This window comes from Macrosteles quadrilineatus, unplaced genomic scaffold, assembly GCF_028750875.1.
Source record: "Macrosteles quadrilineatus isolate MER2022 unplaced genomic scaffold, UCM_ALF_1.0 Scaffold_8__2_contigs__length_117827958, whole genome shotgun sequence".
NCBI lineage: Eukaryota > Metazoa > Arthropoda > Insecta > Hemiptera > Cicadellidae > Macrosteles > Macrosteles quadrilineatus.
The window spans coordinates 50,729,439-50,801,527 of record NW_026542601.1 but is presented as its reverse complement, the minus strand read 5'-3'; the positions used below and the strand labels follow the sequence as shown (position 1 = coordinate 50,801,527).

The window sequence follows — 72,089 nt, the reverse complement described above, 5'->3', positions numbered from 1 at the left end:
CTAGGTGGAGTGGGCGCTTGAATAAGTAGTCGGTATCCCTGGTTAGAATTGAGGGGCAACCCTCTTTCCGATGGGAATTGCCTTTGGCAGCCGATGAGCTTGATGGCCTTAAGTCATCCACCCCATGGTGTATTCAGGGTTGGTGCGCAAGCTCCGGCCTACGCCATGGGGTCCGGGTTAAGGATATCCAGGTACCGGGTAGTCGTCGGGGAGCTTTGGTTCTCATGACAAAAACAAATGTAATGTAATACCCAAATCATTGTTTCTAAAAACGACTTTGATTGAAACAATAATTCAATTTTTAAATAAGAAAATGGACCCAACCACAAAACAACATTAACGTTATTGACTAAACGGGCTTAGTACTGGGGAAATTAATCTTACATTTACATAAAATGTTTTTGAGAAACCTTTACTAAACGCAGATTTACTTAGTAAATGTAATTATACAATAAAACGACGTTTTAGCTTTTTACTGTTGTAAAATACATTATTATTATGGTAGTAAAAAGATTCGCCTTTTTAAATTAGATTTTGCATTCAAAGAAAACGTAAAATTAAGAGAGTAGTATGCCAATGATGGAGTGGATATGGATAGAGGAATCACATTATAATTTCAAAAAATTACCCACAGTAAAATTCAGTAAAAAAATTGTAATATTGACGATATAACCCGTTCTGTGACAAAAATATAAAAACAAACAATCAATGAACTTAAAAAATAATAACAGACAATTGCCAGATAAAAACTTCCTGCTTCCAATGGAAACTAATTACGGTTTTATCAGGATGAAAGTTTGCTAAGTCAAGTTAATCAGTAAATTCCTCAAAACAATCTGAAATTAATGAACCGTCTCGCCAGTTTAAATTAATTAAGCTTGCAAACAACTTAGAGCGACTTGACTTATTCAACCATATTGCCATTCTCTGGCATGAAAAGACCGATATGTTGTTATGTTAACTGCGTTTAGGCCAAACATGAATCAGTATTTTTAATAAGTACTCTAGTACAGTATCCAGGCTACATTCAATAGTTGTTATGTGTGGTGACTATATACTTACGATGATTGATCTTACAACGTTATAAATATTATAAAATTGTTACAAGCGAAGCTTTAAGCACAAATTGTGTGTAATATTTATGCATGTACAGGGTGTCTCACGAAAAGGTTTAAATGTTTGATTTTATATTACTTGCCCATTTATGCTTCAAATATTTTGAAACCTTACATAATGAATAAAGTACGTTTTTAAAATAGTCTGGGAAAATTTCAGCTCCCTTCCACTTGTAAAAATAAAATTGTGGCATGATGAAAAATGGGACTTTTTGATTTTGTAAAATATTTGTATTACCACATCGTAGGGAAATAAAGCTTTTTCATCAGGACATAAGAACATGTCCTAATTAAAAACCTAAAAGTAGAGTAAAAAAACTGTGATCCATCACTAGTTATTAAAAAATCATTATTTATTTATTGCATGTTATTAGCTAATAAAATCATTACAATTTTTCCCTACAAGTTTAGGGAGCTGACATTTTCCTAGAATACTTTTAAAACTTACTTCATAGATTGTGTAAAGTTTCAAAATTTTCTGTCTATAAATGGGCAAAAAATATAAAATCAAATGTTTAAACGTCTTTGTGGGACACCCTGTATATTGTATTTGAACCAATGAACTGATCTTTGGGTTAACTCTATTTTAATTAGTAACAGAAATATTATTACATTTGGAAATAAGATCAATTACATTCGTCTTTTAACAAACAATCGGCTGATTTACTTGTGGTAGGGTATGGTTATCTTGGTTTTTACGTAAGGTTTCTTTTGATAATATTTTAAACAGAACTAAACCAAAACTCCGTTTACGTGTATCCGCAATCACAAACACCACTGCAGTTCGTATCCAGAGAACCAATGTTTGTATAATGATATTGACAGCTGCAAGCGCTCTCTATTGAACGGTTTGCCTGAACATTACAACATTCTTAAATCCTGTACGGCTTTTGAATGTATTTATGATTAACAAAAAACCGAAAAATATAAAAATATCGGTGTAAGCCTATAAATAATTTACATTGGTCATTTATTAGATTCCAAAAGGTAGGATGTTGATTTTGTTTTCTTTTAACAGGCTAAAATAACCTATTACACTACGGTGATAATAAAGTAGTTTAGGAAAAATTTACTTCATTTTACACAGAGTAATTGATGTACCATGTATATATTAAGTCATCCTAGTTGAGACTCGATCTTTCTTTGGATGTTATATAAATACTGAGCAATATAAATGATAACAAAACTTAATGGAGTGGGGAAATTTGTTTTATTTTATTTTATTAAACAATAACAATTATAATAATTCAAGATTCTTGGAATGAATTAAATGACTTTTTTAATATTTGAGGTGAGAAAGTAAACATCAGAAATACAATTCGTGTTTATAAGTTACGATAAATTACAGTTTTCTTTTTCGAGTAAAAATGAGAAGAGAGCTCATGCAAGAACACAATGATAAATAATAAGTCAATATTCAAGAGCGCTCTAAATAATTATTTTGTCATCGTTATGTTTAATGTTTATACATTTTTCCTGAACTGTATTTATTTTTAATTTGGTTGTAACATGTTTTTATTCTACTTGCAGTTAATATCCCTTTTCGTTATTCAACTGATAATGTTAATAGCCGCAATAGTAATCAATCATAGTAAATTTTTAATAAAAGACTCTATTTTTTAATTAGCAAACTAAACGCCAATATGAAGGGAATGAAGGGATAATGAATCAAGAACTTTGTTTGAAAACTCAACTGAACCGACGGTCTGAACTATTGAAAATAGCTTACCCCGTTGTGTATTATTTTCTACAGTACAATTTCGGTGATAAATGTAGTTACTTACACAGTGAACTTTTAAATGTAACTTTTGGTTTTAGATGAAAATATAGACAACTCTTGTAAAAAGCAATGTTGTTCTAAATGTACAATACTTGAACACCATATAATGCTATAGTACATAAACCGTGTATTACCTAATAAGCACAGTTTTACTTATCCCACATATTGTTAGTTATTCAGATGGCAATACCTGTTACAAGCCCTATTTATTGCAAAAATGCAAAACTCAGTTTTTCAAATCGAATTAAACATTTTTTTTTTACCAGTAGGATATAAAAAAAATAAGAATAAAATAACTGTACTTCTTTCTTGTTTATATAAATTATCAGCAGGATTATTTTACAAAATCAGTCACATCTGATCAAATATTGCGTGCAAAAGTAAACTCTATGGCCATTTATTAAATAATATGATCAAAACCTATTTAATTACTTTTGAATGTCAACCAATATTATAAGGCTTATTACGTTTGATGCCGCACTTATTATAAACATTATGGCATTATAAACGCTTGCAATAAAAACGATGATACTATTTAGCTTCTAGCAGGAAGTCGGAAGCATGCTTTCAATCAAACAACCAATTTGTATTTTAATGAAACATCGATTGTAGAAAGCGGAGCTTTAAATGCATCAACACTAAATTGGTTTCCATATCAGACATTGATGCCTTCAATACATACTACAACGTATATTGTATTATTGATGCGATGTTTAAATGTATTTTACTGAATAGCAAATACAGTACAACAACCAAATAGAAGGAAACTGCTATAAGCTTGAAAAACAGTTTAATTTCAGAAAAAGATTATATACATGTTTTTATTTTATTGAGCTTAGGCCTGCTTGCAGGGTTTTTACCAGCTACGCATTCAAATTTTATGTTGTTTAACAATGTTCTTGAATTCAAATAAATCAATATGTCGTATTATAAAGCCACGTTTACTCAAGACCAGTAGAGCTGGCAGGTGACGGGGCAGGTTACTTGTTTCTAATATATTTCATGTTACCTGCTGCAAGTACCCTGCCCGCCAACTGGCCTCGCGTAAACGCGGCGTTATAGCATATATTCAATACATTTACTGCGAACAACTTAAAACATGTGCATCGGCTTATTTCAGTAAAACTTTGTGTTTTATAACAAAACCAATCACGTACAAATGTTACCGCTTATACACGTTTGCAGGAGTATAATGTAAGAACTGCTGTCCTTAGCGTAAATAAACGTCAATAATGATGAACCATTATTTGTGAAATTGAAAACCAAAAAGGATTGCATAGGAAAGAATATTTATAATTGGTTTTGCTACCTTCTTAAACAACAATTGTCTTTCTAGAAAAAGCACGCATCAAATTTACTCGAGTCGATTATCCATAAATATCCAACTAATATTATAAGTTATAAAGTTTGTAATACATAAATTAATGATTTTGGAATACTAAAATACAGGCAGAAAAGATTCAAGCATATTGAGGAATTTCGGCGAGCAAAAGTTGTATAATTGCAACAGTGAAAACCCGAGAGTGATAATCTGTACCACTGAAAGCTCCAACCATTATCCAACGCATGACGGAGAGTTGAATGGCTCAACACAAAAGTCGTCATTTGAATGTTAAATCAACGTTGTTGAGAGATTTTGTATATATTAGTGTACATTCTATGAGAGTGCTCATGTTTAGTGTATATAATTTTTTTTTCTCGTGTTACTGTGGGGATGAAATAGGGATTAAGTTGATTAATTTAATGATATAGTACTTAGAATTTCATAATTGAGTTTTTGTAGCGATGTAGATCAACTTGCATCTGGTCTCTCGCAATTAAATGAGTGCATGTTTATGTATCTTAAACAAGAGCAGAGCCAATAGTAGGGGTCTTATTTTTTAAGAGGTTTTTTTTACATTTTTCTCTGTTTTTGTAATAATAATAATAATGTTTTGTAATAATAAGGTTTTGTTATAACTATATTGGTTGTTAAAGTGAGACTAGACGGATAGTCTATTAAGCTAATGTTTAGCTAACATCTTTTGTTACATTAATATTTGCTGCCAATAAATATTGTCCTAAACTGTTACATAATATTCTTATAAATATTAAACATGCACTAAAAACCAGTAGAAACAGTCGTTGGTGGGTGACTGTTAAACTGCCCTATATAATTAAAAGTTTAAGATGAAATGTGAATCTAATATGCAAAACCACAGTTTTCATTTAGGTTTTAATAAAACGTTATGACACATATTTTAATATCCGTGATAAGCTTACCAAAGAAGAAGAAGAAAGCTTAGCCGGAACTCATCAAGAAGCCTTTTGGTGCCAGTTGATGAGAACATCCCGTCTTGGACAGTGTCGGAAATTTACATCGGCTAAAAGAGCTTTGGTAACATTGCTCATACCATACGATCCTATGTTTATTTTTATAGGCTAAAGAAGTTTTTTTTATTTTATTTCAATTTCATACATACTTGGTGGTAAGTATTATTAGCGGTGGAAAATAATAAGGAAAACTGTAGTTTTGAGGCGTAAATCACATTTTTAAGGTTTTAATGCTTTTTCGCTTAAATACTACATTTTAAAGTGTGTACATTAGAAAACTTTTAAAGAATATTTTTTGGATAAGTTACAGCTGTTTAGAAAGTTAATCAATCAATATAGAGTCTACGGATATCAGTCAGTATATATGATCTCTATAGTACTTCTAATTTAAATGTATTTTACAAATAAACAAAAGAAAAATCCCACTATCAACATTATATAAAGAAAATTATTCTCTCAAAAAATTTCTAAAATCTGTAACGTTTATGGGCGCACAAGGGTTGTGAATAGTTTCTCAACAAGTCTTCACTTCTACTACGATTTCATCATAAATCATAAGCTTTACCTGGGAACCATGATGTGACATCTCTTACTGAAAGTACATTTTATTTCAGTTCTAAAAGAATAACATGTATTAGCTAAACAGATAATGTTTAGTAATAATTAATAGTATAGATGTTTCCTGTTAGGTAAAGACGTCAATACTAACAGACGAATCCTGATGACAGTTGAATACCGCCTGATTATCATGTAATCAATTAAATTTTAGACAACTGTGTTCTAACTGTCTACGCTCTTAGAACAGTTTATTGTCCAAATTAATAGTTGACGCAATCATCACTAAGGCTAATTAATAGAGAATTTCGTACACTGCTTCTACCAACGAGCGTAAAAAATCATAACTCATTACTTCTAAGAGAGATTATGTTTTCATTTATAATCCCTTGTTGCCACTAATTGTGATGCAATCAAATTGGTAACAGCTGATAAATTGACTTAGTATTACAATTTTACTAATTTTATATCTCAATAAACTATCAATATAATTGATCCATAACAAGGGTAACCAAGAAAACACAGATTTCCTATCGGAATTATAAGAATAAGTAGGGATAAATGTAGTTTTCTAATTGATTTTTTCTATGGAGCTTTCCATGAACAAGTAAATAATTGTATAGGTTTTTTTTGTTATTTAGTATGTTACTAACTAATATAACAACAAGAAGAGATTATTTTCTTGAAATATTTAACAATACCATTGTACCATAAATGGCACTACTGATAACATATATAAACTGATAAGTTATATAATATACTAAGTTACATAATATACATATAGATACTGATAAGTTTATATTAAAAGACAAATCGTTGAATCAAATCAAATCAAATCAGAATACTTTATTCTTGAACATAGAGTACAGAATAGGCATCAAACATTACAGAGATTTAATTATAAAACAGCATAAAGCTGTTGGGCTTTGAGGCGCTGTCGGTAGTGATGGTTATTACTATGAGGGTTGTTTAGTCCTCACTAAAACATCGGTGATGTTCTCCAGTTCATGAACTCCTCAACTGTGTAGAATGGTCTCTCCACAAGCCAAGCCGATAAGCGTCGTCTGTTGCTGCTTATGCTGGGGCCTTTTATTGTCTCTGGTAGCAGTTTTAGGAACTTCACTCCCATGTAGGAAGGCTTTTCTTCTAAAAGAGTTAGATGATGGACTGGACGTGTGTAATTCATAGCCTGTCGGGTGTTATGGCTGTGCATATCCATCCCTGGTTGGAGCTGTAGCCTGCTTGCGTGAGTAGCCACAACTTACAGGCTTGTAATTTTTAGGATTTTTAGCTCACGGAATTTCGGTCTGTGTCCTTTCTCTCTTCACTTCTATGAATGCTTTAAATTGAAATCAAAATGGGTACCATGATAAAATCATTAATAGAATTTGATTCATTTATGTTTGTTTAACCTACCTCATTTTATTTTATATTTAAAGGAGTCTATATTTATTGATGTATAACTATAATTCATGGAGTGGGATACATCAAACGTTTGCATACACTAAAACTGGTAATTTAAAACCTGTATCCTGGTATATGTAGATTCTGTTCATGTAAGCAATGGTATTATCAAAATCCTTTTGCTTTAAGCATTTTTAATGAAGTTCATTTCAATATAAATACATCCATAATACACCGGGTAATTGAACTATTCTACCGTGTTAATATGATCATACATAAGTATCCAATTAGAAGATGTACCGTAAAAGCTTCAAAATTGATATCGTTTTCAAATAGCAGGTAAAAGAAGATTAAAACAAACGAGCTACTTTATAGATTGTTGATCGTGTAGAAACTAACTTTATTGTTTGTAAGGTATAATAAGGTCATTTGTTTTAGTTGAGACCTCAACCAGTCGAACTTTACGTTTGAGTTTAACAGCTTCGAATCAAGTTAGAGTCAACATGTTTCTACTAACAAAATACAACTTTAGTAGCAGCCAGAATAACCATAAGAAAGAAAGATTGTATATTTTTTTGTTTACAACTTGTAATGTATCTATATTCAATCTCTAATATTTGATTTTCTTTAATCATTTTGCAATACGTGTTGTTTTTATTGAGCCAACAATTATTAAGTCATACAACACCTTAATATTAAAAGAAATAGGGTCGGTCTGAGTATCACAATATAGATCGCCGAAATAGAATGCTTTGGTTTTAACAAAAACATATATTGTTAAGTATTTAGTGAGTATTTAGATGATTCATAGTTAAAGGATTTTTTTAAGTATTTAAATTACTTGTATATTTAAATTTATAAACTTTTGATTTAATTTTACATTTACTTATACTTGATTTTATATTTAAAAGAAAGCGGTTTTGTATTTGAAAGTACTGAACACTAATTGCAACGACAGCAAGAGACGTTTTTACAGTATTTTCTTTGTCATGTACACTACTCTACCACTATAAGGTTGTAGGCAATTACTGATACAAAGTATTATTATTATACACAGTATACTGCCTTGTTTACTGAAAAAATCAACCACAGAAGTCACTGAACCCGGGATTTACTATTATTGCTAAAGTGTTAATTAATTTAATGAATTTATTTACTTTCCGAACTAGTTATTCTAATATAAATATCAAACCAAAATATCTTTCAGAAGTATATTTTTCATGAAGAAGTAAGAGTTGAACTAAAAGTTAAGTTAAGCTAAAATTAGCTTAAGGATATTCCATTTGTTATCTTCCCAAGGGGAAATTCTTTGCCTTAATTACTCAGTGTACTGTTTTCTTGTTTCGGAAGTGTTTTGCATCCTTTTCCTTTTTCTCATAATTTATTTACAATCTAAGCCACCAGGTGAAGGGATTATCACACATGTAGCGGGGGGGAGGGGGATTAGCGGAATTTGATCCCAGCACTCAAAGACTAAGCACTGTGTTGCATCTATAGACTCGTTGCATCCTTCAACGGGTCAAAGTGGTCATGGTGTGTAGTCCTGTTTGAGCATACTGAGAAATCATTGAAAAAATGTTACGCCTAACTATTAAGAGCAGGTTATAAAAAAAATAAAAAAAAACCTAAGACCTAAGTAAGTACCTAAGTATACCCAAGTAGACCGAAGTAGTAAGTAGTACATAGACCTAAGTATTATCTTGGTACGATTCGATATAAAAACATTGTGGTCGTTGTAATTTCTATAATTTTAATTACTAAGGGATGGAAAATTGTTCTGGAATAGTTGCAAAAATACTTTTATTTAACATGTTAAATTGTCTGTCAAAGGACACAAAATTTGAAAAAAGCCGATAAAAGCTGAAATTTATGAAAAAGAAACTAATATCAGGAAATATTAGGTCAAACCTGATTAACTTAGACTTATTCATAATTTAGCCTCATCTTACGACAAAAAATCTTGAATATGTAATTGAAATTATAAACTTAAAACAGCTGCTAATTTGTAAATGTTGAATTAGTTAAAGTAAATTATTGTTCTAACATATTCACATAGTCTTCGATCTTAACATAGGCCTACATCCGAAGTTTCATAACTATCTAAGATGATAGGAAACCATTTAATTGGTTGGAAAGATTCAAAGAAAACATTTTTATCTAAAAACTGTAAGACTTCCAGATACATAAAATATTTTTAATTTTTTCATGAATTTGACTTATAACTTTTTATGACTCATTATTTTCTAGAGTTTGGCTCTTTAATTACGAGAACCCCAATTAGAAAGCCTGCTTTCGTGTAACCCAAATATCAATACCCCGCTGCAGCAAACCTGCAGACTAAGCGAATTTCCATTAGCTGGGTGGTTTTTACTAAAATATTCCCTTAAAGTTGTCAGATTTATTTCTTATTAAAAACATTAATTTTAATGAGTACTTAGGTTTCCAGCTACAGGGAAGGTATTGAGGCGTGTTTTTTTTTTATATTGAGATGTTGATAGCTTAGTATAAAATAAACCAAATTTTTGAATTTGATTAAAATAAACATAAGCAAGCAAACTACAGTACAACCAGTTCCATGAGAATAACACGGGAAATAATTTTTTTTTACTATCTCCATATCCGTTAGGTATACAAAAACGCTTCAATACACAAAATTAATAATTTGTTAAAGCTCTACAAAATAGTTCAGAAATAAGTCGTGAAATTTTGTGTTTTTTGGGTCAAAAATAGGAAAACCCCATAAAGCCCCCCCCCATCCATAGTCCGGTCATGCTGATTCGCGAAATCGTTTGAATAAAAATAGGTTTACACGTTTCTACTAAACTTAATCGAAATCGAATCATTTTTGCTTGACTTATATATATATATATATGAATTGAACGGAGGGTATTTTTGGCCTCTTGGGACCTCAAAACGAAAAAGTACAGGTCTAGGGTATAAAAGAGCAAAGAAAAATTTACTAATATCATGAGCACATCCGTAAATATCTTAAAGGATGCTGGTAATGGAAAGGTTATTCTTGGCCTACTTACCTGTAAGTGCTAACTTTTAAGGAAAAAGAAGTTCACCAATGTTAACGGAAAATACAACGTCATGTTTAAAATATAAAAAACTTTTAGAAAAATGTTTCTACTTAGATTATATGTTTAGTGTTTCTTTTTTATGTCGAACCTTTCTAAATTACCATATCCTTAATATTTATTGGCTTCTAAAATATATATTTAAAAAGTGACTGTATTATTCATCAAATCATTAATCTTTTGTATGTACTTAAGACGACATTTTCTTCATATCCCTGAAGAATGTTTGTTTGGCTACACAAGTATTTTTAGATTTAAAATGCCTAACATGTTGATCACTAGTGGAAAACTTATTGAATAACCATCCAAAACAAAAGAACAGGTAAAAAACGTCCAGTAGTTATGTTTAGTTCAGTTTCGGCAGATGACCAATGCTTTCAAATATAAATATTGTTTTACAAGGATAATTATTTGCTGCTATGATCTACAATTTTCGGTTTCTATATATATATATATATATATATATATATATATATATAATGATAAGCATTATTTCAAACATCGTTGAGAAGCAGTTCTTCTTAGTTTAAACATGAAATTTTGTTTACATCTTTAGTACCGTATGTAAGTATTTTTCTCCTTCGGTTGTTTTTTTCTCCCTCTAGCATTTGTTCCAATCGTGTTTATCCATTCGGCTGATGATTCTGTAGTTGTTTACATAAACACCAATATGTATGTACAGTACAGCCTCCATAATGTCTATGCTGCTGTTAATGAAATCAACGAGTGCCTGTTTTTTTTTATTTGTTGTACCTTAAACCATATTGCCTGTACCTCAACATTTTCTGCTTATCCATGAAGTTACTTAATTTCTCTAAAACAAATTAATTAATTTTGAAACAACTGGTAGGAAAAATCTTCTATAATTCCCTTGGTCAGTTCTGTCTGAACTTTTGAATTAATTTTATTTTTACAGTTTTGCAGTTTTGCTGGAAAATTCCAGAAGTCAATTAGTATTACTTTAACATAGAGATATCATTTTACATATGAATTCTTAAATTTAAAATATTTATTTTAATAGTCTATTTCCTTTACTAATAGAAAGATATGTAGTTATATTTGACATATGTTGTATACATGTTCCCAGTATTATATGATTCTTTGACCTAAATGTTTTTTTAATCTTCTTCGTGGTCTATAAAAAAATTAAATAATATACAGTGTGTAAATTAAGTCTTGTAACAAATCTGTATTTTTTAAACCGAAATAGATTATATTCTGTTTGTGGCGTTGACTGTTAACAAATGTTCCGTAATTTTTACATAAAAAAATATTTAAACCCCCCTAACAGGATAGGGGGTAGGGAGTGACTATTTTTTTCAAATATCTACCCCTATTGAGTGACCCATCATGTTGAAGGATTTTTCCAAAGAAATACAATGTCGCAAACCCAAAGTGGATATTTAACCCCTATAAAAAATTGCAGATATTCCAAAATTGCACAACAAATATGGAAACAAATCTGTATTTTTTAAACCATAATAATTAGAAATATTCTACTTGTGGAATTTATTATTAACAAAGGCTCCGCAATTTATTCAATCAACAATATTTATTAACCCCTTTAACAGGTTAGGCGATGGGGGTTATTTATTTGTTTAATACAATGACACAAACCCAAGGTAGATATTTAATCCCTAGCCTAAATGGTGGGTATTCCAAAATTTGATTTATGTGAAAAAGCACCCATTTTGGAATACCCTATTCACCTAATATTCACCTTGGATTTGCGTTATTGAGTTTTTTTTATAAGGCCTTCACAATGAGGGGTCACTCAATAGGGGTTGCTATTTGAAAAAAAAATAAGTCATTCCCTACCCCCTAACCTGTTAGGAGGGTTATACTATTTCTTGGTGTAAAAAATAGCGGAACCTTTGTAACAATCAATGCTACAAACTGAATATTTCTATCTATTTCGGTTTTAAAAATAATACTGATTTGTTTCAAGACCTAATTTACACACTGTTTTAAAATCAAGTATCTAAACCTATGATTAAGTAAAATACTAAACAAAGGAATATTAGAATGCCACTTAGGAACAAAAAATAGTTTATTTGCTAAGCTCGTACAAATATTTTGATTTAAATGTTACAAACATTATTTTACAGAATATATTTACATAATTACATTCTTTCAAACATTGTAATAATGCATTTCATGCAGGAAGTAAACAAATTTCAACACATTGTTTATTCCATTTAATCTGTTTGGTTACTTGTCTATTTTTTATTGTTTGAACACATTTCAAATTTATAATCAGATTATATATCAAACTATGAAATATGAATTGTTTAAAAATAGTAGTAGCACTGTTTCAACCGCACACGAGAAAACCTTTCAATAATTAAAGCTGAAACATTACAATTTTTATTTTATTTGTTGAAGTTAACAAGATATAGATTTTTAAATTACAGCTCAAACATGTGTTAATTTAACATTTGTTGACCTTAACAACATCACCTTTAACGAGAATATACGCTGAGATATCAAATTATGCGAACTTATTCGTAAAGTAATTAATAATTTGTAGTTTACATAGGTAGTAGTTGTAAAATAAAGTACTATTAATTTACTTAAAACTCAATGATCTAATAGTAAAATATATGTATTCATTAAGTGTCCCCAGTAAAATAAAATCCAAAGAGGAGTTTAAAATTGAAGCACATCCGTCTTTTGATCATTTTAACGTTTGAAGCAATTTGATGTATCCAAATATCTGTAAAAAATTGATTTGTTAGTTAAGTACCTGATAATAATTTATATCCATGCATAATGTAATTTGATATGGCATAGACTTGATCGTGTTTTGACTAACCATTCAAATACAAACAATTTAATTTACTTTACATTGGATAAACGATTCATCAAATTTAAAAAAAATCCAATAAAAAAAACATTAAAAATCGTCGTTTTTACTCTTTACTGTGTAGTTTAAATTTCCCAAAAGATCTTAAAAAAATAAAAAAGGAGAATAAATTTCAAATAGAAAGGAAATACAATTTTCTTCTTGGTCTAAAATGATTATTATTTAATTAAAGTCAGATATAGTTATTTTGATGAAAGTTAATTAGTATATCTTAGGCCAAACGCCCTTGGATAGAAAATATTACAATTTCAAATATACCACAGAAGAATAGAATGGAAATGAAACATACTTACTAGGAATATTCACTATACAGTTGCCTCTAAGACACCCTCCGTTGTAGATTGAGTTTGTGCAGATGAGTATATGCTGACCAGTCTGGCAAACCTTGGACCCAACATGACGTACCTGACTGGCTCGTCAGGGTCTGCACCTGGGAATAAAAAAAAATATAAAAACTAATACAAAATAAAGTAAATATTAAATGTTAAGATGCCTTTAGTCCGTCAGTCTGAAACCGGCCGGTGCTCATCATTGAAGTTGATCGGATTGAAGGATTAAAGGTATTTTAACCTCTAGTTTACATTTAAATTGTGATTAAGAGACAAAAACAAAAGAAATTAAAAGTAACTTTTTTAATGACCCAAAGATAATACCTGATCAAAAGGTCATTAAGGGCCGGTTGCTGAGCTCGGGATTTAGCTAAGTTCTAGACTTAAACCGGCTTTAGACTCTGGAGTCTAAGAAATGGCTTGCTGAGTTAGGCCGTTAGCGAAGTCCAGAACTTATTAGACTCCGGAGTTTATTTGGCTGGTTAGACTCTGGAGTTTAAAAATTGACTCGCTGAGTCATGGACCTATAAGTCCAGAACTTAATTTAGATTCTCGTCTCTGGCTGAGTCAAGGATCTAGCAAAATCCGTTAAGTCCAGAACTTAATCCTGCCAGGGGCAGGATTTAAATTATGGTTTAAATAAGGTTTAAAAGGTATTTAATATTAAAACGCCTAAGCTTCGTAAAACCATAGACAATTATAATTTCATATAGACCGAAGCAGTGCTGTGGTTGGCATAAGTTCTGGCGTCCACCGTTAGGAGTGCCGTGTAGTCACGTTGCGCGTGCGCCATATCTACACGGCACTCCTAGCAGTGGACACCAGAACTTATGCACTGGTGTCGGTCTATATTTAATTCTATTTGTCTATAATAAAACACATGAGCATGTTTGTCGTTGATAGTGACTGGTATACATTAGTGTTTTGACAGCTAGATCTTACGGTCCTGATTGAAATTCTGATTGCCAATATCAGGAGCAATTGCCATCTAGGAAGGTGACAGAAAGAAATTGTGTGAACATAATGGTAGATGTGCTGAAGATTATACTAAAATATAACTAAAAGTAGTTTAAGATTCTGTGCTTTAAGTGAACTTGAGTCCGTATTTTAGAATTTCAATAAATAAATAAATATGTTATTTATTTTATTATATAATTATAATTATGTACTATTATATTATTATTATATTATTATTATATTATTTAAAATATATTTATTTATTGATTTTAATTGCATCCTGTCTAAATATTTATTTATTCATTGCTCTTGACAATTTTTACATTGTGTAGCATAGTTATTCTATTATCTATCGTTACATAGAGGTTTTTTAAATCAAATTACAATTTAAATAAAAGTTAACTCTTAACAAATAAATCAATACATTAAAGAAACAGAGGATCACTATAAAACATTGTACATTTATCAGGAAAGTCATAAAACATATAACTCTTAACCCCTGGGGAATATAGTGCGGAACTAGAAAACCTTTCAATAATTTAAGCTAAAACATTAAAATTCTTATTTTATTTGTCGAAGATAAGAAGGTAGAGATTTTTCAATTACAGCTCAAAAAATGTGCTAATTTATAGACTAGGCCTATGTTTTCAGCCAAAGAGAATGGTTTCTGCGTTAATATTTCTATTTACACGGAAGAATTCAGTACATTTACGTATTGTCTGCCATGCATTTAGAGTGATCTCACAACAAAATTGTTTTCAAAAATAATTTAAAATTAGAATATCAAATTTAACTACAAGAAAAAAATTTGTCCAAATACGTAATCTAATTTCTCAATACATGAAATTTCTCGATGCTTAATTGTTCTGTAAAAGTAGTTTACGCAACAATCGCGTAAAAATAGTGTTGACGACACTGTTAATAATGGTATGTTTTTGTTTATAACCTCTCATTGCCACTGACATTGATGACTCATTGTACCATCAATGATACTAACTCTGAGATACTACATAAAGAATCTTATAAGGTTATGTGTTCATTGGTACCAATCACTAATTACACCAATCGTTAACAACTAAGTAAACAGCTGATTAGCTGAAGTTCTAAGCATTACAATTTTACTTCTTCGATCTTAATACTTGAACCGTATTCGTCCATTACCCGTGTTGCTAAGCAAAACTATGCTGTTATGTAAGAAACAATGTTGTTATGTTAAGCTTTCCAATTCTAAGAACTGAACTGAAACTGCTACTTTAAAAAACTGTTGTAGATAAAAGTATGTTATTCTTGGCTCGGATTCATATTAAACTAGATAAGCACAATTTTAACAACACTTTTAATTTAAATTATTACCACGCTCTACATGATCAAAACTGACTGTGAAGCATTTTTACTTCTCAAGGTGTCTGACAAATATTGAAACTTACAAGACTCCAGCGACGACAGAGACCCAACAACACTTTCACAACATCCCTCGAAAGCGTAACTCCTCAAGTCGTCTCCCATTGGCTCGCTGGGGTCAACGTCCTCTCGTTTACGCCTTCCTTCTATCCTCGACTCTAGGCTAGTCTCTTCTATCAACTCGGGCACTGCAACAATAAGACAGGTTAATAGGCTTTTAACATACCTAATAGTGTTGTGATAAAAAAGTAATTAATTATGCTCGAAACGTTATACCTTTTGTTTAACTTACAATTACTCATCCTAGGGTTTCCGTCAAAATTGGAATAACTACGAGATGATCGACCATAATGCAAAGATAAGTTATATTGAAGATTCATCGAATGCATTCGAATAAACCTAGAAACGTCCAAGCTGGGATGTGCTGCCGTCGTTGTTAGTAGAAAATAAAACCAGGAATAAGATGAAGTAGTGCAGGTTTCAATTGAGTTTTTAACTTGGCCTAGCGGTCAATAAATGTATTTTCAGAAGTATCCAATCGAATTGGCTGGTATTATTGGTCGGATGGTTCGGATGGTTGATTTACTGAATAGACTTGCCCTTGCAACACAGCTCATAGTGATAAGAAATATTTATAATTTGTACTTGTTAATTTCCTGGCAAACTGTCCGTACCTATAGCCGCTTATCTCCGAAAAATATTGTTTATTCATACACCCATACTTGATAACTTTTTTTGTAAGTAAGAAAGCTACATAAAACATAAATTTGTACATGTAACATACATTGCGAAGTACCTATGTTCTTACTGAAAAGAAAAAAATAAATGAAAACTGGGATATAATTAATCGATAGCACGGGGCAACTCGACACAGTTTATTTTGCCACTCAAAAGTTTCTACAGAAACAACAGAAGCACTCATCTTATCCTTGACTCAACAAGGTAAACCAAATAAAACTTATATTTTGTGCGTACGTGGAGTTCCTTTCATAAACATTGCTTAGCTGAGAATGTCAAATAATCCCACGTTATTATAAAACTATTTTGGTTTTAAAACATATATTTATGTGATCAAGCATTTTTTGAAATATTTGGTATGATGTTGAGATTTTGGTATTTTATCCATGCCATTGGTATTCTCAAGTTTTTTTTTAAGGAACAGGCAAAACCCTAGTCTTGTACCATCTAAAGCGTCAGAGTTTTGTTAAATAACATGATAAATTGACAGCCCAATGACAAATAGAACCTGGGTCAGGTAAAGATGTCGCTTGGATTTTAACTAGCGACCTTCAGATATGAAGTCAGCACTATAACCATTCGGCTACCTACAAACAAATAATATGATAGGTTGCGTAACTTTTTGTGCGTCTTCAGTCTTTTTGTGCGTAGTCTGGGGTAACTAGTTTCGGTTACAATTTTCAAACCCTCATAAAATTAGTCAATAAATTTACGGAAGTTTTCGTTGATATATAAACACCTGTTGAAACATAAAGTTAACAGTTTTAAAATAAAAACATTTAGGAAGGCCAGTCACATTTAATAGAACGACAGACCGACGCAGGTTGCACAGTAGACACGACGGAATTAAAAGACTGATGAGGGACCAAAAGTAACCTTTCATATTATTCGTACATCATTTTTTGAAGCAAAAATGTCAGAAAATACCCATAAAAATTTAGGTTGTTAACCAATCAAGCTTGGGGGGGTTTATTCTTAGGAATATCTATGTTTTTTTTTACGATTATTTACCGTAAAAATGATTTTTATAAGGTTCATAAGAAACCAGTGTGAAACCTTCGTTGGTTAGGAATAGTTTACATGATCTCTTGTAATGTTACATTTCAAGGGGAAACTTAAGTTTACTGACTGTGGTTGATTCCTTACCTTGAAGTTTTTTGTTGCTCGTCCTGACCATTGCCGCATTGCCGGGTGCGGACGAGTTGAGCGGGAGAAGATCGAAAGCGTTGAGGTCGTCTTGTCCTCCACCCTCATCATTGTAACTGATGATATTCTCTCTGACGTCATCATCAGAGGTCTTCTTGATGGAAGTGGCATCTCGGCGTCGTGTGTACGCCACGAATAAAGCTATTAGAACTGGAAAAAACAAGTGTTGTAGTCAAAATAAGAAGCCAATTGGATGTGGTAACACTGAAGAACGTTGCAGAGAAATATGACAAGCGGTCCAATAATTTGTGACATGCTAAAATTAATTTCATGATGGTTGGCCTCTGGATCGTTAAAATTAGCACTAATAAGGTTTAAATTACCTGGCTTCTGTCATCGATCCTCGGTAGTTTTATGAAACTACAGCTGTTTCATGCCTATCACTGGCACATCTTCAGGTTTGTTGAACGCCAGCTTCTTTATAAAACATCTCTCGGTGTTGAGTTCGTCATGGTTACACAAAAAACATGTTGACATTTACACACACGAAAACACACACGAAACATTTAAACATTAATTAAAGAACGACTGCGAAACGTGATGCGGCGCCGGTGATGGATAAGTCGCGACGGTCACGTGTCGGCAGCGTTGACCCCTACCCCTGTTCTATCCTTATCTTTGCTTTCCTTGGTTTGGTAATCAGATATCAGAATGGCTGTGTTGTAAATTATATTAGACTCGGAGGACTGTTTTTCGTTCAAAATATGATGTGGCTGTTCTTTTGATGCCTTATATATTGCGTATTCTTCTATTGTGTCCACAATAGTTTCGTCCATCGTCTACTCACCGTACCACTCAACCCAACCAACTACATTAACGAAGTTAGAATACTAAAACATATTGCAGTGTCAAATGGATACAGTAGCAGCCTCATAGACAAATTGATCTCAAAACACCGTAGCCGAACCGAAATAACCCCCAGAGAAAATAATAAAAAATACGTTAGCGCTAAATTCGGTGTGGTTTTAAATGATACTCTGCGAAAAGAACTGGCAAAAAATGACGTAACAGTGTCATTTAAGACTACAAACAAGCTGTCGTCATTGATCAGAGTCAAGAACTAGTCCCACACTAATAACAACAACAAAACCGGAATCTATAGATTAAAATGTGACAATTGTCCCAGCTTTTACATAGGACAAACTGCCAGATCTTTCACAACCCGATTTAGTGAGTCGGTGGCTCAGTCGGTAGCGTCGCGGACTTCGGGCCCAAGGCAGCGATGTCGTGGGTTCGGATCCTGGTCACTGCCGATAACATTTTATCAGTACAGTTCACCTTTGTACTGTACCGGCTCACTCCTTGCTTTGCTGTAAAACGATCCACGCACGGGCGCTTAGTCTATGTGGACGGGCAAATGCAAGGTTAAAAGAGGCCGCCAACCTCTTTAAAAAAAAAAAAATAAAAAAAAATAAAAAAAAAAATAAAAAATAAAGAGCACCTACCAAAAAAGAATTCTAAATCAGCTTTTTCCAACCACCTAACAACCACAAACCATAACTATACAGACATTCACAATAACCTAGATATATTACATTTTTGCAATAAAGGACGCCATATGGACACAATAGAAGAATACGAAATATATAAGGCATCAAAAGAACAACCACGTCATATTTTGAACGAAAAACAGTCCTTCGAGTCTAATATAATTTACAACACAGCCATTCTGATATCTGATTACCAAACCAAGGAAAGAAAAGATAAGGATAGAACAGGGGTAGGGGTCAACGCTGCCGACACGTGACAGTCGCGACTTATCCATCACCGGCACCGCATCACGTTTCGCAGTCGCTCTTTAATTAATGTTTAAATGTTTCGTGTGTGTTTTCGTGTGTGTAAATGTCAACATGTTTTTTGTGTAACCATGACGAACTCAACAACGAGGGATGTTTTATAAAGAAGCTGGCGTTCAACAAACCTGAAGATGTGCCAGTGATAGGCATGAAACAGCTGTAGTTTCATAAAACTACCGAGGATCGATGACAGAAGCCAGGTAATTTAAACCTTATTAGTGCTAAAATTAATTGGCTATAATCAGACTATAATTGAAGACTCCTTCCAACAATGGATGATAGTGGAACCGTGTTTTAATAATTGGTTTTTAATAATCCACAGTAAAAAAATTATTAGGTCACAGGTGCTTAACATATGCAAGGTACTACTTTAAACCGTCACTCTATCTCGTGCCCAGTTAGCATCTGATCGACCGGTATTTAATATTACAACTATTATATTTTTCTTTTTAATAGAACGTTATATTCTTTACTCAACATTCTTCCGTATAACTTATAATGTATAGCTTTTAATGATTTCAGCGTGAAGTATTGTGAATGGTTAATGGTTAATAATGGTTGTTAATGGTTAGTAATGGTTCCCTAGCCCTCCGAGGGTCACGCGTCAAAAAATAGACGCACAACACACTTTGTGTAGGGTCACGCGTCGAGTTTAAGACGCACAAACATCGTTTACGGCGAAGGCTCTATGACTGACTGAATCGGATTGAACTGGATCGAGTTAGGTATCGTTCTTTCCGTAATATTCTAAGCTTTCTCCAGAGGCCTGTCTCTAAGCGCTATTCATTTTAGTTCCGAAAATATTGTAGCAGACAGCCGACGTGCGTGTATTTGTAAACAGCTAGGTTCCCCCGGACCGATGACTGATGTGTTTTATTACGTTTATCATTGTTTTAGTGTTAAAAATCAAAAGTAGTGATATACGTGGTGCATTATAAGACGATTTAAGTGGTTTTGAAGTGCTGGTTGATGATCCTGAAGAAGTAGGTAGTGATATTGATGTAAATTATCAGCCAGATTCCTAGCTATGGTTAGGCTATGCATTCTTAGCTAAACGCTATGTACTGAAATCCGTTTTTCGCTCATAAATTATTTTTTTGATAACTTACCTCGCTATATGATTATATATTTGTAATCCTCATTAAATTTAGAACAAAGTGTCTATTTTCAAATATTTATAGGCCTATAATTTATACAATTTCATTGAGCGCGAACTTATTTTTTTTTTGAAAATTTTCGAAATTATATTTTTTTTACCTAAAAATTTTTTTTTGAAAGAATGTTCCTTATGTTTTATATATAATATTGAAGCCCATGATTTTCCAAACAAAATGGTATATAGAACATTAGAATTAACATTGTTTTAAGCTTCTCAGATCCGTTTTAATAAAACCTTGCAAAGGGGCCAAAAATAGGTATCTTAGTTCTGACAATCCAGAAGCCAGTATAACTTGAAAATTATGCTTTGGTATACCACTGGCGTTAGTACAATCAATAATAAATCCAGACAATTAGGCTGATTATATTCACGCAAAAAACAAATAAGATCATGGATTAAAATAATTATTTCATATATTGTACTGATAACTACTTTAAAATGACAACACTTATTTTTATTTCCAGGCATATGACGAAAACTTATATTATTTAGTAGATGAAACGGCTTTGGAAATATTGTATTGAGTTTGTTTCGTAAATTTACTTATGACGGTGTTATAAGTAAAAAAGTCTTGGTTTAATGCATAGTACTTAAAGGTAGCATTGGTATAAATTAGACCTAATGTTGAAAATCAGGCATTTTTAGGCCTGTTCAGCGTTCCTCAAGAAGCCGCTTACCTAGTATAAAAAGAACACAGCCAACAATTGTGAATAGGGCTCCAAGTCCAATCCTCATGGACTGTCTCTCCTGCAGCAGTTCACATTTCTGACCCCAGAAACCGTCTGGACAGTCACAGCGATACCCCAAGGAGGACCTCGTCCCAGTGTCTTGGTTCACACAGACACCTCCATTGAGACATGGAGAACCTAGGCACTCATCTATGTCTTCACAGATCCTGCCGTCCAGGGAAACAGTCTTGCCCTCACCGCATCTATGTAGGGGGAGAAACATTTGTTTTTATAAAAGCCAATGACTCGATAAGGTATTTGAGTAAATAATTACTTAAAAAACGTCTTCGATATTTTTCCTCAATAAGAGTTAGGGAAGGGCATTTTAAAGTTATTAAAAATACATATTATAAGCAAATAAGTTATATACACTATTATTGATGGAATATTTATGAAAAAATTAAATGGTGAAACAATGCAATAATTATATTAAGTATGCATTCTCTTCTGTTTTATACTAAACGCTCGTGCTGAAATTAGTTAGCTTTCTCTTACCTAATGAGGTTTGCCGGTATGGGGCTTGTCATTAAGGAAAGCGTAACTAACTAAGATGTATATTCACATAAATTACTGTTGATCCTTGTATTAAACACACCTAAAATCTTGCATTTCAGATTTCAAACATTTCAATAAGCTTTCTGGGAAAAAACACTGTAAAGATAAGTAGTTGTTTATATGGTAAAATTTCTTTCTTTCTCGCAAATCATGTCATCTTATACCTAGAGGATACAACGCAAACTGATCACACATTTCGATTTGGGTGATATTTAAAACTCACTCGCAGACATAATCGTTCCATGTATCTCGGCACAGGTACGTGTCGGGACATTTGACGTCTACACAGACATTCCTGGAGTGACAGTGAGCCTCTAGACCTTGGGAGGCGGCCACCTGGGCCCACTGGGACCCGTTGGTAGAGGGAGGTAGTGGGAGGGGGTGACCATCTAGTCGAACATCGTCCAGACAACCTGGTAGAGTGGGAAGGTTGTTAAACAAGCAAGGTAATGGAGTATACAGAACTCCTTAGACCTAAAATCTAGGCAATAGCCATTTGTAACAAAGATAGAGTAATAAATAGTAAATTTTGTATATAAACGAGGAAGGGAACCTAAAAGGTTTTGTACTTTTTTAGGGGTTTTTACCTAAGGTCCAACTTCTATGTCTAATTCTCTTTTGATCAAATTTTTCATAAAAAAAAGTTTACAAAAACCCTAGATGATTCTTTTGGATGTATCCTATGCTCATGGTACTGCCCAGGGCTGAATAAAAGCTCTTATAAATTTAAAAAATATATATTTCGAATAAGTAACAAAAGTAAGTACAGAAATGTTTTTTAACTTTGTAATAAGTTTTATAACAATAATTTGACGTTTTAAATATAATACTTTTTTTATTAATGTCACATTTTAGTATTTTTTTCAACGTATATACGTTCTGTCCTTTTTTGTATTATGCTTTTGGAATAAAGATTTATTCATTCTTTCATTGTCAAATGTTTTTACATGAAGTTTTCACGAGAATTTCAAGGAATCCTTCAACAATCTCTCCTTTTAAGAGAAATAATGCCTGTATTTCATCATAGTACAGATCGTGTCGTTATAATAATAAAAAAATAAAATATTTATTACATTATGTCATGGGTGATATGTTAGCCAGTTTATTGTATGGCAAGTCTACATGTAGACGATTAGAACGTTTAGCATATTTATCATATTTAAATTCAATACAAATTTAAATTAGTGTCTACTGTAGGTAGCCTAGACAAAGTTTCTTAAACTAATTAGTATCATAACGAATCCTTAATAAAATAAAAATAATAGAATATCACTACGCATATTCATAATATAATATCCTAATTAAATATGGAATTCTAAAAGAACTTTTATATTCGTTCAACTCATTCCTTATTGAAACTTCTCTTTCACAGAAAAATTATTATTATTTCTAAACTTGACAGTGTTCTTTGATGTAGTATTTTAAGTAGAGCTTTAAATTGTAATTTGCAGTTTAACTATTCATGGTGGGTTTAAAAAGATACTGTGTATCAGAATGCCAGCATCAGTAACAATTCAGCTTCAAATTTATAACACAATATTGTGCATGTATTAAAAGACAACACAATGTTTTTTTTTTGTTTAAGATTTTAGATCTACTATAAGTCGTTTAACAGTTTGGTAAAAAAACATGGATATAAAAGCTAAACTGTTTGACTGAGCAGCTTTATTTGTCAAATTTAGTAAAACAAAACTTGATTTATTTTTTATAATTGTAGTGTTGTTGATAATATAATCAAAGAGGAAATAGGTGAAAAATTGGAAAGCGTTTTAGATTTAATTAAAAACCCCTATAAATATTTTTTTACAAATGTAATTCCTATCGGCAACACACATAAATAAAACACTCGCATACAATTATTAATTTAATACATTTTACAACCCCCAAATTAGCCCTTAAACCGCTTACAGTACGTATTTATTTCGTTCAAAAGAAAATTCTTTTGTTAATTCATTGATAATTTAAATCAAGTCCGTGAAATATGCAAAGGAACGTGAGGTTAATACTGGGGTGATAAAAAAAATCTTTAAACAAATAATTTATAGCAACGGAAACCAATACAAAATTTAAAACAACAAAGATACTACCTTCACTGAGATAGGCTAAGACGACATTTTTCCCCGCCATATGCTCCGGTGGTCCTCCCGCATAAACACCCTCTTGCTTATCAACAGTTATCAGCTGATGCCCAGTAAACACAAAGCTCTCGTTGATATTTCTACCTTCTCCTCCATCGAGCCGGAGAGAGATGGAAGACCCGTGTCGTACCATCTAACACAACAAATGCGGAATTCATCTTAACCCATGTATGCACTTAATAAAGTGATCCATCTGCAGTATTTAAAGTGTATCAGTACTATTACCCCACCTATAAACCAACAACGATATGTTTGAAAAGTATGAGAAAATATTAAAGCCGGGTAAGACAACATACTTATGTATGACCTAATATAATCTGGAATATCTTAATCCACCTCGGGCCTCCATTAAAGGCTCAGTTCCACCCAAAGTAACCTGTGATACCCACAGTTTTCTAATAGGGGTTTGAAAATATTTGTTCATGATGTTAGCCTGAAAATCTAAACACATTAAGTTTTTAAAACAATTGGAACACTGGGTGTCCAAGTATGTAAGTACAAAACATTTTTGAATAGGTTTTTATGAGTAAAAATTAAACTAATATTATGCATAATGCATATATAAAAAAAACGCCCTTACATCGAGATATTTGCCATTTTGTTTTTGTTTTCAAATCTTAAACATTTAAAACTTACAAAGATATCTTTATGAAATTTGGTATTTAAAATTTTTATTGATTTTATTTTGGCAATAGTATACTAATATTTTATTATTAGTAAACCATTGCCAAAATAAAATCAATAAAAATTTTATTTGTTACAAAATTAGGTTTGTTTTAATTTTTTATAACTTGAATTATTATTGAAAAAAATGTTGATATTATAGAAATTGGCCTATGTAAAGTACACTTTTATTTTTCATTTAACATTTCCTACAAATTATAAATACTTGAAATATCACAATATGTAGTTGTAAAATGTTTGAAAATGAGGTACCCTTGACTAGCTTACTCTTATTTTGTCTTATTAAATAAAAATCATGATATTACAAATATTTGTTATTCGGTATTTTTTAACTTGATGACTATAATGCGGTATTCAGAGATCTAAATAACATAGTTTTTTTTCCATTATTGCTATTTAAATTAATATACTAAGTGTTGTAAACATAGTTTTAAAAGATTTAAATAAAATTTATTAAATAAAAAAAATAATGGTGGATATATTATTAAAAAAGTTTAAACATATTATATTTAGTTTTTTTTCTTCTTCTTTACACATAAGGTAAACCCAATTTCAAACTTTTTGTTTTTACTTCCGAGAGGCCCTGTATAATAGTAGGATGAATTTACCTTAACCACATGCCATCTACCGTCAGACACGTTAACATGCGACAGTGAAATAATTATTTCCTTGGGCTTCATGCTATTGAGGTTCATCCTTGCTTGAATGTTCCTCTTGTTTATCTGGAAAACAAAGGCACAATAGGATAACAATTATGGGAAATGTACAAAATTTGATCGACCTTAACGATCTTACGAACAAATAAGTTAGTAAATTTGATTAACATAGATGCTTAAAACACATTTGATGATTTCAATAAAGTTTATGAAATACCGAGATAGATAATACAATTCTGTTATTTGAAAAGATAAATATTAACGAAATTTCGGAAACAAGTGCCCCAGGTAAATCAATATGTGTTAATCAATATTGTTATCAATATGTATACAATATATATTAACGTTTTACAGTATATAAATGTATTAAACTGTAAGATTTTCTCATGTAATTTCCTCTTGTACCTTGATTTCATTTATGTATTAAAAAACTAAAACACGTTATGAATCTTCCAACATAAACGGATTAACTGTACATTACCACGATGAAATATTTAAAATTTTAATATAAACAACTAAGATACAAATTAGCCAACTAATTGCGCTAGGTAAAAAATATGAACTACAAAATATATTTTATCTGAATTTAAAATAGATTGAAATGTCATAAAATGTGTAAAAGTCCGTGATTTTATGTGTGTGTATATGTAGTGGTATGTGCTGTTCAAGAAATCTTAAGTGCATATGCCATCTTAATTTACTCTAAAAAGTTATTTTATTTAACTATTGTAAAATATAGCATAGAATATATGTTCAGGCTACGTCGTGTAGTTACCATAACGTAAAAGCAATGTAATAAAATTATTGAATTAAACAAAAATATTATTTTTGATTTTGTAATGTAGGATTTGTGAGCAAAATACATTTAAATGGTTAAATACTGTATAAATATATAAAATAGTCTTCCAATAAACAATTAGTTATGCCAGAGCAAACAAATGTCAAGGCCTGGTAAATATTATGAGATGGTTAGTGGATTGATAAAAATAATTTTCAATATAAATATGCCACGTTAAAATGAAAAACACTTAATACTCATCAATTGTATATTTCGTATTTTAGAAGACCACAACCGGGTTATATTATTGTCTAAGAACAAACATTGGTAAAATCTATTGGTAGGGATATCGAAAATGTCATTGAAGTTTGTGGTTTTGGCTAAAACGCCTCAAATGAAAATAAACTTGTTTTCCTCCGGTGGTAACTGTAATACAGTGTATCAAGAACGGAAGTGGGTTTGGAAACGAAGCGACAGGATTATCTTTATCTGTTTCAACGAGTTGTAGCCTAGGCAACTGAATTGTCGTTTATTTCCAAATTGTCAACGAGGTCAAATCCCTGCAAGAGATTTACGTTGGATATTTTATCAACCAAAAACAAAGAAATACAAATAATAAAGGGTATTTAAACTTTCAACTACTCAGATGGACATTTTATTACTATTTAACATATACACGGCCCACAACACTTAATATAATGGATTAAGTAATGGTGTGGTTGTTATTAATAAAAATTCACTCTCTTACGAAATGTTTAGGTAAATAATTAAATCAAAGGAATATGCTATATTAATACATCCCTTTGGTATTTTTAAAATACTTTCTATAAATATAAATATAATATAAATTATGAATATAAATACTTTAGTCAATATTCAGGGCCCTTTTTTAATCTAAATTAGCTATGACTCATATTTTTTCCTAAAACACAAAAAAATATACGTGTCTATCTTATAACACAGTCAATGCCAAAGCCATCTTAATTTTTTACCTAAGTAAAAATCTTACCTCGAGGATAATGTACTCCCTCTGCCTCTGGTCGACCAGCCTAAACAACTCTCCTGCAGGGTCTCTGGTGCGGAACCTGAGTTGCAGAGTTGTCGAGTACGGGTCGGGCTCGAAGCTGAGGGCGTACTTTATGTACCCTCGGTCCAACAGGCTAGCAGGGACGGTGGGCGAGGAGCAGGACAACCCAGTGTATCCTGGTCTACATCTACATTTAGAACCTCCGCTGAGCGATGCCTCACAATCGCTCCAGGGTGAGCAGCTAGAGCTACAGAGCTGTTGGGTGAGGGAACAACCAGAGTGCGTACCCTGGGACAGTGCGGGGGCTGCAAGGTCCACTATCTGGAAAATTAGATCGGTAGTTAAATATATAACCTAATACAGTTAAAAAAAAATATTATTTATATTAAGGTTTAAAAATTCTCCGAACAGTTTGACCATTGTGGTTGTTGTTGTTGTTTGGGGAGTTGATAGCGCAATGGACTGTGAAACCAATACTGATATGTTTTGAAGTTCGTGTCCCGGTGTTGCCGCTTCAACATTATCTATAAAGTTCACTATTGAACTGTACCACCTCATTGCTTTCTTTGCTTTGTGGGTTCCATGTACAGGCTTCCGAGACCAAGGGGAATTAAAAATATTGTTTGCTCAAAGATCTAATAAAAACGGTGTCATATTATAGGTTTACTAAAGTTTTATTTGGCTATTTAGATAATCGCACGCTACAGTATTATTTGTTCTCTTAATAATTGGGGTAATAATTATAGGAAATTAGGCTTCCATGGCCACAATCACTAACTTTTAGTACTAAGTCTTCTGGGTACGACAGCGTCTGAATACTAGGTGGAACACTTGTTGTTTACGTTTTGGCTTCGTTGCAGATAGCGGCGACAAGCGCACTAGTATTGAGTGCCTGTCAGAGAACTAGCAGCAGCTTCGAAGATAGCTATGTATGTGTTCCACCTAGTATTCTGACGCGGTCGTACCCAGAATACCTATTAATACATGTTTGTTTTATTATAAGTTTAAAAATATAGCTATGCAAATTCATTTTTTTCTTTTGACCTTCCATTGGCTTCTATGGCTGTGTTTATTTAAATCCGCAACAATATGGCTAAACCTTGGCATTTAACGGGTTTTATTTGTGCTTAATATGTTTACTTGTGTTCGTAGTGTAGTATATGCGCATAGAATCTTTTAGCCGAAAACAGTTGTATGTCCAATGACATGTATGTGAGCGTAGATCAACGAATATTTTTGAAATAGCCTTGCACTTAGCTAATTCTCGATAACTGTAGACTAATGTGACTAATAACAAAAAAATATATATAACGTTAGCTCATTAATTTTGCGACAAACAGTGGGTTTAATGTTGATTTTGTATTTATCAGTAACATTTAACATTAAGTTTTGCCCTTAATGTGCAGTAAGTGGATCGCTTAAAGGCTGGACTACTATCTGGAAACTAGATAGGTAGAAATGTTTTTAATATGTTTACAAAAAAATTTATTTTCTAGATATATTTATTCAAATAACATTACTAACCTCTTCATTGAACATAACATTGCGAAGGCAGCCATGGAAGCTGACTCCATCGGGTCCCTGGGTCCAGTTGTACTCTCTAGGCTGGAAGGGTTGTACATACCAACCTCCTAGCTGCAGGGGAGAGTTAACGTTGAGCTGGGAGCTGAACGGAGGTAGATACGTGGATGTAAGACAGTCAGACCACTCACGGTCCAAAGGGGTCGTACTTCGGTCACCTGGGGAAGTAGCGTTGCGTCCTTTACAGTGGTCGGCCAGCAACCGGACCTCCTGAAGAGCAAATAATCATACGATATGCGTCAAGAATGCTATAATATAACAGCACCTGCTACGGAAATAGCACTTATACCATCAACGAACATACGAGTTAATTAAGAGAGTAAAAAAGTATCAGCAAGTATTATATTTTTTTATATCTTTTCCACGTCTTAGAACACATGATGATATCCCTACGTTGTTTTACATATTACTTCAGGTTCAGCCTAGAGGATCGTGGTCATGTTAAGTGCTAAAACTATTAGTTACTTGTGAAATTCAAACCCGAGACTTCGGGGACCGAGGTTTTCTGCTCAAACGCATGGCTAGCCCACTTCTCTAAATTGAACTGAGAGGTTAAATTTACTATACTCTGTATGATGGAACATGTCTCCTGATCCTCTGTTTACCCGTGGCCAAGCCAAGGTCCTGAGCCAGCCACAGGCAGTGGGATGGTAAAGAAGCAGGTGCCATACACACTTAAGAAGTGTTTTCATTTTATGTATTTAAAAAAAAGTTGCATTTCAATTTTTGTCATTCCAACCAAAACCATGGATTTATTTGGATAAATGGGAATCACGATAAATATAAATACATGCAGAACATATCTTATTGGTACGGTAAAACCCAATTCCTTATTAATATTGAGGTAATACAAGTTTTCTCCTTTTAAAAATAATTTAAATCTGTTTGCTGTAGGGACGTGTCATATTCGCAGTTGTTCTGGTCTTGGAGACCTTTATTTTTTGTAGACAACTCGACAGCTTTAGAACATATCCGCACCACCAATTCACGTTATTATAGCACAGCCAAGAGCCATTGCTGATTTCTGATATTTACATCTGGTCCTATTGACAGAATTCTTACACGTTGATAACCAAACAATCATTTATTTATGTGCAAAAGCATATAGTTAAATAAAGTTAGAAACTAAAATATAATGTAAGTGCTTACCTCAGTATCCCAGAATACATCAAGGCGATGCCACTCTCCATCATCGAGCCTAGTAGGAAGTGTCAGATTAACAGTCCCTGAACCAAGGTCGAGTAACAGTCGAGGACACCCTTCAACAATCTCCAGCGAGATGAAATCTGTAAAGTTAAACGTTATCAAGGTTGAACTCTAAAACTCCAATGCCAAATTTAGTTTAGCCACTATTGTTTGCACAAACGAAACGAACGGTTCTATAAGTTATTACCTGTCACAAGACTTTGGCCATTAGTTGGACCAAGAGGACCATTATACAGCAGCAGTCCCTCGCTCTTGTCAGTCAGAAGTTCCAGACTCAAGTGTGAGTTTCCACAAACCTGCAGACCTGGATACCACGCCCAGCCATCATGGAACCCCTTGATGTACTGCTGGCAGCGTGGACCGTCGTGGTACTCTGGGCAGGTACATCTGAAATCATCATATACCAATGGGAAAAAATACTTAAGGGGGTTTTCAATCTTCTTCAGTACCACAAAGAATTGCTTCTAACTTTTTGTGATAAGAATATTGTCTTCAATCACTGTCTAAGACAAGGACAAGGAGGTGGGAAGGTTATCTTTGTCCTTGCGTTGTCTTAAATTGCGCTCGGTAGCTGTTTCAGTGTACAGGTTCACTTGTAAATTCCCATTAGTTAGGGGGGTGATTAAATAAGACCTTGTTAGGAACGTAAGCAAATCATAAGACAAAATCATAAAACATCTCTGATGAGATGGTTCTGTTTGGCTTTAGCTTTGTAAATAAATAAATGACATAAAACACAAAAGCATTTTACTTTGTATTTTATATCACAAAGCTGCATTTTATTAGCAAATTTCCCTATACCTAATTCCCTGTAGCTATTACCGTAGGTGGCACGGTAAGACCTAGTCCCAGGCCTGATTTACTTTTTCATTTCGATGTCCCCAGAGGCCAAAACCATCGTTCGTTCAAATGTATACAAGGTGGCTAAAAAGTAACTTGCACCCCCTTTAACTTTTTTACTATTTGAGATATTTGAAATCGGTCTTGACGAAACATAACAATTAACATAAAGAAAATAGAATTCGGACAATTAATAACAAAATGGCAGTTCAAAATTACTTTTAATAACCATTGCTTTAATCATTTTTATCACAAGTTGCCGCAAACCGATTTCAAATATCTCAAATAGTTAAAAATTATAGGAAGAGCAACTTAATTTTCAGCCATCCTTATGGTTATTTGGATTTGAAACGTTTAAGGGCGCCATTTAGTTATTAGTGGGTCGATTTTGATTTTCTTTATGTATTTTTTTTGTTTCATCAAGACCTGTAAAATGATTTCAAACCAGACTATACTTGTCATTTGAAAATGTAGAGCTATAACCGACCACCACTGGGAGAAAATGGCGGGGTGTAAAATTCAGGGTGTAATTCAGGGTGTAAAATACATACACCCTAAGGGCAAAATTTTAAAAATTTACCACGATTATTGTAGCCCCTCATACCTAGGAAGGATGTCACAAACAGTTTTCAAATATCTCAAATGGTTGAAAAGTCAAGGGGGGGGGCATAGGTAACCTTTCAGCCACCCTGTATGTATATGTATATATGTGTATTACAATAAGTGACGATAACTTGAGTAATTTATATCCGTTTTTTGATGAAGTTTGGTTAAAAGGTGTAATGCGGGATAAACTTGAATGAGTTCGCAAACCAGCATGATTGGACGATAGAAACTGGGGTTTACGGGTGGTTTTATGGGGTTAAAATTGGCTTTTCTCATATTTGACCATAAAAAACAAAATTTCCCAATTTCTCTCTAGACCTATTTAAAGCACTTGCAAAAAAATTATTTAGTATATCAAAGTCTTTTTGTGTTTTTGGCTATTGGTAACGGGGAAAATTAAAAAATTGTAAATTTTAAATTCCCATGTTATTCTTAAGGAGAATGTGTAGTTCGGTTGTTTATGGATAAATTTTGATCAAACTTGGTATCAAACTTTGATTAATCTTAACATTTATTTTGTTCTAAGCTACTAATATTTTACTAAAAACCACACTTTCTTAGTTTCCTTGTAGCAGCAAACCTAGGTACTCGGTTAATGTTATTTGAATCTATCTAATTGAATCTCAATTCAGATAAATGGAAATTCGCTTAGACGGCAGGTTTGCTGCGGCGGGGGTATTTTTGAGTAATGATTCTAATTTATCGAATCATTGAGTAAGCTGTTGACCGATACAGTTTGCCACTTCGCAGACCACTAAGTCTATACAATCGTTTTTATACACATTTGTAGTGCAAAACATAATGGCAAAATAACCATTAAAATCCTTGGTAATTATCAGTAACCATACATACTAATGGATACTCGCCCAATCCATAAATGCTTATGAATATAAGCTAGACTGCATTGCTAATAATCTCTTTGGGTTAAGAGCTGCCCAACACAATTATTTAAACAGATTACTCATCAGCATTGAACAATTAATGTGGTATTTTTTAGATTGTAGAGTATGGGTTGTTTTATAAATCAAATATGCAAGCTAAACAGATATTTAGCACATTTTATTCGTAGACGTCGTGTAGTTTGATTTTTATTGTCTTCATTAGTGCGGCGTTGATTTGATACTCCTAGGAACCACTCTTTGAACACAATATTGTAACTTCTTGTTTAGCATTGTAAGTGTTATAAAGTTTTACAGAATGTAAATAAAAATACGTTTAATACTTTATCCATATATCTTAACCTGTACTGTTAAACGTAAAATATGGTAAATACACCAAAAAATTTTAAATGTATTATTAATTTATATTTGTTTGCCTTTTCCTCTAAAGAAAGATTATCTTAAATTATCATTTCTTCTGAAATAGAGAACATGTCAAAACAAAAACGGTTCAACATTTTAACCAGTATTTGCTTTTAAACAATTTTTCTTCTACGGCAATTCGTAACTTCTGTTTTAGAGCAAATATTTCGCTACACAAACTAAAACTGTTTAAGATTTTCGTTAGATTTTAAGGAAAATAATATACACCCATGAAAAGCTCAAATCTGTCTTACCTAGGGCCATGCCTCGTGTCCACACATACACCACCGTTGAGGCAAGGTGTGTTACTACAGCTGTATCGTGTGATGTAATCCCTTGCAGCACATGAACACCTCACAGTAACGTCTAGACGAGGACCAGTGACCATGGTGGAGTTAGCGTCAACCACATGAGGTAGTGACGTCACTGAGACAGAGGACGAGCAGCCTGTGGCGTCATCACACAGTGACTCTGAGGTACAGGGGAAATCTCCTACAGAGGACACTCTACAGCCAAGGGCACTTTCTAACTGGAACAGAACACATTCAAGTTCATTAGGTAACGGTAATTCTACGTTTAAGACATTATTTCAGGACTTTCTATCATGGTTGGGATTTTACGAAAAAAACCATTGCAGTCAAAAGGAGAAAAGACTAACGACATTTTTATTTTTAAATCGTATTTTTCATCACTAGGGCTTATAGTGACTCTTTTCGACCCAAACTCAAGTGATCGAAGCGAAGTCGAGGTCAGAAAATAAGTGAGGGTTAAAAAGACACTTTTGCCCCCACACTTTTTTTTTGCACTTTTTTTTAGATGAGCTATATTTTTAGTCAAATTGCACCATTATTAGGAACAAACTATGTCAACAGTTAACTACAATCGATTAAACAATCGACACATACTTTCAATACATACCTATACATAGTTTACAATCGAAATTTAAAGCTGAGTTGACACCAAATGTTTACTCCCTAGGAGCTGAAAACGCTTTTTGCTTCCCAGAGATAAAAATGCAACTTTAGACCCACAACACATGCATTTAAAACTGCTGTTTTTGCTGCAATATGACCAAAAACATTTAATTGTTGTTGTTAAAAAATCTACTCTGTTTGGGATCCTATGTGTGAATTATTTGACAATTAATTCAACTCGAGTCCAAAAATACCAAATTTATCACAAAAAAATCTATTCTAGACGATTAGTGCAAGCGCTTTATGACAAAGCTAGCAGGCAATTAGGAGCAATTAATTAGGGTTTATTACAAACTGTTAAGACATCGGTAGTTTGAATGGGTAAAAAATGTTACTAGTCCTGTTAGTTGAAAAAATGTTTGGAGAGTAATTAATATAATCCCATTCAAATCTTATAGTTACTTATGCCAGATTATGGTTAACAGTTCTAAGGGCAACTAGACCAATTTATTAACCGTTAACAGAACTTTCGTAGGAAGCACAGGGAAAACTACCAGATTGAGTAGAAAGAGATTAACTCGTTATTTGACTTGCCCGAACACAAGTGATCACTTGTAATCACTTAGCATACATGCATGGCTTCAAGGGCAGTTACGATTTCCTGTTGCATAATCTAAGTTAAGAGTTTCAAACTATATGAGTGGTCAATACTTTGATCAGGAATTCCAGGACGTGAAAGTTGGTTGTGGTATCGTAAATTTTGCGCAGTTTCAATTAACATGTATTTCATCATAAAGATTACTCTTCACTTGTTATTAAGGTGAGTTGTTTTTCTGTCATAAATTGACTGTGTTGAAATAAGGTGAATGATAAAACAATGAAATTCCAAACGAAAGAAAAGTGGCTAAAAGAAGGCTATGATAAAACTCATTAGGTAGTCATTAATGAATTATTACATAATTTACCTACGACAGTTTTATAAAGTAGCCGTTTCAGTTCAATTTTTTAGAATTGAAAAGATTCTCATAACAGCATTGTTTACTTTCATAACAGCATAGTTTTACTCGTAATTACACCGGTAACGGACCATTTGAGGTTCAGGGGTTGACACAGAAGAAGTAAAATTATAATGAGTTGAACTTCAACTAATCAGCTGTTCACGCCAATTTAATTTTTGAGTGGTGAAATTAGTGCTTGGTACAATGTTTCGTTGCATTACTTTCAGTGGCAATTAAAGGTTATAAACGAAAACATAACCTCCCTTAGAAGTTATAAATGGTGATTTTTTGTAATTAAAACCTAAGGGAGTATGTTTAATCTATGTTAAAACATTGTCGTAGGGAAAGTAGTTTACGCAACTCACGTAAAAAGTGTTAACGTCCCTCGTGGAGGTTTTTAAGGCTTACATTTTCTACTCGTGTCGTTAATACTATCTTGACGCAATCGTTGCGTAAACTACGATAACATACAAGTACCTCTAAAAATGGGCCCATATTACAATTTAATCACTATATTATTATGAAAAGTAAATAAAAACACGTGTATTTGAATCATACATTTTTACTTATACTATTTTGAAAGTACGGTAAATATATATAACATAATATGGAAGTAGTGACTCATTTCGATTAGACACTCCAATCATCATCAGACCCAATAAGTGAATGTCATGTGAAATGCCGGCTTGTTAAAACAGTATGAGTTCAAAAATATGTTTCTAGTGTTATTATAAGTATTCCAATTTATTTTCCTGAAAACTAATACCACATAATATACTGATTTGAAACCTCTTTACTAGCCTGTTACGTAATATTAATTTCTTGTACCTAAATTAACATAAAGGGTGATTTTTTGGTTGTGTGGTTTTTAAGTTGTAGCATTGCTAAAACAAAAATCAAAATAAAATCAAACAGCTGATTTTTGTTTATTATCTTTTGTCATTTAAAGATTTGTATTGTCTAGTGCTTATTCTGTTTCCATTGTAGGCTAACCATGAATTGACTTACAAAAGAGGAACGTGACTGTGCTAATTATGCAAATTTATTTTGAAAAGCGTAGTTCAGTTCGGACAACTTATCATACACTTATCACAACACAACTTATCAACTTATCGTCAGATCTACGGACCACATAATCGGTTATCAGAGTCAGGTATTCGAGCTTTGGTGAATCAGTTGTGACTCTAGTGGTTTGGATATCAACACTCATCGAGTTATCGACAGAATACGCCATCACTGCTGGAAAGTGTGTTTGAAAATTGTAATACTAGATTGGGCTTTCTACAGGAATACAAGGGAGCCCATATGACGGAAATTATTTTTAAAAACTAATGTCATAACAATTTGGTTAAAATAAACGAATTTGTATATCAATACAATTTTTTTTATAATACTTACAATATATCTATGCATCAGCAGTAGTCCATGCAATCTGACAGGTTTGAAGTATGTTGAGTTTTCTTTGACGAAGAATCTGACATCAGTTTGAGGAGGGAAACGATCCCTGCTTTGGATGCTGAAGACTGTGACACTAGAAGTACGAGTCTGCAGTATACTAGCAGTTGTGGCGCGAAATGCCTCAATTGGGCTTGGTTGACTCGTGTTAGTAGTCTGAAATAAATGTTCCTATAGTTAAATAAAGTTATTATTACGAACTTTTAAACATTTAATTATTTAATCTTAAGTAAGTGATAAAAAAAATTACCTTCACACACTCTGTGGCATCTTTAGAGTCACTTGAATTACTAAAGTTTATGTTAATGTGGATTTTGAGATACGCTTAAGATGACACTCTACATCGAGGCCAAAATGTTGGTGAAAATAATTTATAAGTTTTCCTCGATTGTGAAACTGTCCCCACACAAATACCAGCATATGGTGAGAGTCTAGTAGAATGCAATAACTTGGTCTCCAAGGTCCCAAGTTCAAATACCATCAATCACAAATTTATTTAATCAAAATTCTAATGCCACAACCTTCTAGGCCTGGCCTAAAGTAATGTGTAAAATGGTTCTAGGCTAGAGCATGCGTCTTAGGATTTGAGTGTGGGACATAACAAAAGTATGGGGCCGAGGAAACCTATCCATGAAGACAATGAATAGCAAGATTGAACGAGCTAGAATAAAACTATTTTTAAATACAGTATTTTGTTTAAATTCTTAAATTGTACACGATGCTAAAATGTTATACGTGTACATTCTGCTAAATATTGTATACATTTCAATTTAAAACACATCTATTTTTATGCCTTTGTGGTGAGTTTTGATACTGTTTCAGGTGTGACAAAACTCAATATATTTTATATAGTATTTTAAACAGTTCCTTAATCTTTTAACGCTTCTTGTGCACTAGGAACAAAACAATGCGTTTTACGGTAAAATATAAAATTTATTAACGGTCTAAATCTACATTGTACTTTCGAAACCGCTATTACATTACACAGGTATATAACGTGCGTGAGAAGGAATCGTAAGCTTATGTATCCGCGTAGGAATCGGATTGCCTAGAGAGGATATAATACTACATCGTAAGTGTAGTTTGGTGTCAAAGGGTTGTATTTACACTCAATACGAGGAGGTTTGGCTTCCTTTTGCTCGAGTTTAATATGACTTTTGACTAAAAATATAGCTTTTAATATAGCACGGACTTGTATATTGTTTAGTTATATCCCATTTCAAACCAATGGAATTAAAATATCTTTGTTTGTTTTTTATTAGTACTATAAATACATGGGTATATGTATTTGAATAAACTCTATAACGGTGATTTCTCGAATACCATGCTTTTCCCCATAAAAATAAAATGGTAATTTTAAAGTACACTTTATTTGTAATATTCTCCGTAACCTTTTATCGTGAAACATCTCTTAAATGGTCAGAATCGTTTGCTTTTAAACTCTTGACGATGACTGCAATCAAAATTGAGCATTTTCATGTAAGGGTGAAAGGTCTAAAAAAATATTTGAAAAGAAAACTAAAAAAACCTCCATAATGCGGTCTTGCTGGTTCGCGAACGCATTCAAGTTTCTCTAGCTCTACACATTTATGCCAAATTTCATCAAAATCAGACCAAAACTACTCGAGTTATCGTGTTCATAGACGCGCATACTCCGTGAACAAACATTATAATAAATTTGAACGAATTGGGTTTCACGCCTCTGGGGACATCAATATTTGTTAAAAGTGTAAATCGATCCCAGGTCTAGGTCTCTCCGTGCCCTCATCAGTAATATATATTTTCTTATAGGAAATTCGCTAAAAAGTCAGCAATTCAAACATAGATGTAGAACCCTTTTCCCTTATTAGTTTTACTTTTATTTTTAAATAACCTAAGATACGTGTTATATATCAAATGAAAAGTATACAAATAAAAAATATTTTTTCCGCTTTATATGAATAATTTAAACATATTTCCCCTTACCGCTAGCAATTTTTTAAATTATTTTCTAGATTAAACATTAGTATAATCTTAATTACAGAAATGGACTGTTATAATTCAATTTAGGAATTTTTGTGTCATTCAATTAGTACCTCTTACTGATGAGCGGCACTACCGGAGTAAAAGGGGCTTAGATAAATATATGTTATTGCTTAGGTTTTAAATCATTTTTAATTTTAAGTATATGTTTTGTGGAAAAAGTAAGTATACGGATTAATGAGTTGGTGAAGTGTTTTAAACCATTGAAAACTAAGTGTTTTTTTCCTATTATTTCAATGTGTTGTCAAACGGTAATAGTGTTTGCATTCAAATACGAAGGTCCAATGGTTAAATTCCAAACGAGTCTCTTAAACAGATTAGTCAGTGGGATATCTATAAATAGCAAAAGGTCAAGATTAGGCAGTGACGTCTAGGAACGGGACCGTTCCTTATCAAACAACTTTTAAAATACAAATGACTTAGATTAAAATTAGTAATAATAAGACACACTGTAATTTACCTAAAGTAGTGCATTTCTCTAACAACAGTTTGACATTAGGTAGTAAAGTTATAATTTTGGACCGTCCCCCTATAAAAACGTAAAAATCTTCTTGGATATGTACAAAAAAAAAAAAAAAAAAAAACTAAAATAAGCCAAACAGGTAATAGCATACCTTGATAAAGTTAACCTCGCTGACTCCAGCCAGAGTGACTACCCCTGAGTTAGCAACGTCTTCCTTAGAGATGTCTTCCACGGAGACGGTGACGTTACAGACCACAGTTGGTCTCAGAGGGTGTCTGGCGTCCCTGACTCTAGCAGACATATGGTGTACCCCTGGCCGAGTGTCCCTAGACATCCGGAGTCCCCCTGTGTCCTGGTCCAGACGGAATCCCGGGGCCTTGGACATCCAGGAGAACGTTTTGTCCGGAAGGTCCCAGTCGTCCGGGTCCTCTGTATACACTCGACCAATTTCCATGTCCTTTTCACTTCCCTGGAATGATACAGAAAAATTTGTTACACAAAACTATGCACATTTTGCTATAAATTTTTTTTTTACTTTTGTCCTGAAATATGACTTTTTTACAATCATTTTTAAAAATCAATGATTTACTTTTTTAACGGACCAATGAGGTTCTAGGATTGACAGAGATCAGCTATTTAGACCAATTTATTTGTTAAGGTTGAGTGGTGCAATTAGTGTTTGGTACAATGTTTCGATGAATTACCGGTGGCACTGAGGTTATAAACGAAACCATAACCTCGCTTAGAATTAAGAGAAGTGATTGTAAAGTAGTTTACGCAACTCACGTAAATATAATACTATGTTATACAGATGGAAGCTTGCTTGGTCCGCAGGTTTGCTGCAGTGGGGTATTTGCCATTACACTTTAAAACATAATTTATCTTGCCTTTACTAGTCCATGTTGAAATGTTTGAGTTATTAAAACAACTTGAAACTGTATAAATATGATATTTAATCATTGCATTGGGACACGAACTTTACCGATGATTTTGTTTGTTTGGCAAATCCAATTATCTAATTATTTTGCTGCAATGCTGCTCGAAGCAAGTTTCTCTCATGAAACTAAATAATTAATTTTGCAAATCAAACACTTATCACATATTTGTAAATATGAATGCTCCAAATAAACAAACTTAGCATCTGTTTTTATGAAAACAATATTTATCTTTTGCACACGCAATTAAATTATGCGCAAACGAGTTTTAAACCTGTTTGTTTGTTCATTTTCCCTTATATTTAAAAATAATATTCCGTTTTATTGGAAGGAAAGTTCTTGATTTCTAGAATTTTGTGGCAAATCTCTAGGTTCCGTTTGTTGATTATCAGTGTTTCTGTCATCTTGTGAGATAGATAGGCTCACCTGTAGCCTGTAGACGTGTATGTGAGTGTTTCCTGGAGACATAGGGTTGTCGTTGAGGTCGCCGACCACGACTGTTAGAGTGGAGGTGGCACTCATCACTGGATCTCCAGAGTCTTGAATGACTAAGGGTAGAAGGTAGAGTTTCTGTTGTTCTCGGTCCAAGGTTTTGAGAGTAGATATGATGGCTGTGCCTCGCCCTTCATCCCCCACTGTGGACATAGTGGATGTGATTATGTGGGAATAACAATTTACTTGCTACTTATAACAATGCTATCTAACAACGTTGTAATGGTATCGATAGAATACTTTAGTCATATGATTATTTAATTCAATTGAATAACATCATCCTGTTAGTACATATTCATTGAGCAGTTGGATATGGTAAAACAAAACAAAAATCAAAACCAAAACTATATTCACTTATTATGTGTGATTTTTTAAGAAGTCTAGGACATTAAACATTTTAAAACTAACACATTAAAAGAGTTATTTTGAACAATAAAATATTGATAACAGAAAATACATATCCACATAATACAACGTCTTTTTACAAGTGACTTATTTTAATACAATTTCTGTCGAAAGATCAGTTACTTGTTTATGTTACGATATCTGTAAAATAAAAAAATATAAGAAATGAAATTAAATTCTTTAGCTGAATTATAAATAATATTTTTAATATGAATCAAAAGTGTTTAATGAATATATTAAGTTTTAAGAAGGGTATAACATTTATTGATTACACCGAGACTACTCACTTGGATTAGGTTCAACAGAAAACAAGCTTCCCAAGGTTGAGTTGGCCGCTGGGTCCAGATGAAAAGTGTAAGGAGGTCCGTTGCCCTTGGCGGAGTCATCTACGTCGCGGGCAAAGACCTCTAGGAAGACCCCTGGAGAAGAGTTCTCCAACACCACGGGGGCGTAGTCCTTCAACATCTGTGGGGCGTTATCGTTGACGTCCAAGACTCTGACAGTGAGAGTAGCTGTTGCCGTTAGTGCAGGATCCCCATCGTCTTTCGCAGTTATTAGCAACTAGGGGCATGGCAGTGGTGGACTATTCATATTGATAACGATATTATTATTTATTTATTCCTAAATTACCAAATCTGTAAGTATATTTTACTTTTTTCAACACCTATGTACAATACTGTTAATTTAAATAAAATGCTGCTGGTTAAAATATTTTTCATGTTTTGGTGGAAATTTTACCTCGATGCAACAATTTTTCTTATTTAGTAGTCAGGCCAAATAGCTAAATGTGTCATAGGTACAGGTGAATTACTATTTCAGATATAATGCATAATATTTCAGACATGTGTAGGTAGACAAAGAAAAACTAGTCAGAGGTCTAAAAACAACCGTGATGTAGATCAAACATATTTTATTAGATGAAACGGCTTTGAAGGTTTCAACTCAAATCCGGTTATTGTAAAGTATTCTCTAAAATGTTAATTCCCTAGAAATTTACTAATTTCAAAGTTAAAACCTCTGTTAAGCAGATTTTAATTATTATAATGGACAAGATTGACACCAGCAAATGGTTAAAGCAAACTCCTAATGGGTCTGGCTAGAGTTTTAAAAGCTCATGTCTTCCTGTGAGTAATATTTTAGCTCATAACAAAAACAAATAATATACAGTTTTACTATTAATCTCATTAAGCTAAAAATGTTCTGTGAATTTATTTTATTTCATTAGTTTTTTCTTTTGATACGTCTTAATATATTTTTACAAATTTCTGTGTTTTGATTTTCTATATATCCTATACTTTTTGTATGTAAAATAATTATTTTATAATTTTATTAGTTAATTCAAGATTTAAATCACATGTTTTCAAACAATGCCTAACGAATGATTTAAATTATTAATGCACTTAGTTTAATTATTAAAATATAGATGGCTTTCAAAATTTTTTATTTACTACTAAAAATAATATTGCTTTTGAATAAATAAAACTAAAAAAGTTAAAAGAAACTAAAACTTTGCTATGATTTATAAATTAAATACTCTCTTACACAAATTTGAATACGACTATAGCCAGTTAATTTAATTACACGTTGTATGTTTAACTGAACATTGAAAACATAAAACAACCAGTTTCATGTTAATTTGGATTTTTTCACTGATAATTCGTCAACTATTTATTCATATTCTTGTTTGGCTCTACTATATGATGTCACAAAATACAACGATTGTGATAAAATACTGTTCAAAGACTTAGCCACGTGTATTAAATTTGTACAGCGTGACACTTTAAAATAAGTATAAATATTTTGCGTATAAATGACGCTACAACAGAACATGAATTCAACAAATCTATTACCATAAACCCATCTCATTCAACTCGATACGTGATTAATAATTATGAATTAATTATATAGTTTCACGCCAACAATCTTATTTTACTCTAATCAATTATACAGACAGAATAATTATCCATGACTTATTTTAGATGGTATCCCCTTACCTTATGGATCGGCGTCGTCTCCCTATCCAAAGGACGTTGGACGGTGACCCTCCCCTCCTGGCTGATGTGGAAGTGCCTCCTGGGATCACTGCGATGGCCGATGCCGTACACTACCCTCGCCTGTCCCCGCTGGTCAGGGTCCCTCGCCGGGAAGATGTCCACTAGGGTACCCAATGCCACACCCTCCTGGAGTGACACCTCAGAACTGGACTTGTCAAACTTAGGTGGGTTGTCGTTTATGTCTATCAGTCTGACCACGACCCATGAGTGCGCTGAATGGTAACTCCCTTGGGTTCTGTTCGGTCCCTGAAATCATCGGATATTTCATGTTTTGTATATTGAAATTGTATGCTGTATATTTATTTAGAATTAATTGATAAAATATTTTTTTTATTTAAAACATTGTAAGCTGAAAAAGGTGGATTTAATTTTGTTCTTATTTGAAAATTTACACTATTTTCAGTGTCATAGACCAATACTATAATATCGTTTGTAGACTATTGGTGTTTTTCAAAAAGAAAACCCTAACAAACTACAAATAGTTTGTTTTTACCAGATAAAAATATCTGCCTGTCGAGGTTTGCTTCAATTTATGTACTGTTTAGCAAATAGGATTGTATTTTTAAAGTTTTACAGATCGACGATGGATTCGGCGTTGGTACTACTTGATAGATAATGTACGAATACGTTTAACATGTAAACTTATATATCTTCATTAAACTGTTTTAGACCAAAATATCTGTCGTTATTGAAACTAATACCACTTTTGTTATAGTTGTTTCAATATATTATTTAAATTTGAGAATTTAGATTTGGTAATAAATAATTTGGTATAGTGCTATGAAGTGATGAGTTGAAAGATTACTTTACTACTGCCTTGAAGCTGTCTTAATACTCCTAATAATATAATAGTCTATTAAGTATTAACTAGTATTAACTCGTGACTGACATATGAATTTTAAAATGTTGTGGGTCTTATATCCATTTGTTAACAAATGTTTAATCATATCTTTATCTTAGGGAATAGACAGTAATACTAGAATAAAATAAAAGATAACATAAAGGTGTTTAATCAGTTTGGCAATTCACCTGGTCATTCACCTGTATTTTGAACCGGAAGCCCTGCGACTGTAAAGGATCCTCGAAGTCTAAAGGTTTTACCACCTTAAGAGAACCAGTGCCATCTGCATTACGAACCATGGTAAACCTGTCTGTACCAGGTCCACTGCCTTCCACTACCTGTAAAATAGGATATCAGCAGTTTAAATATTTAATATGATTGATCAGTCGTGATTTGGTAATTTGTAGGCGTTTACATTATCCTGTTTAGCCAGATGACTCAGTAGTAAAAGGTACCCTCATTTAATGGAACATTTTAGTACAGCCAAAGTTTTTCTTAGAAAGAAAAACCACTTCATTAATTTCCTAGATATTTAAATGTAGAAATACTAGTTTATTACACTTACGTGATAGTAAAAGTCGTTATTCTCGTCCTGGTCTACAACGTTTACAGTTAAAACAGTGTAGTCAGGTATTTCCCCTTCCAGTGACTCGAGGACCTCAGTAGTCCACTCGTCCTTGGTAAAAGATGGCGGCATGTCGTTTATATCTGTCACTAATATTGATACCGTTCCTGTACCTGAAATGATGATAGAGTAGATCAGTTTTAATGATAAACCAAACAGCCATTGAAAATTATACTTTCAAAATATACATACAGACTTATCCCTTGAAAATACTATAAGCAAATAATTCAGCTATAGCTTCATTAACTTCTATTCAATTTATTTAGCAAATAGTTCAATAAAAGATTATTTTATTAGGGCAACAAATTGAAAAATCTAAATTAAATTTTTTCGCAGCGAAATGTTAAATAATGCCTTACTTTAAAAACGTTTTCCTAAAGTGAACAAGTAGTAAATGTTTTTTATTCCAGGAAATTATAAATTGTTCTATTATTTACTCAACAAAGGGATAAATATTAATTGGCCTAATAATTTAAATAAGTAACATTCAATACAATGACAAATCTAACTATGTACAACCATGTTGAAGCCACAGACATTTCAACCTTATCTTCATAGATACCGAAAATAATAGTTAGGAAATAACAACCCTGCAAAATACCTTAGACAATGTCTAACACAACAATGTGTGTGTTTAGACAATGTCTAAATACAATGTCTAAGGTACGAGTCCTTATAAACTATTGTATTTTTATTTACCCTTTAGTCCTCCTCCGTCCATTGCTACAACCTGTAGTGTATAGTCCGGAGTTTTTTCTCGGTCAAGGCAACATATCTTTGTCGTAATGAGTCCCGATCTTGGCTCAATGGTGAAAATCGGCGTTCCTGTCTCTTCGTCTAACACGTTCTTCTCAATGTTGTAAACTATTTGAGCATTTCCACCCTCCGCCGGGTCATCGTAGTCAATTGCAGACATGGCTAGGACTATGATACCTGCGGAAAAACAACACTGTGTAATCTATCTTCGTTAGAAATCGTATTAGTTAAATACCAACCTAAATTAAGGCATGCCTAGTCAGATATATGTGTTTGGTTTGGTATAACTGCTTAAACTGTTTAATTGCTCGTGTGCTCGAAGTGTTTGTGTAGGTTGCTTGGCATAAGAATGATATGAATGGCGAAGGAACATAAATAGTTTTCTTTAAGTTGTAGGTCAGTGGTTGCATCTTAAACTTCAATAAGAGAACCAAGACTTAAAAATAAAAAAATTTTGAAGGTTCTTAAAACTTTCCATTTTTAGGAGTGTGTCCTTCACTAAATATATAGGGTGTCCCAAGAAGGGGTTTAAACGTTTGATTTTATATTACGAGCCCATTCACTCACCGAACTTTTTGAAACTTTACACAGTTTACAAAGTAGGTTCTTAAAATATTCTGGAAAAATTTCAACTCCCTAACCTTAGTAGAAACAAAATGGCGGCATATTGAATAAAGTTACTTTAAAAACATTAAAAAAGGTATTTTTGGTTTTATAAAATATTTTTATTGTTACTTTCCAGGGTGACTTTTAAATAAAAAAAAAACTAGAACATAGCCTAATGGAAAACTAAAAATAAATCAAATAACTAATAAATAATAATAATTAATAAATAACTAATAATAAATCATGAAAGTAGTTTATATTATAAAGCACATTGGTAAGTTTGTCAATATGCCACCATTTTGTTTCTACTAAGGTTAGGGAGTTGACATTTTTCCAGAATATTTTTAGAACCTACTTTTTAAACTGTGTAAAGTTTCAAAAAGTTCGGTGCATGAATGGGCACGTAATATAAAATCAAACGTTTAAACCCCTTCGTGGGACACCCGGTATAGCTGGGGGTAGACACTAGCATAGTAATTGACATTAAAAAAGTTTTGAACTCTTTTCTCTTTAATTTTGTTGTCAATAGTTTCACAAAAGATAATTTATGAATGAAATGAAAGTGAATTTATCAAGTAGTCAACTAGTGTAAGTTTAAAAATGGAAATTAAAAGTTTTTAAATGCGTTTTTATTTTAAAACTAAGTAAACTACGTTTACTAAACACATTTCTGCAATTTATTAAAAAGTAAGTGTCAGCATACCTGCTGTGCCGTTCTCAGTTATGTTGGCCACGCTGAGAGGCTGAGGGAATACAGGCGCATTGTCGTTGACATCTTTAAGGTTGACGGTGATGTCGGCGTACCCCACAAGGCCGTCACCCCCCTCGTCCTGAGCAAACACTGTAAACCTCCACTGCGGCCGACCATGGGGCAAGTCGCGGTCCAGGGGCTGAGGATCAGAGATATGAATCGTTTAAGGTATTTTGATAATTGGGTCTGACCAACACATCTTGATGCTACAAGGCGAGTATGATTGAAGGATGAGTGTTGGATGATACACAAGATACTGACAAAGAACTGTTGGTTTTATGGACAGGAACATTGATTGAAACAAAAATTTTAAGGATAGCAAGGTCCAGTAAAAAAAAAAAAAAACAAAGCTATTTATTTTTCTCAGGATTAAGCTACCAACCATCTAAATAGCATGCGAGCACTATATCCCCTAAGCCTTGACCTAAAGATGTGCTTGGTGTGATCTGTGATTGATCAAATTGAGAGAAAATTATGTAACCTACAATATTGTTTATGTACGTAAATTGTGTTAATGACACTCAAATACACTGTTTACGTTTTTGCCTTTCAACTTTGAATACATCCGAGGAAATATAAGATGGTACATGTACATGTAAGAGGATATAAAATTGATGTAGTAAGTAAATTGATGATACATGATGATACATATGGGTAAACCAACATTCCTTACCAACTGAATCGAAAGAAGAAATTTAATTTGAAGTGAGATTGAAATTTATTAAATTCATTCTATGAAAGTATATTTAGAGCGAATACATACAACCATCCGATAAAAACCAATAATAACGTGGTTAAATGACACATGTTGAATAATTCAATACAAACATTCTATGATCGTCCACACTGATGTAAGAAAGTAACGAGTGAAAACGATAATATTTAATACCCACGTGCATTGTTAAATGCCATACAAATTAACTGTTTTGTAGAATATTTTATTTGGTTTTATACTTCAGGGATAGTTAAAACGCTATCCCATCTCGCTATTTTTGTATAAATATTCGACCAACATCAGACACACGTGCAAGCTTAGGTTTTATTTCACGCTTACCTTGAGCACATATACCTCTCCCGAGGTTTTATTTATTGAGAACTTTCCACTGGACGGTTCGTCAGCATCCACACCCGGACCAGTGAGGAAATACACAACATCCTTTGGTCTATCTACATCGGCATCCGTCACGTTTACCTGTAAATTAATGCAGGCGGTTAAAATAAGGGCAGTAAATTAATAAGGGTAGTTACAAATACAATTCACTTAAAACCTGTCTGAAACATGATATTCTAAGATTGTAACAGGATTGTTAGTTAGCAAAACGTTTTGAGGAATATATTGATATTTTAACCTTCGACTTTTAAAAAGATGCAATAAGAAATAGCATTTTTCCTAGTTATGGCTATTTATGAACGACGATAAATTGAATGCGACTGTTGTACAATTTCTTTTTCTGTTGAATCAGATCCTAACCTAAACATGTTCAGTGAAACAACTGATTTAAGATCACAGAGATTTCTAATAATCTGTTTGGAGGCTTTTCAAAAACATATTTTAATTTCGATATTGCTGGTGTTCTATATTTCAACTAGATAAGGAAATGCGTTTTGGTATTCATTGCTAAAATAAATTTAGAAACATTTAACAAATACTACTTGCCTGCAGTATCTTCGCAGGTAGCCCTTCTTTCTCTTCTTCCAGCACAGTGGCGCGGTACGACGGGTGTTCAAACACTGGGGGATGGTCGTTTACATCTAACACGGTCACTTGTAGAGTCGTGTAACTCACTGACTCACCATCAGTCACCGATAATCGAAGATCGTACTGGAACATTTATCGTTGTCAAACTACGACATAAATAAGTGGTTACTAAATCAACTTATGCCACTGTCACCCTCCAACAAATACAGTGTTTTATTACAAATATATTATAAGACATGTGTAAGTATTTCTTATTTACTTATGATTCGGTATTTTCATCAGTTTTGATGAATTTTAAGCTTAATTTTATGTTTTTGCAAAGCACCTTCAATGGTGTTGACTTTTTTCTTTATATTAGTATGTTTAGGAACGTAAGTAGACATAAACGCCCTGACGTTTTGTCTAGTTGTTGAATCTGTAGTTGAATTAAAAAACTGTCTGTACAAACGACTCGTAAATATATGTAAATAATAAATAGCCATGGAATACTTATGAAATATATGGACATTTTATGTCGTTCCACTATTTAATGTTTTCATTTTACAGGAAGTAAAAAAAATATTGACGAGCAGACTGTTTAAAGGTTAATTTTAATTATTGTAGTAGGAGTAGGCTTACACAATGCATATTAAGTTACAAGTTATTTAGTTTTATTTCGCATTCACCTTTATTTTTCTATATTACAGGCCTAAATCAAATGTTTATGTTAGCCTTTTTTAAACAATTATTTTAACACAAAGTATTATAATTTAAAGGCTATGTAACAAGAAAATTACGTTTTGACGCATTGATAAAAGTAATTAAATCCATATCAACCATATCACGTAGTCCTAATTACGTTAATGTATTTTTAAGTCTGATTTAGTAGTAATTTGTATCCGTATATGGACATTAATTATGTATAAGGAAGTTTGTATATAAGGAATATACTTATGTTATACACCTATTTTAGTATATACTATTTTTAAATCATGGCGATATACGTACGTATGTTAATATTGTTACATTTGAGAAAATCGTAAGAATTTAGATAAGTATTTTTGTCACCCGAGCACAGGAATAGCACTTGGTGACACCTGAAGGATGGGCCATTATTCACCTGCAGTTTCATTTGTAACATTGTAATTCTTTTTCACGCTTAACCATTTCGTGACTTTTTTCTCTGTTAATTTGAAATTTCATCTTTTGAAACAAAACTTAACGAAAATCTAATGAAATGGAAAACAGAAAATAATCTAATACAATACAGACATCTACAAACACGAATTAGGTTGTTGTGGAATTGTATTGAACATATTTTTGTTATTACTGCCATTCTTGAAAATAACATATGAAGGTACTTTCTATGCTTTACTCATATGAAAAAAATGAAATAGGCTATATTTATAAGACCGTAGTGTTCATGGAAAACTATGAATGAAACAATATGAAAGGCCATGGGCTAGGTACATATAACTAACTATTGTTTAAACTTATTTAGATTATTAGAACCGAACAAAATAAGTTGAATTCTTAAAGAAAACGTATGAACAACGCATGATGTGACCTTTAATGAGCTAAAACTTACATCTACTTTTATTTATAATCCTAAATAACAACAACAAAAACAACTTAACACGAAATCATTCAACATATTCACAAAAACAGTATTAGGCTTGGTAATGTATTCAAAGCCAAAATGTATCTCTATCAAAAGACATTTTCGCTTATTTCGAGCGAAAATTCAGGATTAATACACGTTGATGAATACATCTTTAATTGGAATAACCTGACATTCGTTTCATACCTTCTAAGCTGCTAATTAACTTATAATTATTATTGCTTGAAATACCCAATGCTGTTTATGTAACTAAAATAATTGATTGAAATGTAATATTGTACATTGCAGACATGCAATACACCATTTCCAATAGGCCTTTCATTCTTTTACAAAATGTAATACTCAATAGTTTCAAACTCAACCAAATTGAATCATATTAATCGTAACCAGCATGTTATTAGAACAGTGTTTTGTATGAAGATTACTACAGAGCATGAAAATGTATACACATTTAGTTGTAATATGTTTATAGAATAATTAAGCCAATGGACATTTACGGTCAAAATTTACATCGTAATAACCTATTGCTCGGGGCTTCTGAACTGAATAACGGACTAGAGTTTCAGTTTCTCCAGGAGCTAAGTGACTTATAACAGAGGAGAATCATTACAATGGCTAAATGAAACCCCAACGGAGGAAAGCTCACATTTACAATCTATGGGTACAATGGCCTTCTGTTAAATGTAGTATTATTACGTCTGGATTATGTTATATTATCCTTTTTGGCATAAACTATACAAGCTTAAATTGTATTGTTTAAATATTATGTTTAACCAATTGTTGTCAACTGTGAACAAAACTGTATCTAAAAAGTTTGTGGGAAAACTGTGTACTTGTATTTTGTTCCAGTCTAATTTTGCCTTACTCATTTTTAACCAAACAACCCTTCCATGTAGAACTAGAAGGGTATATCTTTTATCTCAGTTGTCGTATATATCATTTAAACGGAAAATCACAACAGTGTTCTCCATGATCCCACATTATGGCATGAATATTGGTTATATGTTCAATTGAATATTCAGTTAGGCCGAGATATTCTCTAACTGAATATCTTGCCAAGCTATGCGATTAGATATTTCCAAAATCGTTTTTAACGTTTACTATTTTGACTATATTTATTCACTGTATCTGTTCTCAATTTTAATGGTAATAACGAACTATAATATATGTTTTACCACAATAAAACGTAATTATTTCAAATTGCATACCTTTTTCCTAGACTCGTAGTCCAGAGGGGCTCCAAGGGAGACGGCTCCATTCTCTTGGTTGATCTCAAACACACCTCCTACGTTACCGCCTGCGATCTCGTATCGTACAGACGATGCTTGTGAAAAATAAATCATTACTAAGATTTCTAAGATGAAAATCATATGAACGTAAATCTATTCTCGATGTTAGTTGTACAGCTTTATACTTGAGAAACACCCAAACCTTAATGGTTAACCATAACCTATTTCGTCTACCTAGCTATTTTACATAAATTAAGAACGTACTCTTTCTTAGTGAAATAGATCTTTGATTGTTTTTAGACTTTCCTTCTATACCATTTACATGGTGTGGTAAAGAACGTGTAAGTTATTTTGTCAAATAAAAGTATCAAAGGTAAGACATATACAGTGTTTACACAATTTCAACAGTAGATTATTGAATGAATACGTAAAGCTATATGTCGTTCCTAAGCATTTCTTTTAACGTGTAAAGTAAATTTGAAGCATAGATAAAAGGAGTAGAGGAGTAGAGAGTAAGGAGTGTCTGCTCCTTTTATCTATGGTTGAAGTCATAAAATCTAACTACACCACAATAGAAAGTCCAATTCCAAAATGTCACACACTACACAAAAGACCCTCAAAACAAAAGGACCTCTTTGAAGTTACTTCACTAAGTGAGCAGTGGTACAGAAATCACAAAGTAATAGAAACGTAAAATAATGTATTGTTACAACATTTGCTAACACATCGTTCTATCCTACCTTCGTCATGGTTTTCTGCCTTGACAGCAATAATAGGTTGGCGCAGTTCCTCATTTTCCTTCACCTGAACTGTGTAAAGAGACTTCTCGAAGTACGGCGAGTCTTCACTTTCTGATCCACCGGATTTGAATAACTTGCTCACTGTAATGAAAACAGTATTTTTGACGCCGTAGTCTTTTAATGTTTGTAAAGGCTATATAAATTGTTATTTATTGTAGAACGCCCTAATAGTGCAATGCAAGTAAACAAGCAAAGAGCAATAAGTACAAACGATATTTTTGTATAGGATTAAATGGATTTACAGCAGGTTTTATCGAATTACCGCCTGAAAAGAACAACCTATTACCGTATGACTCATGATGATGTGGACCCGGGATACAATTACATCCCTGAGTCCCTGAAGCCACAAACACCATCCAAATTAATAAATAATATACCATATGTATGTGTCCATGAGCCCAACAGAGTCACCCACTTGAGTGAAAACCATTCAATTTCGATGAAATTTTGTACAAGACGTGTACAATCTGAATTAATTTAAAGAATTGGTGAAACAGCCTAATTGAACAATAGGAACCTGTCGTTGTGTAGACAGTTTAAATTAATTTCCCCATCGATTTCTCCTTAAAACATTAAGTCAAGTGATTTATTTTAAAACCACATTGTACAGCTTAAGAATCCTAAATATATATATTATTATATGCTTAATGGAAACAGAGATACCAAAAATTATTAATTAAAAATTCAAAATGTCCATGCTTTTCTTATGGAGAATAAATAAACCATTGTACTTGGATTATTTACGAATGAATTATTTTTATAGAATTTGGTACATTTATGCTTCATGCCACGACATGAACATTAGAAAACACTTCATTACATACCTGGTAGCAACAAACTTATGTGCACATGAAAACCAAGGTCATTTGAATAACAAATAAACCTGAGAGTTTAAGGATATATTTTAGTTAAAGTACAATTGGGCAAAAGGGAATATGCCGAGTCTGTAGGTTTGCAACTGCGAGGATATTAAAAATGTATTTCTTATCATGGATCTTAAGAATTTGTAAATAAAAAAACCATGCTACAAACATTGTTTTTATCTGCGGCGTGATTGGACGATCGTTAATAAAAGATCATTAACAAACAAAAAAATTACATTCCTTCCAAATTTAACTAATCTGGACAACATGCATAAAAATATATACCCGAATTTTGGAACTAAATAAAGTAAAAATAACATTTGTAGAAATGAGGATGATTGCATGAGACAGATAAGATATTCCGTGGCGCCGCTTGTAACACTTCATCGCTTGAATTATTCATCAACAAAGACCAAGATTGATGGTAAGGCTGGATAATTTATTAAGGATCTGATCTCAATGAGATTTGTAAATTAAATTAAGCATTAATACTAAGTAGGACAGGGCTGGTCTGGTAATTAGATTACGGAGGTTTGCCATGCATAGCAAACATCATTCCCTCAAAGCTTAATTAGCAATAGCCTATAACTGTTAGCCGACCTAAAGTGGGGAATTTGTGCCAAAATCTAGTAGATATATGCCCTGTTTTCGATATAGATCTACAAAAAATTATAAAAATTAAGATAAATATGTGGATTGATATATATTTTTTACCATCTCAACGCTTCGTTCCACTAAAATTGAGTTACCATCTTGCTTTAACAAGGACAAACCTGATACAAACATAGTTTCAACAGATTGACTTAATAACGATTACGTAATAGATTGTAATGTAGTCATGTTAAACTGGCAGTTCAATGAGTAAAAATGTTCGTTTTTGTATTTAGGTTGGGTGAAAACTAAACTATCCTTATACTTTTTTCTTGTACGGAAATCTTAAGAAAATTACCCTTAATTTCACATTTTTTATAATTTGTCTTAAGCATGAAATGTTTTGACGAAGTTGTATTATATGAAATGGTTGAACTGAACATAACGTTGAAACCTATCATCCCCACAACCAAGCAAAAGTCTTTCATATTAGCTCTAAAGAAATAGATTGGCTGAGAAAGCTTATTGAAGAGCATGAATTGAGTCTATTAACACTTTACTTTATATATTTCTTATACTCGTGCGTAAAGAAACTTGAGTATCTAATCAATTTGTTTACTCGTATGTTGAATAATTTATAGCTTATCTAAAACGAAGATATTAAAAAAAAAATTAACACTATTACAATAGTTTTGAAAAAAACTAACTATGACAAAGGTCATAAATAATAAAATAATTATTGCTGAAATCCTGAAATTACGAATCTCTTATTTTACATCCCACAAAAATAAAATGCTATGAGGAACAAGGTGTATAAAAGATTACTTGTTTTTGTTGTTTTAATAGGCTAGCTACGGTGTTTTTGATCTTTCTGAGATAATCACTCACAGTTTTTTTTTTCCAATATTGGTAACATAAAACGTGTGTCAAATGTTATTAAGAACGAATAGCAAAAGCATAACAACTGGGTAACTGCGTGCTTGACTAGTTCTGAAGAAGGTATCTTTGGTTCATCCTTAAAGAAGGGTTAACATTAGTTTGAGGATTTAAATGCAAATGCAACATCAGGTAATTTGCTTCTTTTACCTTTAATTTGCACTTAGTTTCATAAAAATCTAAAATTCACTATATTCATTCATTATATTTTATGACATGGACATCTAAGACCATCTTAAAGAATATATTTTAAACAAACGGATAATTTATTACGGTGGTGTTTTAGTAAGAAGCTGTCTTTATGAAAATAAAATATGCATAAAATAAGCTGAAATTGCACGTTAAACCGTAATTTTATCAATATTTAAGTTTCAACATTACGAAAGCTTAAAAGCTCTGAAAACTGTTTAAGCATTATAGCTTTATATGTGGAGAAACCCCAAACAGTGTTTTCATTATGGAGAATGAAATATTCACACAACCTTCAAACACTGCCAAATTTACTTGTTTTTCAGAGCACTTTGAGTTCACTTTACGTAATAAGGAAACATGTTGAGCCTTAAGAGCATAAGCCTTAAAAACCCAGGTCTTATCACTTTGGGTTATTTCATACAGCTGACAGGAGATTTAGCAGCTTTTAAATTTAAACCACTGTTGTGTATGATCTTAAAAGAAGTTCACAAAAAGTTTGTTTACAACTAAAAACAGTACCAGTTTCTTTTCAAGGTTTTTAAGGTGATCCACCACTATCTTTTGATATATTCCTGACATTTTTTACCTATTTTTTTAGATGTATTTTGGAACACATGTACCAAATCATAAGTAATTCTGAAAACATTTTCACATTTTCTTCTGATTTTTATAGTACGAAATAAATTTCAGGCGTTGGCAACCATGAGTAAGGATTGTTTATGCACCAAAAAAAGTTTGCTATAAAAATGTAGGCCTATTTTAACAAAATTTGGTTTAGTAAAATATGCGTGTTTTTATTTGTGTTCACAAGTTATCATGGTTTAAATGCCGGAAAATTTGCAGTACATAATAAAATAATTAATCTCAATAAATAAAAAGTAATGAGGAAAATAATTAATTAAAAATACGATGGGCAAACTCGTAAAACCTATATAAATATACATAAAAAATATCTTGTATATTTTTTGTTTTTAACCTTTATTGGAACTACCTTAATTCTTAAAATGCGATTTGGTAAAAAAAGTGCAAGATAGTGGCCGAACCCTTTCCGGAACATGTAAATAAACTAAGTACAATATTACATATAAATATCGAATATAAGGAAGCCTCCCTGAATATAAACCTATGATCATCTTGAGTAGATACTATTAACAAACCTATACGAAAAACTGTTTTATGTTACGCATACAAATAAATACAAGTAGCATTTTAACAACCTATAGTTATCGTTGTTATGTTAATTTCATTATTGTTGTTGTTTTGATTTTTAACTGTACATTAGCTATTTAAATAGAACAAAGTAATAATAGACTAAATAGGTTAAGACAAATATTATAATAACCTAACATTCTGATTATAAAACAACAAAGATAGGATGGGCACAAAACGAAAAACAAGTCAACATTGAATTACAATAATTATTTTCAAAAAATGGCCTCTATTTATATCTTAATACAACACACATTCTGGTTATGATGAAAACCCATTTATCTACAATGAATTACCATATTCTTAAAATCTAATGTAGAATAAATCATCGTAATCTGTACTGACTAAGCTTTGAAAGCGAAACCTCATTATCAGAATAACATATTCAGACACCTTTTGCTTAGTAAAAATTTGTATTAAACAAAGAAAGTAAAACTAATTTCAAAATTATCCATAATACTGAAAAACTTTAATACATTGTTTTACTTTCAAATTTAACGGTTGTAGCATAAAGTTCTTTTTGTAGTGTTTCAAGGCAAAAGTTAAATGTCACCAAGAGAACTTTTTAGGAAACAAGTTGACTACGCTAAGCCTTTGATCCAGAGATCTTTTGAAGTCCAATTCACGGGGCTTCTGTGTTTGAATATTTTACAGAACAACTTTGAATACCAATTTGCATGTTTTTGTACTTTTTTGTGCAAGTGCACACTCAAGCCAAACATACTCTTAATCAAAGAAATCATGATTTAAGGTAACATTTTGATTTTATAAATAGCTGTATCGTTTAAGAAGAGGTCAAATAACAAACATTAGAGATTTACGAATATCCATTTGAAAAAATTAGCTGAAGAAAGAAATATTTTTAAATAATAACTATAAATCTTTTTATCTGGGCAGTTTTATATCTTCAATCTTTGTATTTTTCAATTGATAAATTTTCTTATACTTGTAATGAGAAACATACTGTTATAGAAAATATTGGAATTTCTTATTTATAATTTTTAGACATTATCGATTTACAATTTTGTTTTGTGACGCAGTTAAAAGGTATTTATTTTTGTATATGGCCATAAAAACACGTTTAAAAACATTGAGAATTACAGAAGCAATATTCTAGTACACAAATACGTACTATTGGTCTGAAGAGCCTATTTTGATTAGTTGTAGTTTTTACCTTAATGAGTGTTGTGTACTTCCTATTTATCGGTCATACACAATAATCGGTGTAACGCCAGATTTAGATGTTTACGCCATTATAAGGAAGTCTACCTTATGATAAATATACACGTTTACTTTTTAATATTTAATTTAAATATTCGAAGTAAAGTTTAGAATATTTGTGGCGAAGAAATGCACACCTAGATGGTAAGAGAAGGCAGCCAAAGAAGCATTCAGCATTCCGTTTCTCAGTAATTGCATTTTTGAGCTCCGTTTCACCAAACCCGATAATCCATTACTTATAATGTTTTAGTGCTGAAATACTAAAATAGCGGATTCCTACTGTATTTCAGCTTGTCCAATTTAGATATTTTTCTAGGCCGTGGAGAAATGGCATTTGATTAATGTTTACTCTTTTATTCTACTTTAGAAAAAACATTTAATTTGACACTCTTTTGAGAGAAAATGGTCCAATCCTCTCAAACGGTTGTGGATATGCTGTGAATCTAACCTTATTGTGCCTACGTCCAAAACGCTAAGGATATAAACACCCCTCTTATTAATTCATAATGCCGAGTTGTTTACACTTAAACAGTATTTAACTTCTCCTAAAACACGGAAGATTACTTCCAGTGCAAAACTTGGCTTTATACATGTTCATCTTTCAATGACGCAACGAAAATGCGGGATATAAATTTACTTTCTGAGAGATTTAGCGAGAGTGTGATAGAGCAATAAATCTGCAACTCCCAAGCCTAAACAAAGTGCTTGGAAAGATGTATTGAAGCGATTCGACGGCTTATTGAAAGTATATTACAGTCCTCTCAGCTTTTAGAGGTTACTTGTGAGTTAGCTGGAAGCTGTCTTATTTCGTATATATAAGTACTACTTATAGAAAGATACTATCTCTCCTTTATAGATCTACCCAAGAGAACTATACAGCATACTGACGAAATTTTTTGTCTTTTACTTAACAAGTGTATATTGTAAACTGTGTCTCATGCAGTTGTCATTATTTCTAGTAATTGTAATTGTTCTGATAAGCCAATACAGTGATATTAGTTTCTACTTATTCACCTGCATATGTACCTTAGATTTACCATTATTGTACAAAATCCCTATAGTACATAAAGTCATTTGTTCTTAGAAAGGGCTTACAGAACAAACTAAGTAGTGTTTTACGTGAGACTGTGCATTCATTAAACTAACAACGTTCAACTGAAGCCGGAATGTCAAAATATTATTAAACTAATCTAAACTTACGTATTTTTGGGGTAAAAATAAAGCAGATTAATCAGAAGTAGAAAATGGATACAGTGTTCTCGTTCAACTTCAGAAGCGCAAACTTTTCCAAATTGATTACAATTCCAATACCACCCTTTCGCTGTTTGCTATAAAACATTGGCTGTGGAATAAAACCCTTGAACATTGAGTTTTTCGTAGCCACAGTCTGTCATTTAAGCTGTGGTAAACTGAAACCAACATAGATATTTTAGATAATGTTATTTTATTGAAATGCCGGTGGTTAAAGTATTAGGACGAAGTTCATTTTATAGATTCGCAATAAAAATATTTAAATCTATATACTGGCGTACTGATGAGTTATATAAAAAAAAATAATTTGGTTGACTGTGAGCCACTAAACTGTCTTTTATTTCCAAGAGCCCAACTTAAATAATTTCATGATTCTTAAGTTTTCTGGACCTTTCGATTACAACCCAGATGTCATTTGACTTTGGACTACAAATTAATGATGCTATCCAACAAAAGGCCTACGTAGGCTAGTAACAGCATATTGGTTTGGACATTATTTCTCCAGAGAAATCGTTAGGCTAACGGCTTTGACACAAAAATAATGTGAAATTCCCATTAACGTAAAAGTTTTACGTGTTAATTATATAACATTGACAAATATGTATTGTGCGTTCAGATTTTTTGTTACTCCACAATAGTGTATCCATCTATAATATTAAAACGTGACAGGGTTTTTTTATTTAACGATTCTAAATCAACCACTTGACGGATTTTCATGATTTTTGTGTTGCAAGAAAGATGATTTTGAGAACTAGGGAATGTTGAAGCCATAACTTTAGTTTTGGGTTTCAGTAAAAAAAAATTAGTTTAAAATTTTAAAAAGTCTAGCAGCCGACGTTAAAATTCTACTCTAGCTTTTTGTATAATACCATTTGCTTAACGTAACAGCTGTAAACATTCAGCGTTTTCGACACAAATTCAGCATTTTGATGAAAATGAAATCACATACGTAGAATTGACTTATTTATACTATGTGTAATGCTAATATCATCGATACGTTCATTTATTCGGTAAGAAGGATGAGAGTTTATTTAAAGATACATTGTAAAATACTAGATGTTGTAACTTATTTTTGAGCAGTCTTTAAAATATTTAGTTTGTTTTAGTGCAGTATAATTTGTTATAACTAACAGCTGGTTGAATACAAAAAAAATTCTATAGAACTATGAGGTTAGTTTATTTACTCTGTGATTTTGTCATTGATTACAGGAAATAAGTAAGATTCTATAACAATTGTTGTATACGAATAGAAGCTCACGAATCTTCAAAAGAAAGCTTATGCAAATTATTTTACTAATCGACTTTTTGAGTAAAGGTTGGGGATATAACAATGAAAACATGTTTTAATTTATCTTGGAAGCTTTTTCTTTACTATAAATTGTGAACTGCTTAAACTATACTTGAATTAGTAATACACACGCTACAGTTTTAATGGACTACTGTATTCCCGTATGTAGGACGGGCCAACAGCTCGTTTTGTATAAAAATCTAAATCTTTTCATATATTTACACCTCTCTTTATTTATACTGACTATATAGTCTCATAAGTAGTGGTCAATAACGATCCAAAGTTGCTGCTCATCTTTTACTTTCTCCTATTTTTTAAAATTCTTTTTGTATCAAAATAGGAGGTAAAATGACAATATGTTGCAATAAACTGTGCAAATGAGACATTTAAGTCCTAATTTAAGTATGGAGTTCTGGGACTTCTATCGAAGGCCAGGTCTAAATACTGCTACTATTACAGCATAGCAGCCCTGAATAAACCTTCATCAAATCATTTGTATAGTACAAGATAAAATCTCACCTAAAAGGAATTGTATTTTGCAAGTGATTCCTCGCTATAATAAATAATTTTAAATATTTATATTTTATAAATATATTATATATATAATTTGTAAAACTTGATGTTAAGCCTACTTCTATATCTATATACTTCTTATATACTTCCTATATACTTTCTATAATCGATGCGGTTATATTAATTTTATTTTAATTTTTGACGTTGTTAATATATTAACTTAGTATGAATAACATCTACTAAAATTGAAGTCTGACTTAATCAATGTAGTAGAACTGTGAGGAAGTAAGTATCCAGGAACAATACCCAACAAAGACTAATACTTTCAAATCCTAGATGACGACAATTCAATTAAAGGGGTGTTAGAGACGGCTTTTGTACTTAAGTAGAATGCAGCTTTGTACTAAAGAAGGGAGGATTTCGGCCCTATTTCAGTATAATAGAGAATAGATTAAAAACTCCAACAATAAGATTGCTGTAATCCTGTTCTCTTTCGTAGTATGTAATATGATGAAAGACATGGTTCTGAATATAAATTTAGTTTGCTACTATCGAAGGAGGCTCTTCGACCTAAACTGACCATTTATGCTTATGTTTTTACATCTTCTCGTCTTAGTTTTTGACACAGATTACAAAGGACAAATGTGTTCTAAATAATGTAGAAAGTATGGTTTTCGGATCAGTTTTAGCTCAACCACTTATTAAATGATAAATATGTTATATGGTGTGATTTTTCTGTGAAATTTAAAACTCTTTTACATATTTTTATTGATAATGAATATTACATAATTGACCTTATTAAGTACATGATAAGATTTTTTTTTGAAAATGACAGAAGACTAGAGAAAAATCTTTCTGCCAAAAACCGTCTGCCAAAAATAGTGAAACTATGTCGCGACGTCATAGTAGATTTTTGTAACAAAATCGATTTCTTGAGGTCGACATTTTACTTAAACATTACCAATTCAGGAATTTATATTAATTAAATAGATAGGTTTATATGTATAAAATATATATTTGGTAACTTAAAATTGCAAACTATTAAATTAATTTTTTTTTTTTTTTAGATAATATTACGTGTTAGTTTACTTTACATTTTTATCGGAGTGATTGGGACAAAATAAAGGTTCATGAAATAAATTTACTTTTATAAAATTATATTAGTAGACACAGAAATGCATATTATACCTAAACTTAATATAGTCAGTGCAACACCATTAGTGTCCAATATTTGTAATGTGTAACCTAATAAAATATATTTGTTTGTATTCTCTATTAATTCCTTTATCTTTTAAAATAATCGTATGGTTAACTTATTTATTCAGTTGTTTTTAAACATTAAGATGAAGAGAAACATTGCAGCAAACTGTTTTACAAAGGCAAACTTTAGTAAATTGAAAAATAATCAAAGAAGTTAGAAGTAAAAAAATTAAGTATAAGCTATATCTATTTTCATGTAATACTTAGTAAGAATAAATGCCATCCGAGCAATTGTTTTAGAGTTTGACCCTAAGCAATTTAACTGATTCGAATACAATTAGAGTTTACGAAACTAGTTAAACTCAATTAGTATCCGTTTAAAGTTGTGTTTGAAAATAAATCATGCGGTGAAAATTTCATTTTACTTTTAAAATCTAAATAATAATGGCGAAAAGGATAAAGTTAATAGTCCTTATTTACATATCAATGTTAGTTTAACCAGAAGTACTATATAATACAATCAGTTTTCTATTTTTCTTAACAAAATTAACCTAAACTCATTTAAACTAACAAAAAGATTTACTGTTAAAGTTCTATTACACTGTATGTTTTCAATATTTTTTATCAAAGACCTCGAAAGTCGAAAAACAAGATCAGTATTTGCAGATATATTCTCACAAATACATTATTTGCGATTGTCGATGTAATAATTTTGCAACAATTTATAAGTTAACATAAAATACTTTACTGATTATCTCAAACACTGAACGTGCAAAATATTACTTCCATTAATTATTTGTCAAAACTAAATGCAATGAGATGCATTAATTAAGTAGTATTCTACGTTGTCATAGGTAAATGGTTCCCATGAACGTGGTTTGCTTTGTAATGAAAAGTATTCTTTAGCGTGAAAAGTATTCGAAAATGCCAACTTATTCAATTTATATGCCAACGAAACCTACATTTTAAAACCATACATTAATCAAACATACTATTCATACTACTTCTTAACGGTAATCATACAAGCTAAAAAAATTTAGTTGGCTAAATGTTAAATGCTAAAACCATGAATAAGTATGGTACAAAAATATTTTACTCATTTCACATAATCAGTAAACTTAGTCATTGTAATGTATTTTCCAATGCCATGTATTATTTTGTAATTTTGGAATAAAGAATTTATGAGTTCTGACATATGTACATAAAGTGATAAACAAATTTAAACTCATCACAATGTTGTAATAAAAAATGTTGTATGACAAACCCTACCTAGATAGGTGCTGTTAGTCAACACCCAAAGTACTTTCAGCGGGTCCACCATGAGTAAATTCACTAGTTATTCGCACATTGATAACTACGACGCGTCACCTCGGTCCGTCATGATGTGCGTTCAAAGACCGCCAAAGTCAAACTGAGGCGCTCCCATCGTGGCGCAGGCGTCTTGACAGGGTGTTAGGGGTGATAATGTATATGGGGCGATTCCATCATGATAAGTAATTTTTGTAAAGTGCTAGTATTTTTAACACTTGTCACTTTTATTAAACGTATTTTATAATTTGATGCAATCTAAATTTAAGTTTCTGTGAAGATATAATTGACTTTCAAATGTATTTGAAGTGATGAGGCGCTATCTTGCAAATTTGAACATACAATTCCCTATAATTTGCCCCATGTATGGATAAGACCAGTATAAGAGAGCTGGGGAATCAATAATATTCAAAGTGGTGTTACTATTAAAATATTACTTATCATAAAATGCAAAATATATCTTACCTATCACGCTTATTTAGCGTGGTTAAATGCAAACTGATTGTATGTAAAGGGTTAAATGATAATTTCAATTGAGGTTTTTGTTACACTGTTAACCTTTAAAGGTTTCATGTGAGAGTAAACAATATGTTAGAAACTGTCCAAAGTAAAAAGATCAGTAATTTCCAATCACCTATGTGTTTGGGCAAATTGTGTTGGGTAAAAGCAAAGCGAATATTTTTGACACCTACCACCTATAATTAGTCTTCCAGACAGGGGGCGTCTCAACTTGAACGTTCCTTTTACAATATAATTTTAATTTGAATGTTTCCAAGTTATATGGTTATAACTATTTTTCAAACTATATTATCCGGGAACCTGAATTTCCGATGCTCATAAATGTCTTAGAGCACAGATAATATTACCCCTAGGGGTTATATTATCTGTGCTTGGAGGCATTTATAGAGATTGAGGCGTGACGATGCTTATAATATTGAGTTATATGCGTTATATAATAGTAATGTGTAATATTACGTTTCTATTATGTTGTTTACTGTTGAGTCATTCTACTCCTTATTATTATAAAAGAAAATCAATTATAAATAAGTCATTTCACCACTAAATTATAAATTCAACAACAACCTGGCAATCAAAAGGTAAACAACATAATGCATTATTTGTTCTTGAATCTGGGAATACCACATAAATTTCTATTATGATATTTAATTGTAATAAAATGAGATTATTTATGTGACTTATTGCCCAAATTTAGTTGACGTTGATTATTTTGCTAGTTTTTTTGCTACTTTGCAATTGTTTTAGTTAATTTTGATTATTTTGATGAGGATTTTGTAACAAACAATAGGACTGTAATTTTGCCTAAGAATGTCAGTGTTTCAATTACCAATATTTTATGGCAATCGATATCATAATTTACTGCAATATTTGTTTACGTTGTACAATACGAATAAGTTATAAGTTAAAACATTTTATATTCCATAAACGTTTCACTATTAAGATTCTCTCAAGGATTTTAAGTTTGACAAAACAAGAATCGCTAAAAGTTTCAGAGACTCAAATGCACCTCATGAATCCTGCGTTGTCTACTTTCAACTTTGAATGTTTTACTGCAACCCTAAAAATCCAACCACTTCAATTAATGACCAAAAGACAACATACCTTATACGTTTACTTAAAGTAACATTATAGTTTTGTAAAAAAAATAAAAATGCAGACTTTAAATAGAACTGTAATAATTAATGACATTTTTAGAAGTTAAATCCCAAAATGTAATCCATCGGTTATTTTCAAATTTTTAAGATCGGCATGCTGTTCATGTTTTCAAATATAAATGGAATATTTAATTTTTATATCATTTTTTTAAATAAAAAAATTATTAGACTTGTTACATTTTTATTTCATTTTTTTATTACATTTTTTCAAATTAAATGTAATATTCAAATTTATTAATAATCAGGGAGGGTTAGAGGAAGGTATTATAAAAGGAATTATTCAAATTATGATTGTTATTTTGAAATTAGATTGAGTATTCTCGCAGCGTCAGTACCATTTTAATCCGCTACCTGACGGTAATTTCAATGCGAACTGTTTAATGACATTGACATTCGCGATGAATGTTAATTTTCACTTTTATAAAACCTCCGCTATTTCAGCAATGCATATTTATTAAATTACCACTTTTTCAGATTGAAAAAATGTGTATTGTCCAAGAAATGCAATATTACTTCATGAACGAAATAGTTTGATAGTATAAAACGTGCAATACGTAGCTCAATCTGCAGTTTATGCTCAAGTAACTCAATTTGTCTTTACTATACTAGTTGTCTTATCATTAGAAAGACTAACGAGCAGGTGGCTGGTTAAGAATTAGTGAACATTGATTCGGTTCCTGAGTTGTCGGGTTCAAATCCCACCAATTACTAATGGTTCTAGCTATGTTATGTTATAGTTCCATGACCTACTAGGTTGAAGTGGGTCTAGACAGAAAGAGCTGAACGGATACATTAAGTAATCGGAAGGAGGAAGAAAGCTAGAAGACAATAAAAATCATTCATGAAATCAAAATTATCCTAAATGTTAAATACAGATTTCACTCTTACTTAACCTAACTAAACGAGTACGGTATAGAAATTAAATCAGGATGTCGTTTTTGCTGTATGTATTTCATCAATACCTTACATAGATCCCCATTTAAGTTACCAAGCAATAGTGTGTGCCAAGTCTTACGTGTGCTAAAAGTTATGTGTGCCTAAAACATAAACATGTGAAGGTAAACGTACATGAACATAAATGTATAAAGGTTCTATGCGAAATATACTTACTGGTATCGAAGATTTTCTTAAATTTTCAGAATATCTGAAACAAAAAGGAATATACATTTTAACTAGGTTGTTAGAGAAAGGATTTAACTGTGTTTGTGACCTGATGAGTTGATAGAAAAATAACTTGAATCAGCACCCTGGATTAAAAGTATAAACTTTATTAAATAAAAACATTTATTTGCAAACTTTATTGACATTATTGCCTTATAAGGGGTGTCTTAGGGGTGTCTTTGTGTTGAACCCCAACAAAATTGCAACACGAGCAATTTTTTTTTTAAATGATAGCTAAGAGTGCCCTTAATAAGCCCTCAAAAATCGCCATGAATCGTACCTTGGCAACATGCCCTAAAATTCAAAATGGCCACCAAGATGGCTGCCAAATTATATATTTTGGCATATATCTCGAGAACGGTTAGTTTGATCAAAAACGTTAATTTAGCAAATATGTAGCTCTTTTCATGCCGATCAGTTTTTATACGTGCATTTTGTCTGTCAGACGTATGGTATGACCGCAATTTCAAGAGCCGTACTTCATTATAATCTGCCTTTTTCACAAAAATTCAGAATTTTCATTTTTTGATGACTTAATGTTAGAAAATACAAATTGTACCTCAAAATAATTTAAAAGTTGTTTGCCATGTGGTTTCCTACTTATTTTTAGTTTTTACAGTCACTTTCTTTCCTTTAGTGCTACAGAGTCGCTGACAGCTTCTTATTTTACTTATCTATTGGTGTAATATTACAACAAATTACAACTTGCTATTCAGAAGTGACAAACGACTTTCAGATCATGTTTATAACATTAAAAAAAAATTAGATCCTCACTTGGAAAAGATTTAGCTAAATCTCTATTAGCTCTGCACGCCAATACAGGGTGCGACACTACTTCGAGGATTTTTCACATCGGAAAACTATCTGTATTCGACAGAACATTAGAAGACGAGTATTTTCAGGGTCTGCTGTCATCTTTCAGCTCACAAAATCTGAGTCCAGATCAAGTTGAAGAAATCGGTCTGAAACTAATGGTTAGTCTGTTCAATGGGAATAAGAACGAATCAATGAACACATGTAGATACAAAAGTTTTTTGTCAAAATTAAAAAAAGCTAAAAGCTTTGTAAAGCCTCAGCCACTTCCTTCAACAGAGTCAGCAGTAAAGTTTCACAGTCTGCGTGCCTATTTACAAATTTAAATATGGAAAAGGGCAGAAGATAGTATGATAACTACTGGGGATGGACTTTGCAGGACAACATGTAAGTGCCTCAAACGATGGATTTGCCAGCAGCACCAGAGACATTGTTAAAAATGATTAGATGCAATTGCAAGACTCCTTGTAATTCAATGAGATGTGTGTGTAAAAAAATGGATTCAACTGCACTATTTCCTGTGGTCATTGTTTAGAAAACAATAGTGAAAACAGTCTCTAGTTTTTTATTGGACAAAGAAAAAGACGATGAGAATAGTATTTTTGAAAATGTTGACTAAACTTTTAAATCATTTGGCCAAATTATGTTAACACTATGGTAAAACTACGTTTATATGTTCATGTTGTACATGTTGTATATAGGGATCTTTTTATTTTGTAGTATTGAATAAAATTGTATGATTTAAATAACATATATTTTTTTATTACATATTCATATCCTGGCTTCTTACTTATCCCTTAAAATGGGAGATTATTTAAATCATGCAAAAAAAATTTTCATAATCATAAAATCCCAAGTAAAACTGAAAATAAGTAGGAAACCACATAGCAAACAACTTTTAAATTATTTTGACGTACAATTTGTATTTTCTAACATTAAGTCATAAAAAAATGAAAATTTTGAATTTTTTTGAAAAAGGCAGATTTTAATGAAGTACGGCTCTTCAAATTGCGGCCATACCATACGTCTGACAGACAAAATGCTTATATAAAAACTGATTGGCATTAAAAGAGCCACATATTTGCTAAAAATAACGTTTTTGATAAAACTAACCGTTTTCGAGATATATGCCAAAATACATATTTTGGTATCCCTCTTGGCGGCCATTTTGAATTTTTGGGCTTGTTGCCAAGGTAAGATTGATGGCGATTTTTGAGGGTTTATTAAAGACACTCATAGCTATCACTACCAAAAAAATTGCTTGTGTTGCAATTTTGTTGGGGTTAGGTCAAATTTTCTCATAAAATGATTCCACTATAGATATTATTTTACTCATCGGTTTTAAAAGAATACGACATAAGTTTTATTGAACATCCGTTTTAAACAATCACAGTTTTATTTTTACTAAACGCATAATTTGAAGAAAAAAATCTGAAATAGTGCATTTAGTGAAAATCATACGGATAATTATTTTAGCTGTTTTATTTTAGTGAAAAAAGTATGACATTAAATGTGAGTATATACAAAAATATCCTACACTTTCTGCAAGCAAAATTTTAATTTCATAACAGTAAAAACTAACAAAACTAAATAATATTAAAATAACCTGACTATATTTACTACAATGAATGAATACCTAAATGTCATGCGTCCATTGATTTCCAACCCTTTTGTATATATTCAATATTTACTATCCATTTAATTTAGGAAAGTAATTATATAAATAAACAACATTTTTAACACACTGGTGTGGAACTTTTTTATTTTCGTTTGAAAGCATTCTTAAAAAATAAACGTCTTATTAAGGGGGTTTAAAGTGTTATTTTATTAAAACAACGTACACTTTAAGGGTAATAAGGGATTTTTTAGAAACACTTTTACTGATCATATGAAGAAAACTTAGTCATATTGCGTTGCCCTACATTTCATACTCATTGAGTATATATAATAAAAAAAATGTTCTGTAACTAAGATATGTTCTGTAATAAGATAAAGCCATTCCCAACGAAGAATCGTATTTTATATCTTTAAAAAACCAGCTTCAGCTTTTCTTGATTAAAAACCAATATCATAATTATTCGTGGCTTGAGCCAACACCAAAGAACCTTGCCAATAGAAATATGACCTAATGGCTGTTTACTCTTGTTATTTTGTTCTAATTTTATAATTAGAAATATATTCAAAAAAATATCACTTAATCAAAAACAAAATATAACAATGCATCGACCACAGTCATAGAAGATTCATTTAAGTTAATACTCTTGGAGATGTTGCACCTAGTTATAAAAATATTGGTGGTGTACCAAAATAATTTCCAAGATTTGAAATGGCACATTTTTATCTCTACTAATTGGCAACTAATTTTATTAGTAAATATTGGTTTTTTAAGGAATTGCCAATGAGTTTACTATATTTAGAAGTTAATAAAACAAGTTTTAACAAATGTACAATATACAAATATAAAGTCCGAACTTGTACAGTACGAATATTACATACACAAACCTTTGTTATTAATTGTTATTAATTGAATTCAAGCGACCATTGGTTCCGAGTACACACGCCTTTCAAGTTCAATGATCTTATTTTTTACGGAGTAGCATAAGCTACGCCATCTAGTTAAGGCTTCAAACAGAATCTTTGCGCAGCAACCTAACTTTGCTAATTAGATTATGAAATGTGGCTTGTTCAAATATCTTTCATTTCTTGTCAGTGTGTATGACTAAATAAACAATGTAAATAATACTTTCAATATTATATTTGACGATTTCCTAAAAAGCTATTATCTCAATTTCAAATTTTCTTAACTTCCATAAAAATATGTTTTGTACTCAGATGATGAACTGAAGGAGACCAGAAAAGTCCTTTAATCAAGATGTCGTCTTTGGCTAAGCGAGGTACTTTACAAACTTCGTTTATCCTAGCTTAATCACTCAATCTCACTTTAATACCTTGAAAGTAGATATTTTATTCCAAGGGTGGAAACTTTATAATTAATTACTAGACGAAGTGTCTTTTTAGAATAAGTTATAGGACAAAGATTTTTTTTCATTTCATTTCATTATTGTTTTACAATATAATATAATCAATAACTATTTATTCGTAATTTTATTCTACAGCCTATTATTATTTTTGTATTGTAGACACGCATTAAAAAAATGATATAAGCCGAAATGCAGTTTTAAAGTAACTGCTAGAATATACTTTAATTTGCATTATTAACACATACCATTAACCATAATATGAATTATATATTTTTTTAACAATGGTTTTAATATAGGTTTAGTTAAAAATTATTGTGTATCTCTTTTATTTAAATAAAATAAAATCAGCCATCATTGCTACTCAGTCATTAACGATTGTTCAAATTGTCATTTAAACATGTTTAAAATGCTCTATTCTGATCTCGTTTATTACTTTAAATCCTTTATCTCTTGCGGATACGGTACAGTACTGTTACAGAATTAGATCCACAGAATTAACATTAATGTCCATATTATAAACATATAAAAATTGCATAAACTACGTGTTCAAAAACTGAGCTTACAAGGATTTTATTTATCTAAAGATTATTACATTGTCGATTTAAAGATTTGCATTTACAATACTTCTTGTAAATCTTAACCAAGTGTGATAAATTTAAGAAAAGAAGGAAAAAGAAACGAACGATGAGATTCTCAACGCCATCAGTGGCTTCCGTGACTAGAATAAGTGTTCCTTTTGGAGTCAAACATTTGTAAATGAAGAAATATTGGGATGTAAGACTTCGTTTGATGTTAACCTTTCAAAATACCTTACATTGTATGAGTCTTCTAAAAGTATGGCAATCTTAAAACAATTACTATGGATAAAGTTAATATTACACCTAAATTTGCGTTTATGATTATGTAATAAATATTTGATTAAAGTTTTTGTAACGAAATAATAACATTAATTTCTTGGTCAGCATAGTACGTGTTGAACAAATATTCACACCTATACTGCTGCCTCACATTATGATAAATATACATAAAAGATGGTAAGTGGTGATTGATTTCGATTGAACACACTAATCATCATCAGACAAGTGATGATGACTCCAATTGTTGATTGGAGTGTCCAATCGGAATCCCTACATACAATCTTTTATGTATATTTGCCATAGTGTGAGTTAACAGTATAAGTGTAAATGAAGTGTTGTTTGACGCATTTTATTTACTTTCCGTGTTAATAAAACTCTGTATTAAATGCTTACCCTAGAGCGCAATCGTTTGGATACGCATATGATCCATAGACGTTTGTGTTTTAGACGTTTTTTATAGCCTATGTTTATGTTTTTTTTTTTAGTTAAAATAAGTTTAAAAAAAAACTAGCTGTATTCGCAATAAAAACAAAATATTTTACATCAATTAATCAATCCTCCTCTAGTTTGATTTTAATTTTGCGTTTAATGCCTAAACTGCCATACAGTGTTAAAAACCGTAATTGTAAGCTACGTTTTTTTTTCTGTCAGTCAAGCCTTTGATGTGGCCATTCTCCCTGATATGCTTGTGTTGATGATATCAAAACGAGTTAAGTTGGATCCATCATAGTAGGTTATAAATCCTCTGAACCCGTGATGTTGCCAAGGAATATTATAAATCCTTATGCCGATTGTATTAATAAAAGGCTATTCCTTTAGGTTTTCCAATTAGTTATGGATGTTTAAAATAACTATGCATACGACGTATAAAAATTGGCTTCATAGGCTGCTACGAAAACATTTATTATATTCTTGAGTCTAATTTTAAAGACTCGTAATAAAAGTGAAAAGTTATTTCTTTGTCCTATTTCCAACAAAACAGAATAGTTGACATACATGCACCATCTATTACGATACGAGCCCTATATGTCATGCGTGAAAACTTAACAAGTTTAACACTTTAAATTTTAGGTAAAGGACAAATAGTTCCAGTTGGGACGAAAAGGCAACTCACGAGTATGTTTAAAATATTCAACATTTATAAATAATTTTGTTGATTCTTTTAACATTATTTTTATAAGAACTGTATTAAGTTTTGAACAAGAAATTGGACAAAACCTAAATGATGGTTATTATTTGAGATGGTATGTAAGCTATAATTTTAGGTTGTTATATTTACTTTCTATCTATTTTAACAGAATCATGGTAAAATAAATATTTTATACATTCATGTTACACTTTAATCAGTAGAAAAAAAACAACAAAAAAACTGCCTGTTAATCATACACAATGCAAGCTAGTATAAAAAATATATTATGATAGAGTGAAAAGTATATTTTTACAGATAAATTATTTTTTACATTTTATTAATACTGAATTTATCCAATGTTTCACCCTTTTACTCTATTAGATTGAATATTCTAAATATCAAAATCCATATTGTAATGTATTTATTATGGTGAAGGTATTCTTACATATTAGTTTACTTTACTTAACGATATATCCTACTTGAATTGCTTTTACAGTGAAGTAAGTTATAGAGGTAATTCTTTTGAAGACAATATCTTTAGTAGGAACAGGCGTCGTGAAAAATGCAAACTGTCATCTGGCAAATGGCCCTAAAGCTAGGACAATATTGACATTGTCCCTATTCTACGTGGGTCATAACAGTTATTTAAGTTCTTTATGCTGAATATGACAAAGTGTTTGCAATAACAAATTCCAAGCAAGATTCCTAAACGTATTTATTAAATTATATAAGTAAAATCATTTAAGGTAAATGATTACGAAGTAAATACGAATTTTTCCACGAGTTTTGTTTATCTGTTGATAAAATGGTTTTATGTAATATGTTTTAGATTTTTTTCTTTTTTTTAAGCTGATTTACAGGAACTATAATAGTATTCAGAATTATTACGTTTTAAAATTATAACAAATTAAAAAAAAAGTTTTTCATGGAATAGGACACATTTTAAAATTCTGCAATATTGTATTTAATATAGTCACAGAAAGAAATATATTGAGAGACATTTTTGGAATAAATATTGACATAAGAAGAGGAACTACAGTCCAGCAATAAACAAACATGTCTCGTCTACTTAATAAAACTACTTTAGCCAAACGTATCGAATCATTAGTGAACTAGACGTCAACGTTTGTTTGCGACTCCAGTCCCTTTGGATGTCTCTTATTTACTGTCTCCGTATTTGTCGCTCAAAAGTACGATCAGAAAATTTTAAATCTAGTTTAAGCAGTGAATATGTTGAAACAAATTCTCTAATATAATGTTTTTTATCATACTACGTTAGGTAGTATTGTTTTACGTGGTATCTAATGTAAATTCAAATTACTTTATTATTGCAAAGTTTTTTATTTGAGTTGCATTGTTGGTCTCACCCAGACACCCAGGAAATAAAACTACACATTAAAAATCAAATAAGTTACACATTATATTAATGTCCACTCACACTAGTTTAGATCATCTAATT

At 31.8% G+C, this 72,089-nt stretch overlaps 1 protein-coding gene across 1 annotated transcript; it reads right to left on the bottom strand.

The window, feature by feature from the left end:
• Window positions 1–12,327: 12,327 nt before the first annotated feature.
• On the bottom strand, window positions 12,328–62,079 carry LOC129000377 (putative neural-cadherin 2). The gene is made up of 27 exons (XM_054427341.1): window positions 61,978–62,079; window positions 51,385–51,525; window positions 50,624–50,739; window positions 47,774–47,938; window positions 47,171–47,308; window positions 46,069–46,255; window positions 44,703–44,936; window positions 43,944–44,116; window positions 43,567–43,716; window positions 42,478–42,783; window positions 40,771–41,044; window positions 40,013–40,221; window positions 38,803–39,120; window positions 36,110–36,322; window positions 33,054–33,328; window positions 30,240–30,439; window positions 29,996–30,132; window positions 28,790–29,056; window positions 27,248–27,586; window positions 25,413–25,526; window positions 24,070–24,253; window positions 22,206–22,395; window positions 21,377–21,630; window positions 17,685–17,894; window positions 15,827–15,988; window positions 13,407–13,543; window positions 12,328–12,963 (listed from the first exon to the last, which is right to left on the bottom strand). The coding sequence occupies exons 1-26, from the start codon at window positions 62,027–62,029 to the stop codon at window positions 13,419–13,421; spliced, it is 5,133 nt and encodes a 1,710-aa protein (XP_054283316.1). The 5' UTR covers window positions 62,030–62,079; the 3' UTR covers window positions 12,328–12,963; window positions 13,407–13,418.
• Between the last annotated feature and the right edge of the window lie 10,010 nt (window positions 62,080–72,089).

Coding starts and splice junctions, on each gene's coding strand:
- LOC129000377 (XM_054427341.1), bottom strand. CDS start 62,029: ATGGTGGACCCGCTGAAAGTACTTTGGGTGTTGACTAACAGCACCTAT. Junction 39,121..40,012: donor TACACGTCTACAGGCTACAG/GTGAGCCTATCT, acceptor GTATCATTCCAG/GGAAGTGAAAAGGACATGGA. Junction 33,329..36,109: donor TGCTGATGCATAGATATATT/GTAAGTATTATA, acceptor GTTCTGTTCCAG/TTAGAAAGTGCCCTTGGCTG.